At 44.7% G+C, this 51,731-nt stretch overlaps 2 protein-coding genes across 8 annotated transcripts; one reads left to right on the top strand and one right to left on the bottom strand.

Annotated features, from left to right (window-relative positions):
* The first annotated feature begins 2,766 nt into the window (after positions 1 to 2,766).
* Positions 2,767 to 34,647, top strand: LOC121689366 (B-cell CLL/lymphoma 9 protein-like). 7 transcript variants are annotated; one of them, XM_042069111.1, is made up of 11 exons: positions 2,767 to 2,892; positions 7,415 to 7,622; positions 19,226 to 19,310; positions 24,291 to 24,778; positions 26,831 to 27,153; positions 27,756 to 27,863; positions 28,037 to 28,217; positions 28,909 to 29,005; positions 29,540 to 31,793; positions 32,104 to 32,382; positions 32,498 to 34,647. In XM_042069111.1, the coding sequence occupies exons 4-11, from the start codon at positions 24,468 to 24,470 to the stop codon at positions 33,640 to 33,642; spliced, it is 4,698 nt and encodes a 1,565-aa protein (XP_041925045.1). In that variant the 5' UTR covers positions 2,767 to 2,892; positions 7,415 to 7,622; positions 19,226 to 19,310; positions 24,291 to 24,467; the 3' UTR covers positions 33,643 to 34,647. The 7 variants fall into 7 exon arrangements, with proteins under 7 accessions (XP_041925045.1, XP_041925071.1, XP_041925062.1 ...); XM_042069137.1 differs by having other exon boundaries at positions 2,885 to 2,964; XM_042069128.1 differs by lacking the exon at positions 2,767 to 2,892 and adding an exon at positions 3,108 to 3,285.
* Positions 34,648 to 35,657: 1,010 nt separating this feature from the next.
* On the bottom strand, positions 35,658 to 42,003 carry acp6 (acid phosphatase 6, lysophosphatidic). Its single transcript, XM_042069169.1, has 11 exons — positions 41,853 to 42,003; positions 41,182 to 41,479; positions 40,890 to 41,018; positions 40,315 to 40,445; positions 40,031 to 40,110; positions 39,751 to 39,838; positions 39,289 to 39,421; positions 38,589 to 38,689; positions 38,337 to 38,429; positions 37,312 to 37,477; positions 35,658 to 36,983 (listed from the first exon to the last, which is right to left on the bottom strand). The coding sequence occupies exons 2-11, from the start codon at positions 41,380 to 41,382 to the stop codon at positions 36,846 to 36,848; spliced, it is 1,260 nt and encodes a 419-aa protein (XP_041925103.1). The 5' UTR covers positions 41,383 to 41,479; positions 41,853 to 42,003; the 3' UTR covers positions 35,658 to 36,845.
* Between the last annotated feature and the right edge of the window lie 9,728 nt (positions 42,004 to 51,731).

The raw sequence follows: 51,731 nt of genomic DNA, 5'->3' as shown, positions 1-51,731 counted from the left end.
AGAGGGAGAGAGGGGGCGAGAGAGAGAGAAATATAAACAATGGAGCGACAGTTGTTTCATTACTCCAGCTCATTGGTGGTTTGGGGCTGGCAAAAGCGCACCAAACCATCAGACATGACTGGGAGTATACACACCACTGTTGTGTGTTTCATAAGTGCCTGTCTATGCACACTACCCTCTCTCGCTCTCTCTGTCTGTCTACACACTACTCTCTCTATCACTTTCTCTATGCCTGTCTACCTGTACCTGGCCTGAAGGTCAATGCCTTAAGCTGTTTCCAGAAGCTTCCATATGGTCTTTCCCAAAAATATGAACTCCATCCTTGTTTTTACTAACTCATTAGCAATGTTGTACCCTTACCCAGTAATTATACCCAATTCCCCAAAGTGAATTTCAGGTATTGTTTTTAAATACAGTGATGGTGATTGGCTCCATATTGACAACATACACATACAAAGTAGAGACTGTTGAGTAAAAGACATTCACCTTACACATTTTAATTATGTCATCACCATTCTTCTGTGGTCACACCTATTTTCTCAGGGGAATGAACTAGGCATGTACTTGATAATTGTAAAAAATTGAGTGGAAATTTTATTAGAGCAATGGGAGTAGCTTGCTTCGCCGTATCTGCTAAGTGGTTAAATTATGCAGGTGGCTCTGTAACTTGATATGCAGAGAAGCCATCGTCAGTGTCTATTTGTGTGTGTGCCCCACACACACAAGGGTGGGTGTGCATACACCAACTCTCTCTCTCTCTTTCGCATACACACACACATGCACGCACGCACGCACACACACACACACACACACACACACACAACACACAACACACACACACAAACAAATATTTATATCCCCTGCACTGAATTATTCAGTTCACTGAAGTCAATTAAATATAATGGAGATTCAGTTCACTGGAGTCATTTATCTGCAAATGGAAAATTCAGCACACATAAATGAACTCTCTAAACTGGTCATTTTACCCATGCACTCTGAACAGTGCAGTGAATTGTAAGATCAGTTGAATGAGCCTCTAGACTGCTTTTCCCCTTGCACTGTCCTGGACTCATGTAGCAGGAAAGCCGGAATGTCGGAACACTGGCCTGGAAAGCCCTGCTGGTGTGCATGTCTAATGGATGCAGCGTCTGGGAAAGCTGCCAGACTATTGTTACACTGCCATAGGCTCAATACACATGAACACAGACACACTTAGATATGTGCAGTAACTCACACACAGTAACACACAGACACTCAGAGACAAACACATACATAAAATACACACACACACACACACACACACAAGCACCCATAAAAGAACATTATTATACTCTTCTGTCTTCTTTGCATACCCGTGAGTTTGTTGGGGGGGGGGGGGGGGGGGTATAGACCCTTTCAACAATAAAAACAAAAACAATGCCTGAACGTTCTATTTGGGCCCCAATCTACTTCCTCTGCATTAAGATAACATATGGAATGTTAAAAAGGAAGTCTTGTGGGGCCAACTATGATGCTGATAATGGAACTCTCTTGAAAGGGTCCATATTGACAAACTCTTTATTTACAATAAACTGAATGCATCAGTCACATAAGACCATATTGCACAATTACAATTCTGGACAGTATGACATCTATTAACTTAATGTCAGTGCAGATGTGATCAAAGTGGTCAATGGCTAAATGTCAAGCAACATTGTTGAGCTCTCTAGTCATCACACACACAAAAAAAAAAAACAATACTTAACACACACACACACAGACACTCACTTTATTCCTTGGAAAATGACAAAGTCAAAGTCAAAGTCTGCTTTATTGTCAATTTCTTCACATGTCAAGACATACAAAGAGATCGAAATTACGTTTCCCACTATCCCACGGTGGAGACAAGACATATTTTACCAATTAGGTCCACAGACAAACATAACATTCAAGTAAACAATATAAAAAGTAAATAAGAAGGCACATACAATGAAGAAATAAGAGCAGCAAAATTTGGGTTGAAATTGTGCAATTGTGCATACAGTAGACAGTCAATATAATAGTGCAAAAGTCAGGCCAATAAATAAATGGCTGAGGTAGTTCTGTTTGACCTAAGTATGCAAGTGGCATAGTGGTGCAAGTTATGTAAAAGCAGCAGAAGTGTGTTCAGAAGTGTTTTCAGGACAACAGGACAACAAGTTGCAAAGTGTGCAAGTGTAGAGGTGGAGTAGTGCAAGTGGAGTAGTGCAAGAGTGCCCAAAGGCATAATAATATGTGTAACAACATTTAATACAAGCAATCTGAGAATGGTCTTGCATATTTAATTGAGAACATTTTAAATGTAATTCAAGCATCAAATTAAGAAAGCGCAATTCAGAGCTGTGCCACTTGAGTGTGATTCCCAGACAGGCACACTAATAGAGACAGATGACTGGAGGGCTTCATACCAATGAAAGTAGTCACTATTTTGTAAAACATTCCATTACTGAAGCCTATCTGACATTTTTTTCAGTATCATGGACTAAAGGGGCCCTCACATTGTCTCCCCGGGCCAGAAAAGGAGTTAGTCTAGTGTAGACTAAATGTGAACTTAACCAAAACAGGAATAGATCTAGTACTTGCGTATGTCTACTAGGCTACTGCTAATAACGATAATATTGTTGATGTTGGTCTTCATCCGTATTCGCATGCCCCCGGTGTAGCCTACGTTTCGCCCGACTTTGAATCTGTCATTAATATATTCTCTGCCACACAGACCTGACCTAGAATTGCTACTTAGAATTCGGACGAAACCAAATGACAGACGAAGCGGGGGGTGGAGGAAGGAAATCTTGGCGATGGATACAATCTAACAGGGCCACTTCAATCATCGCGTAGGGGGTGGCGGATTGCCGTTATCAAGCGTTGTTCCAGGTAATGGTGTCATTTTTTTACATAAATATGATATTTTAACGTGGATTTGAAGGATACGGCGACCCACAGCAGGTGAGTGTTTGTATGGTTGAGCAAGGAACGGGGGCATTCGTGGTTGTTGCCCACCTCCAGTTTTCAATGTGCAAGCCCTTCTTCCATGATACCGCTCTTATGTCCCTCTCGCTACCCCTCCTATGTTTCTCGTATACTTTCTCCATGCTCGGTGGATGGAGCAAAGCGATCAAGAGATCTAAATGCTCACTTTAACGGATATGTCGAAGATCCGGTGGAATAAACTACACAGCTGAAATGGCGCTATGATGTGACCATACGGGGGACTGGTGCGAGATAGGCTATCGTGCGCGTTCGGCGAAAATAAATAGCCTCTATACCGTATGTGGGATGACATTTATCTTTGAAAATAATGAAATGCTCCGTTGATTGCAGTAAATTACCAAATGCGTCCTCTTCCATTGTGCATGCTCATATAGACAGGCTTACGAGCATATTTGATCATATCACTCATTTATGCGATAGATTTCGTGTTTTTTTTATTTTATTTTCCCATTGATGCACCGCTGGTTTGGCTAATAGATCAGGCTCACAGCCATGGTAGTATTCGATAGCCTATCCAGTGTGCTTTATCTGAACGTAGAACATGGAGCCTCCGTGTCGTTTTATAAGTGCTCCACGGTGTTAGGTGATTACAACAGTATAATATTGTTTTTCAACGCGTTATCTCCGTTTTGCGAGTCGTACTGAATTGGATCCCGGGTGTGTGGAACACAGGGTTGGTTCTCTAGGCGGACTTTTGTCTGCACAGCCACCGGGCAGGAGAGAAGAGGAAAAGGCTCCCCTCCCCCCAGGTTCCGCGGAACAGGAACAACTTCTTTAGGAAGAAAAAAAAGTTGTTCAAGTTTGGAACGTCTTGGAGCAAGGGGTAGGCTACTTTTTCTGCTCGTTATTGGACGCGAATGAACCGCCGAGATTTACTGGAGAATAGTAGCCTAAGCATTCTGGATTCGAAGTTCTTTGGTGGATCGTACTTTCGAAAACTGTTGTTTTGTGCAACGCTGGATTTAAACAGAAGTTTCCTCGATTGGAAGGCTTCGCTTTGGATAAAAGGAACTCTGGTTGTGTATTAAGTTACCTCTCTTGCGAAAGAGACTCGATGGTAGCCTAGACATAGGCGCCCAATTTGGGTTGGGATGTTGGTGAACTTTTTAATAGCAATGGAGGATCTAAATTTCAGTGTTTGGTCTGAATTGAAAAATCCTATCGCAAGGGGTAAGTAAGGATCTGTTGTAGGCTATAATATTTAAGTTTAGCCTAGCCTACTTACCCTTCCCTATCTTCGCAGACCTATCTCTCTATCTCCTTGCTGGTCTCTCGATGGAACAAATCAGTTTGGGCAATACTGTTCCACTTCGCAGCCATTTAGCATAGTCGAACTTGTAACAAAGTAGCCTAATCAAAACAGTTGGTTAATCTGCAATGTAGGCTATCAGAGAAAGTTTTGAGTGCAAGTGATCTCGGTCACAATTGTTGCATTTGGATAGATCTAAGTCGATTTCAGTGTTCTTTTCTGTACAAATTCTCCCTTTGGTCTCTCTAACAGTTTAAATTATGCTCTTAATTTTTGTATTCATAAACTTGCCTTTAGGTGGATTATTCTGGAATGTTGGAGCACGTGGGTTTCAAACAAACAATACTAAACACGGCGGTACTGTTATCATACATTTGAAACTCGGTGTGTATTTCGCTGAGTTTTGAATAGCCACTTCATGGTGTTACGCTCTTTGGTTTCAGCGACTTTTGTTTGGGTCCCCATTGAAGTCTGCGCAGAGCCGCTCAAGTTTACTACGGGGCCGAGAGAGTGAGAGCCAGATTCGGTTACACTCCCATGTGTGCTCGCGGCTCCAAGGCGGCTGTTGTCACTGCGGGCCAGGGGCCTCTGCAAGGCCCGTACTGACAACCGGCGCCTTGGAGCGGCGACAATGAACGAGTGGCATAAACAGTAGACAAAGAGTAGGCTGGTAGGCCTACCTGAAGGAATGCTGTTGTGCTAAACGTGTTTGAACAGTTTCTTGGTAGTTGTGCAATATTATAGGCTACTCAAACACTATTGATCCGCGAATTTCTGAAGATTCAAGTTCACTTTGTGTCATCTTTATATATATATATATATATATATATATATATATATATATATATATATATATATATAGGTCACGTTAAGAGGAACTTTTACGGATTCCTAGATGGTTGCAGTCCCAGTTTAGTCTATGTTGTATTTTTATTTTACAGCCTATTATCTAGTTTTGCACTGTTGATATGACCTACATCTGCGAAGAACTCAAAACTGAAGGTGTCTGCAAAGATGTGCCACATAATTTAGGAGAGGATGCAGTCAAATGTGTTACATCAGTCTAATTCATTTAGCTAATTGGAAGCAGAGTGTCAGTGCAATTGCATTTCGTAATATCTAAAGGAGACTAAAGGCATATGATATGAGAGGGTATGCGAGACATACTGGTATTGAGAATCGACTCCCTTCCTGCCCTTTCTGTTGGTAGGGCCATACATGATTTCAGTGCAGCCAATATGAAAATCACAATCAGTTGTTAGTGTGCTTTGTTATGGTAGGCCCTATAGTATGGATGTAGGCCTGTCTTTACTTTTCAAATTACCAGTTGCTTATATTGAATGTAACTCTGAATGAAGAGGATAAAACAAACAATATGTTTTATCCCCTCCTCTCTTGTCTTGCTAGTCTCATTCTTTGTGTCAAATCACATTATGGAAATTTTGTTGTAGAGGCAGCCATGTATGTATGCCAAGATCTTCACCTGAGTTGTTGATTTTTGTTTGAGTAGCCTTGTTCAATATAGGAAATGGTGTTTCGGTATAGTCAATATATGTGCAGCAATATACAGCAGCAGCAGCCCATAGAAAAGGCTCATTTTGCTCTCTTTATGGATGCAATGCAGACTCTAGAATTACTCTGGATTGGAGTCAGAGTATATGTGTTTCTGTTCCTTGGGGAAGACTAAAGAGGATTGTTCAAATCTCGCAAAGTAGGCTAGTCTCTGATTTAACAGAAATCTAAGCTTTACAGTAAGTGTGGATGTTGTGAATGTTTGTGTGTGCACCTGTGTGCACTTGGCCTATATGGCCTGCTCCCCTCAGTCCTGTGCACTGCTCTCCTGTGCACCTCTGAATGGTTGTCTGGGTCACACAAGTGCGGTTTACCTTCCTGAACAGGCGTATTTATGTGTCTGGCAGTTATGTGTGCAACACTGAACAACAAATACATTATATAGTTCCCTATGACCTTTTCCTTTAACCTGTTTATTTAACACTAAAGAGTTTTACAGTGCACTTCTTTTGGCCCACTATAATGATGCAAAAATAGCTCCGGTATAAATGTATTGGTTACACACTGCTTGCCTGTGCCTTTAATGCTGCAATATCTCTGATTAATAGATAGTTTTCTGCTTTGGCAGACCACACTGGTCAGGAAGCCACTTTCAGCCCATATTCTCAGGGGCATGTCCATGATGCACAGGTTTGGATGAAGATGTCTATATTGTTTGCCTTGAGCTTTAAAGTGGTGCAATAGTTAGTTTTGATATAGAAATGGTAATAGAACATTTCCAGGTGAAAGTGAAAGCCAATAGAAAGGTATGGAAGATCCGTGCTTACACACACAAAGTAAAAGGATGGCTCATTGTGTGTGTGTTTTATTGGAGTTTACACATCCATTAGCTTGTGAATGCAGCTGGCAGGTGAGGTGTGCTGCTGATATTCTCATTCAAGAGGCAGCACAGGATTGAGAAATATAGGAGATCTCTGATGTCACTGCAATACAACCAAAATGCTGGTTTCATGTACAAATGCCTCTTTTGTGAATTACTTAAGATTTGGATGTAGTGTCTGTTGGTTGTTTGGATATTGCTAGGTTCTTGTAAAGTTTACGTTGTTGCTTTATTCAATGTACTTTTCATTTGATGTGTCTATCAAGTATCAACGCTGCTTCTTCTTACCATGTCAGATGTTTAGCTCCCTATTTGTTCCCCATTAGCTTGGGAGTGCTAGTGAGTTGGCGTGGATTATGTACTACAGTCACACTGTCTAGATGTGCTGATTGACATTTCTATGCCAATGTCAGATAAATGACCTTAACATGTGAGATGCTGTATTGATGATGTGATTCAGATTGTTAACAAGGGTCGAAGAAGTCAATTAAAAAAAAAAGGGTCTACCAATAACACAAGCACACTTGACTCAGTATTTTAATCGGTCTTGGTTGCAGTGTTTTCATTACTCTTTGCCAGTATTTGTCACTGTTTGAAAGTAATGACATATTTTACATTTATTCAATTAGCAGATGTTTTTATCCAAAGCGACTTATGGAAACGGCATAAAATTCAGCTTTGTACAGTTGTTTGTGTCAGTGGGTTTAAGAAACCTGCTCAACACTTTCTCTGTGTTTACCTTTCCTCTCCCCCTCTCTTGCCAGGTTTGTGATTGGATACCTTGACCGGCTCATTCTGGGATTTGTAGTTTTTTTTTTTTTGTTATACCCCCAATCTTTATTGCCCGCCTGTACGTTGGCTTACGTCACAAGTGTGGAGAAAGGTGAACTGTGGTGATCAAGGGGACCGGTTGGCCAATGCCACTGATGAGGAGCAGAACAGACCGCCTTGGAGTTCAGGGGATCATTTGAGGTAAGACCTCAGTAACTGAAAGCGAGCGAGAGCTCACTTTCTTAGTGTCTTTCTGATGTGGTCATACACTGATATCTACATAATGTGTGTGTTAGTCTGTGGCCGTGTGAAGTGTGAGTGCTAGCAGTGTTGTGGAGAGTCACACATGTATGTCTAGTATGTCTTAACAACTATAACTGGCAGTGCACTGCGCAGCTGACTTAATGAATCCTTGTTTCAGCTGACTGCATGTGGGTTATTGCATGCGTTTGGCTGTTTGTCTCTGTGTCTTTGCACAGGCAGCATTTTATACATCACACAACAAAATAAAGACAATGCGAAGGAATGTTGGCTGAACAGACAGTGACGCACAGAAAGAACCAGTCTTTCCCCGGGTGAATGACTCATTCCGTGTGTATACACACACACACACACACACACACACACACACATACATGCACAAGCTTGGACACACAAACTCTATCTCTCCCTGATAACATTCCAGTTTACTGACACTTTGTAGACAGAGAGAAGTTCTGTTCAGCCGACTGTGCAGCATGTTTTACAGTGCCTCAAAGGCCCCCAGTGTGGTCTCTGTTTCTCACGCACATAGTGAAGGCGACACTCAACTCATTTCCTGAAGAATGACCGTCTTTCTTAGAGGCACTAAAGTTTTGCTTAAAGTAATGATCCTGTGTGGGTTTTTTTGTGTAAAAATGTAATTTCCTTCCTGCAGTATCTGTGACTCTTGGTCAGTTACTATGGAGTTCATTTTTGGTACTTCCAAAAAAAAGACCCAAAAATACAGTAGAGAAGCAGCATAAACTGTCATGAATTCTGAAGCAAAATATTTTTTGTGTCAATGATTTTAGATGCCTTTGGAGGGAAATGGCGGTAAAACCATTCTGTAGTGGTAGAAAGGTTTATTGTGGCACAACAAATGGCTTGACTGCCTAGTAGAGTCTTGAGAGGGAAGTAAGCTTATACATTACTAGTGGAATGGCATAAGTGTTTTCAGGACAAGAACGGTGAATTAGCCATTGATGCTAAGAGGCTTAGAGGCACTAAAGTTTTTGCTTATAGTGATGATCCTGTGTGGGTTGTTTTTGTGTAAAAGTGTAATTCCCTCCTGCAGTGGTCTGTGGTCAGTGACTGTTGGTCAGTATATGTGACTAACTACAGTATGTGGAATATGTGCATTAAATGAAGTTGACAAATTAGAGGCTACTTATGGCATAATGGAATACTTTTATTTTAATGGATGTCTGTTTTTGCAGATCATCTGCTTTTAAATGCTTTTAAGTATTTTGAATACTTTGCTTTCTCTGCTTTTTAAAATACAGAAACATTAATGTAGTTGACAGTGTATGTCACAGATTCTGTAGACAGACGGTGCTTTAAAAATAGGAAACAATCATGTGTTGTAAAGGAATTTGGTACTTGGTGAAGCTGTTTCCACAGTCAAAGTCATGAATGGAACATTTTAAGAGCAAGAAGTTGCGTAAAAGCTGCATTGCTACAATTTGTGAGTTGCATACAAAATCTGAACTTGTAACTGGCATAATACCAGTATTACTTTTTTCTAAGGAATAATATTTAGGTATTTTTCAAGAACTTACTTTTTAAGGGCTGAAGTATAATAGTTTTGCTGTTGCGGACACTTTTTTCAGAACAGAAGTTCAATAACTCAATCACAGTGTTTGAGATAATATCTCGATATGCTGTGTAAATCTACAGCAAATACTGTTTTATAAAAAAAAAATAAAAAAAAATATATATATTATATTATATTATATTATATAAAGTCTGTAGTTTCAACTGGCCCTTTAGAATGGTTTGCTGTGATTCACTGAAGCATGAACTAAACGAAACTCTTATCTTATCAGCTAACGTCCAGTAGATTTATTCACAGCGAGCAAACATACTAATGAAAATGTCTGTCTAAGTTGCTTTGGTCTGCTAAATGAATAAACTGTGCAACTGCATTTTGTTTTCTGTTGACCCTTCAGAACCTGCATGCACATGCGCAGTCCGTGACCACAAGTCTGACACAACATTGTGCGGCTATGTGGACTGTCTTGGCAGATCTTCCTAGTGACAAAATTTGTCATGTTCACTTGTGTGCACAGACCTAAACATAACAGTGTTTGCGGGAGCATATTCAAGAATGAAGTGGTTAGCTCCTTACCTTTGGTACAATACTGCTCATCGGGGCTTATACATTTAAGGTTAAGGGCTGAGTTGACCATCGTGTTCATTCTTTGTCTGTGATGCAAACACTTTGTTTAGAGGAACTTTAATGTCAGGCCCCTCGGAAATGATTACAAACTCTTGAGTCAGGTTCTCGAGAACAGATTAAGTGGCATGTCGTCTTGTGTGGCTGTGGTGGTGAGGTTGGTGATGCTTTCATCTTAACAAAAGTGTCTCACTTGGATTCTCATGAATAACTTCACTGAAGTATTGTTTATTGATCAGATGAGATGTTCATCGCAACTATTGTATAGGAACATCTCATATTGTTGATCTTTAGTCTGCTGTTCTCTAACTGCATACCTTTCGCCCGGCGTTGACTTATTTGGGGTGAGTTTGTTACTGCTCTGTGTGGATTGATTCAAGACTGAACATATCACTGTGCAAATGTTCAACTTCTCTTCAACTCTAACCCGTTTGTATTACTGTCAGTAGTTATTGCAGTCATAGATAGATAGATAGATAGATAGATAGATAGATAGATAGATACTTTATTGATCCCCAGGGGAAATTCAAGGTCTCAGTAGCATACAGACATCACACACAACATGCACTTACAGCAGAAATGTTAAATATAAGTATAAACATATAACTCCACTGTACAATAGAGACCGTAGAAGATAAAGAAAACTAACAAAACTAAATACTAAATATACTATATAAATTAAATAAAAAAAATCCACAGTGTGCTTTAGGGTGATCAAGCATGAGACGCTTGCAGTGACAGGGCCGGGACTGGCCTGTAGTTCTGTGTGCATGGTGAGGTGCTCAAGAGAGTGAGTGTCATGGTGAAGGGGCAAAAAGTAGTCCAACAGTAGTCCTGTAGTTCTGTGTGCATGGTAAGGTGCTCAAGATGGTGAGTGTCATGGTGAAGGTGCAAAAAGTAGTCCAACAGTACAAGAATAAGGTCTAGAGACCAGCATACATAATATGGACAAATAAGAGAGTAAAGTATAATGTAGACAAGGTAATATAAAAAACTGTCAGTGCAAGAATAGGTTGAGGTAATAATTTTAACCTTATGGTAACCTTTGGTTAGCTCTACATCCCTCAACAAGTGTTGTTTTTTTTTTTTATTTTTTTTTTTTAACTTCTTTCCAGTCAGTGATCGTCCCCTGTATTTATCTGTAATGAAGGAATGGGCGGTTTGTAGGCTATCCACATCTTTTCAAAGTGGGGTCCTGTTTTGATTTTTTTTTTATTATTTGTTGCTGCTTTGACGGTGACTTGGAATACTAACGATAGCTGTCTTTGGCACTCTGAAAGCAATTAAGAAAATGGACGCTCTAAGGGGGGATAAAAAAATCTCGTGGGCCTGCTAACTTCTAAGGAGATGGGCATCCCTGCCTGCCAATTATTTTGCGTTAGCAGTGCCCATTCAGAGGTATGGGTATGCTGCTATGGGTGCTATGTTTGTGAAAAATGCTAATATTGCGCACAGCGTGTCTTTTAAGAGTTACTATTCAGATTGTGATCTCCAGGGTTGGCATAATGCCAGTATTACTTTTTTCTAAGGAATAATATTTAGGCTGGTATTTCTGCAGCAGTGTGTTAAAAAAGAGACATATTTGGTCTGAATAATGGGTCATTGTGTAGCACAAGGAGCACAAAACTGTAATGGAATGCAATCAAATGTGTGATGCCCTGAGGGCATCGAATAGCTCTACAAAGCTTTATTCATGATCCTTTTGTTGATGGAGTCTTAAGTAATATTGAGTAAAGGTTGTTGTAAAAGCGTGACACCCAAGCTGCCAAGTCTAGAGGTGCAATGTATTAATTTATCATTGAGCTCACAATCCGTGAGTACTATAAGAGCTTCAGTTCTGATCACTGACTGCATGCATATAAACTAGTTGTGAAACCAAACAAGCAATATTTGAAAGTGAGAAGGTAGCTACCCTTTTGAATTATATTGTATTTGGAGATTGTTTAGTAAGGGATATTGGTGGCCATGGCTACCATTCCAAGCACAGTCACATTTAAGTGATTTTAATTTGACATAGATACCTGGAGGTATAGCTGGTCTAATAGGCATGAGGAATCCATTAAATGCATACAGATTGGCAGTGAGTATGGGGAACATTCAGTGATGTGGTTGAAGGCTGGTACATGCTGTAGTGGGTTGGTATGACAGGCAGCTGATGTAATAATTTGTGGGACAACATTAATAGCAGCTTGGTACCTTGTTCTTTAGATGGACGTGATTAATTTATTTGTCATGAGGCGCTCTGTGGTAAATTGAAATTATAGGAATGTTTCTGTGAAGGTCACCTTTGTGAGACATTTGGCATTTCATAGTTGCAATCAGACATCTTTCTGACACCCAACAGGGTTGTCTCAGGAATATAATATGAATGTCAAAGCATTATCCTAATGTTGTGTTCACATTGTTGTATCAGAGAACTAGATATCCATTGAATAATCATATGTTGGTATTTGAGATACATTATTCATTTAATCATTATGTGCTTTTGGGTACCCTGATGTCTTTTGAATACTACTAAGTTCAGATATAATACTGAAGACATGAGTTGTTACTGAGCACAGGAAGCTAATGAGGCTTATGTGATGGCATTGTGCTTGCTTTTTAGCGTGGGTGAACCCAGACGAACCTGTTATCAAATTTGAATTTGCAGGTCCGTCTGGAAAGTATCCCACTGACGTCCATTTCTAAACATCCAGGGAAGTAACCAGCAGTGAAATTAAACTTAAATTGGTGCATTAAACTTATCAAGTAGTTTCTGAAGTGCAGCAAACACATCTTTCTTGTAAATGAATAAACAAATTCAGTTGTTTAATCAATTCCAAAGAAATACTACGTTGCTGGGTTTTTGGTGATTTGGAAACGGACGTCAATGAGCTCCTTTCCAGGGTTCCAGCGGATCCTTAAAAAGTCTTGAATAACTTTCGGTTTTTAAGGCCTTAAAAAGTCTTAAATTGTGTGGGATGTCTTGAATTTTCGAAAGGGAGGTATTCAATTTGCGTATGGGACCGCCATCAAGTGAGCGAGTGCAAGAGAGCGAGTGAAATGTTTCCATCCGGTTTCGTGTATTTAGCCTACAACGCAATTGCATTGACTATACGGCTACGGGAGGAAGTGTAGTGATTGCAGAGTGAAGATGTTTTTCACGGGTGTTGTTAAAGGTGTGAAAACGGAAGAGTTGGTAAGCCAGTTAGCGATAGGGTGGCCATACGTTCGAATTTAGGCCGGACATATGGCTTTTAAAAGCCCTGTTCGACGCTCATTTGTCCTCCTTTTTGAAGTTGCGCTGGGCATCTAGAATCTTTGCTCAGACGCAGCATTGTTTCACAAACTATGGACGCGAAGACTGCTGGTCAAATTATGCGCAGTGCTTCTGTCATATATGTTTTTGATATGTTTGCATCTTTCCAGCGGTTGTTGCTGGCATAGCCTAGAGAAGAAAATATCTGTAAGTTATAATACCTGTAATATCTGTCAGCAGCTTGCTTGCCAGCGTTTCCCAGTAGGTCTACTTCGCAAAAGTTGTGAAATGTAACCGCATATTTTTTGAATGTCGGGACTGGCTACATAAAAAAAAAAAAAAAAAAAAAAAAAAAAACATGCGTCCATAATACGTGCGTGCTTAAGATGAAACCAGCAGCTTTCAGTAGGATAATGCCAGGAGGATCGGTCTCTTAATTAATTTAAAACAAGTCAATGGTTTTACAATGTTTCAGTCAAGCTTTGATTGGTTTAGATAAACTGGTATGCAAAATGTAAAGCAGTGGATTAACTTTAATTTGCTGTGCTGCATATGGGACAATAGATGTACATAGTAAATTATATAAAGTAGACCTATTAAAATATTTAAATAGCTTAGTCTAACTTTGAAAAAAAAGCCAGTAAGCACAACCAAATATGTACAGCCAACTTCAAAAGCAAGCAGCCCAGACCCTAAAATTGGGCATTCATAGCTGTAAAGGTAATTCACACACAATTATTTTTCTTTCGCCAAAATATATTTGGTAACTTCTGTAGACATCCTAAATGGGGTAGGGGTTAAAATTAGTAGAAAAAAAAATATTGCATAAAACAGTTTTAAGTTGTCGTATGTATCTTTTTGCCGTGGTATAGTCTTCATTTTTCCATTTAGATGTCTTGAAAAGGTCTTAAAAGTCTTTACATTTGCACTTGGAAAATGTGCAGATACCCTGCTTTCCAGACTGATCTGCAGAGCAAATTCAAATTTGCTAATAGGTTAGTGTGGGTTCATGCAGGTTATTTGCTATTGTTTTCCTCTTTCAGTTTAGACCAAACTTGTGCATTCCTGACATTGTATGTAGATGCCTATCAATGAGTGTACCTGCACTGCCAGTTCTAGTGTTGTACCAATAGCACTGTGGCTCTTGCGAACGGCAAGATGCCTCTGGGAGAAGGCCTGTGGAGATTTGCTCAAGTTAAACTAGGCCTGGTGTCCTGGGAGCTGCCAGGGTGCACCAGTAGATGAATTTTATTAACATTTTATCTGTAAAGCACGTAGGCCTGGATCACAGCAAGGTATTCTAACATTGAAGTTTATTTTATTATTTCCCACAAGTGTCTGTGTTCTGTGATGAATTAATACACATGTATGATTCCAAAACTGCTCTCTTTCTATTCTCTCCTGCACCAGAACACAGTCAGTTCGGTCACTGAAAATTATGAGAATGTTGTGGTTGTTATAGTTATGGTGGCTTATGCTTCAAAGAAATCCTGCTCGGGGTCTATGGGCTGACTCTTGGCATGGCAGTGTGGTGGTGGTGGTGTTTGGTGTGGCAGGAAAGCAGGTCCTGTTGGCATTAGGTGCCCCCGCTGCCTGCTGTGGCATCCTCTCGCTTACGCCACTGTCCAGATGACCTGGCGGCGACCCCCAGTGACATCCCACAGTGCGCTGGGCCATCTGCCTGTGGCACAGATGTAAGGGAATTGGGTTAAATGGGCGCTGCTAATCTGGCACTGCTCGATCCCCGTCTCCCTCCCTCTCTCTCGCTCTCTCTCAGAGCTCCCTTTTCTTCTCTCGCCATTGGTGTAAATCTTCTAAAGTCCTCCCTTTTTACTCTATCCATATTTTTGCGTGCTCTATGTCTTTCCCCTGTCTTATAGACCCTTTCAAGAGTTCCATTATCCGCATCATAGTTGGCCCCACAAGACTTCCTTTTGAACATTCCATATGTTGTTAATGCAGAGGAAGTAGATTGGGGCCCAAATAGAACGTTCAAGCATTGTTTTTGTTTTGATTGTTAAAAGGGTCTATAGTCATTTTCCAGCCAGCCAGCCAGTTGGAGGTGAGCATTCACTCTTTTTGATCTCTTTGTCTGTATTTCCTCACTATCTGTCAGGCGTTTGAAAAATCCATCTTGTCTCCTGTTGCTTCCGTTGTGAAAGGCACAGATTCATGAATTGTCCTTAGCTGATCCCACTTCAAGCTAAACGTCAGAGAGACAAAATGTCAGATTTTGCTCACTGCTTTTGGTGTTCACGTTCATGCTCCCATCTATCCCCAGTAGGGGATGTCTGTGTTGGAGACTCGTGTGTTTTCTGAATGGCTGCCTGTCTCTCCTCTCCTCTCCTGCCGACACGTTGAGTCTGTAAAAGCTGGCGGGTCAGTCCGTCTCGCACCCTTCTGAGCGCAGGAGCCAAACCAGAGACGCTGGGAAACGCTCTCCATGTTTCCTCACACACTCTACCAACTGGCAGACACGTCTGCCCCTCACCCCCCTCCTCGTCCAGCCCCCCTCACCAGCCTACTTACCCCCCCTCTCTTTCCCCTCTCTCCTTCATCTCTCTCTCTCCCTCATCCCTGCCCCCCCCTTATTCCTTTCTCCTGTCTCCCCTCCTGGGTCTTCCTGATCTGCTTGTTTGATGACAGTAGGGTTAACCCCATCCTGGATTGACGTGTTTGTTTGTGTATATATATGGGATATGTGTTTGAGACTGAATGAATATATTTGCGTGTGTGAGGGTAAGTGAGTGAAACTGTGTGTGTGTGTGTGTAAGTGTGAGGCAGAGAAAGGGCGAGAGGACTGCGTTTGGTGCTTGTTTTCTGAAGCATCACTGTGGTGCCTAGGCCAGTGTGTTACCGTGCCAACGTCCCTCCCCCACTTCCACCCCCACCCGCTGGCTGTGTCAGCGCTGGCTGCCATGCAAGGCTCTTTCTCACTCTCTCTCTCACACACACACACACACACACACACACACACACACACACACTCTTTGCTCTGTGCCAGGCCATTTAAACGGGCCGTGTCATTCCAGTGGAATGTTCAGCACACAGCCAATTCAGGGTAACATCGGGACAGACTGCTTATGTGCTCTTCATGGTTGTGTGTGTGTGTGTGTGTGTGTTTGCTTGCGATTCTTGCGAAGACATCTTGCTGTGTGTTGCATGATCTCACACACACCCCGTGTGATGTGATGTGTGGTGGCTCCACGAGATTAAAATCAAAGCTTGACACGACTCCTCCCTCGCCAGACGTGACTGCCTCATCCAGCCCCTCCCTTTCATCTCATCACATCTTTCTCTCTTCCTCTCTCTCTCCCTCCCTCTCTCCCTCTTCTCTTTGATGCGTATGCTGAGGTGTTCAACTGCCAGCGTGTCTGACGGAAATGAAGTTGTCTTCTCCTGGAGAGACAGGTGTGTGTGTGTGTGTGTGTGTGTGGGGAAACCCATCCCTCCTGTACTCCACTCTTGGTTGATTGACAGTTGCATTGGATGGACGCTACCTCGATGTCAATCCTACTTCAGGTGTTGAGAAGCTGGCACGCCGGATGTGTCGAGGTTCATGTTTTCTTTAGGCGTGCCTGTTTGACTGTGGTTCCCATTTGCATAAATATGTGGTTCTACTTATTTACATTCACCTGCAGTCATTCTGAAGGCATTTTTATAAAGAACTGCTCACAGGCCAGTGAATGCATTCATTTGTCCCCACATACTTACGCGGGGAGTGAAACCTTTTCCTCTCAACAGGCATGGATTGTTGGCCAAGAGGCTACTCAGTGGTTGAAAAGTGTTCCTTACCGTAAAGAGTTGGCCGAGGACCCTGCCATGGGTTCTGAAGAGAACCTGTCATGAGCGGCTTCATAGTCCTGTTAGCATGTACAGTTTGACCCACTAAATCCAAACTGGACTGACCTCCTCAACCAGAGCTGTAGAGCTGTGTGCCAAATTGCATTGTAGTCCCTGCTGGACTAGTGCCTTATGCTAAAACATGGCTGTGGGCCCTCCACTGACTGTGCGCTGAGCCTGGGTGCTTGGAGTTGGCTACTCCACTCTATGAGCCACATCTGCTGGCTTCATCAACAGCAGTTGGGCGGTGGTAGTGGAGTGGCTAAGGAGCTGGGCTAGCATGTAGCCCAAAAAGTTGTGGGTTCGGTGAGATTTCACAAGTAATTTATCTTATTGTGAGTCCTGCATCCTAGCTGTCTGTCAGCGGTTGGTTGCGGCTGATGGTGATCGGGGTGTGTTCGGCGTGAGGGGAAAGTATGGATCCCCGGTCTGGGAGGTGTTGCATGGTGGGAGTGTGCAGGTGGTGAGGTGAGGCTAGCTGGGGTTTGGCTCTGGGAGGTGTTGCATGGTGGGAGTGTGCAGGTGGTGAGGTGAGGCTAGCTGGGGTTTGGCTCTGGGAGGTGTTGCATGGTGGGAGTGTGCAGGTGGTGAGGTGAGGCTAGCTGGGGTTTGGCTCTGGGAGGTGTTGCATGGTGGGAGTGTGCAGGTAGTGAGGTGAGGCTAGCTGGGGTTTGGCTGTGGCCTGCTGTTGTGAACAAGACCGTTAGCCACACAGCTCATAATGAGGTGCCTCTCTAGCAAGCCTGCAGGTACATGGACATCATTAACTTGGATGATTGACTGCGTGTGTGTGTGTGTGCGCAAGCGCGCATCAGAGTGTGTTTGAGAACAGTGCGGTAGGCAAACTTGTGTTCATTATAGAAAAGTTTTAGTCCCTAGTGGCTGTTCTTGAATAGGGAAAAAAATAGACTTTTTTTTTTTGAGGCCCAAAGCCTTCGTCAGCATCTCTGAAGGCTAGAGAAGTTTTTAGGAGCGGCTTGATGAGCTGTGTTCAGGAACTGTCTGCATCGCCCCATCCCTCCCCACGCACGCACGCACGCACACACCAACCTACCTCTCCCCAGAGGGCTACACACTCATTAAACTCCTTTAATTACTTTATTGATTTGAGATCATCAAAATATATGAAAACCACACACACACAGACACTTTCCAAGAGATGGCGTGGGACTGGCTGTGTCAATTATACCAACCCAATTATGGGATGATTAACTTGCTTGTAACTCTTGAATTAAAATCGGATGTGGTTGGCATGGAATGCCAGACGCTGCCTGAGGCTTAATGAAGACAGGTCAGAAGGTGACGCAAAGGAGGCACGTTCTCATCTGAATAACTCGCATAGCTGTATTATGTATGGCTGATGAGTGGGTTTTGGCTAGTGAGAGTTGCATTGAGTCATAGCAGATGTTCATGACGCCATTCCTCACACTCATTGCACACACAAAGAGGAGGGAGAATCCAGCGTTGTTGGTGTGGAGTACTCCATAGTAGTGGCTGGTGTGGTGATGGAATTTGTTTGTCTTATCAGTGATTTGTATATGCTTTTGTCACACGGTCACCATTTTGAATATTTTCTGTACGAAAGAGAGGCTGAGGTGAGGGAGAGCTCCGAAAGTTGCTGTGAGTGAAGTAATGGCTTAGTGCTGTGTGTACCAGACTGCAGTTCTTACCAATGACGGAACCAGAAACTCGTTTCATCGTTTCCCAAGAGACATAAATATCCATCAGCAGTGGATTGCCAAAATAAGGAGTAGGGGACCCATTCAAAGTGGGCAGTTGAAGAGGAGGGGGGAGGGGTCATCTTGTATGGGACCTGCCTGACTTGGTTCATCTATAGCAGTGTGGTTCTCTGTTTGCTTGTGAAGTGTGTGTGTGTGTGTGTGTGTGTGTGTGTGTGGAGGGGAATTCTGAAATCAAAATGGAAATGAACGCATTGATTTGCTGCTACCGTGCAAATAAAACTGGAAGTAGCAGAATGTGTTGACAAACACGACTGAAAAACGGCATCCACCGCTAAAACAAAGAGAGCAGCTTCTTAGTAGAAATCATGGGGAAATTAGAGCGCTGACCTTAATGATCCACACAGACACCCCCGCCACACACACACACACACACAGTGTATGGCCCCCTGGTGTTGTGTGCCAGACGGTAAGCAGATTACAACTGAGCACACAGAGTAGCATGGAAAGAAATAGAATTTACTGTGCTGCTCCCCATGTCTCCAGTGTGTGTGTGTGTGTGTGTGTGTGTGAGTGTGTATGAGTGAGAGAGACAGACTAATATCTATGCTGTCTGTCTCTTTTGCAGGCTTTGGGTCCTCTGCCATCGTCCTTATCCTACACACAGACAGACAGACATGGCCACAGCAATATCCCGGTGACACATGAAGATGGTGAGTCAATACACACACACACACACACACACACACACACACACACACACACACACACAAATATGCTGTCCTTTTTGTTAACTCTCTGAGGCCAAATGTGGCCACACACACAAACGCTCCACACAAGCAGAGTGAGATGGGCTGTGGAGTTTATTTTGCACACAGGCAAAGCTTGTCCCATCAGCTGCAGTTCTAACCAATCAATTATTTCCACAGCATTTCCACTGTACAAACTGCCATTATATTGCCCTCCTTTAAGGACATTCAGAGTTTGAAGACCCCACACACACACACACACACAGGACTGTGTCATGGAAAGACAGCTCTGGCAGAGAAGTATATGTGAGAGGAATGTGGAATGGTTGAAAAGTTCACAGTAAATATTTGAAATGGCTGGCATTCAGGAGTAGTGTGTGTGTGTGTGTGTGTGTGTGTGTCTCAAAATGAGCCAAACAGCGTCACCGAGTTAAATTTAGTCCGTAATCAGTGGCGTACACACGTCACCGACTCCATTTCCAAGTTGTGTCCACAAATGCCACCCTCTCCAGTATCTAATTTACTCCTAATTTTCTTTCTCTAGGTCTCGTTCCCTCCCACTCTGACATGAACATAAACACTAACATAGCTTATGTTTACATCAGGTATTGTTTTTAGTGAAGACCTTATGTAATGCAAGTGTGCAAGTTAAACTAAAAATGAGAAAAAAGTGAAAACTTTTTTTTTTTATTATTATTATCAAATACAAATATGAACCCTCATTAGAGCTGCCAATGGTGCTCAGGTGCAAGTTATGGCTTAGTCATGAATAGTCACGAGCCAGAAAAATGATCAGTCATTACATGTTCCACTGAACTAGCCGTCACAATGACACTCCAGGCAATGGGCTGGAGTAACACAGGACTGAAAAGTGGCAATGGCTGTACAAAGACAAACAAAGACCCAAACGGTCTTGAACCAGTCCGGATAACTGAAAGTCTGTCATTTCTGCAGTCCCTGAAGTACCTCTGCCATCACTGTGTTTGAGCCAATGTCCTAGAGGCACACAGACTCAAGGATAAAGTGAGGCAGACAAACCTACAGGACAGAAGCAAGATGAAAAACATGGAACACTGCATTTGGACTACTATTGTGATGTACTGTTCCCCCTTTAAAAGGGATCGAAAATGACAGTGTTTCCATTTCCACTAAGCACTACATTAACTGGGTTCACTAAATAGTTTTCTGTCTGTGGTTGAAGAGGCGCTATATATTGAAATTACTCGACATGTTTCTTATTCTTGGCCCTTAATGGAGCGACTTTGACGCCAGAGAGAGCGAGAGAGACAGACAGACTTAACTGAGTCACAGCTGCATTTCTAATGGGATTTGCATAAATGTGTTTGCTCTGTCAGTCAGCAGTCAGATTTCATAATTATGTGGATTTTTTTTTTCTGTGTAAATAAACAGATTTCGATGTATCAGTGTACATAAGAGAGTAGGTAGTGTTTATTGTATGTGAATTACATTCAAGCTTACAGATACAGGGAGTCGTGCTAAGGATATGGTGTATTACGTGGACTGTAGAATAGATGCGTAAGCAGGTTTGTCCATGATGGGGAAGTGGTTTCGATGTGTGGGATTGATTAACTCTGCCAATTAGTAGTTTTTTGTTTTGTGGTTCTCCAATAGTGTTTTTTTTTTTTTTTTTTTTTTTTTTTTTTTTTTTTGTGGTCACGTGGCTTCTCTTTAGTGAGCGTGCTGGTGTATAAAATTAGTGGGGCACAGAGGAGGCGTGGGGACTGAGATGGTGAGGTGGGTGGGGTTTTGGAGCAATTGTAAACACACGGAAACACCAGGGTAAACATGGGCGCTTGTGGGTTGGCATCATTGGCATTTTCCTGGCGATGCTTGGGGCTAGTGATAGCTCAATATTACCTCAGAGGGCTGGTTGGTGGAATGATCTGTGTTTTTTGGTAAGGGAGGGGGGACTGGCATACCGTTGTAAAGTGTTGGCATGCTGGTACTACTCGTCATAGGCAGGAACTACTCATTGATTATTAAATGCCATGTTCAATGCGGAAAAAACACTGTACTAACATTTGCACTTGATAGGACATTGATTATGTATGAACCAGTGAACAAATACTCTTTATTTGTTCTCTGAAAGCTGAAGGTGATGGAGTTCTATTGCTGAGAACCAAGGTTCTTCACAGGTTTTAAGTATTCACTGAGCCAGAGTTCTTTGTAAAATTCAGTGGTATTCTCTACATCTAATATTACGGTTCCAATACTCAGTGTGGGTACATATTTTGTCACTTCCGTACATGTCTTAATTGGGAGGCCCATGGGGCATTGTAAAATGAGATTGCTTTTCCTCCAAAGTGTATGTAACCCTCATCAAATGGTTTTCCAGTGTATCTGTTGGTTGCGTCCTTGATTATCCTTGTAAAGAGGAGGAAATGATGGTGCAAACCAACAAAAACCACCTTTTTATTAAAACATAATGGATTATTTGCAGTTGACCTCCGGGGTCAGGAAATGCACGTTATGGATATGATCTTAAGGTCTCAACAACGATTTAGTTGTTACTGATAAACATGTTGGGATGTTGATTGTGTTTGCCGTAGGCATGAAATACTCATTGATGGTTATAATGGTATTAGATGCACAAAATACACATTAAATGCACAAAAAACACTGCAACTGCAATTATGCAACACTGTTGCAATACTGCAACCAGAATTGAAGTTGATGTGTATGAACTAGTGAAATCTTAATGGGTTCTCTGTAAGCTGAAGATTCTAGATAGAGCATCGAGAGGGTTCTTCATGGCTGGATAGTAATTACAGAGCTGGTGTTTTGTCCTGTTTCTTGGTTGTTTCTGTGGGCTATATCCTTTGGTTCATGGATTAGCTTGGTAAACAGTAGAAACATTATTGTTTGTCCTGTGTGCACCATCACCCTTTTACCAAAGCATATCGTGCATGTAGTCTACTAGGCCAGGAAATCATCCTGCTGTTAGCAATGTTGTGGATATTGAAAAAAAAAAAAAAACACAAAACATCACTAGCTAGCCGTGTGTTACCCACAAAACGTGTACATTTTATAGATGGCTAACAATTGGCATTGGTTTGATGCTACATGATAAACTTCCAATACAGGGGAAAAGGAAAAGCAAAGCCCTTTTTTCTGATTACCATGACCTTATTGTTTTTTGTTCAGTCAGTTGAGCGTCAGGATACTGCAGAATGCTTTGAATTGAAAGGACCACCCCGACATTTAGAGATTCGATATTGATTTCTAATGACCGCCGAAAATGAACCACGACAACGTCTTTTGGCAACGGCTTTTGTGCATTTCAACTCGTAACCCTTCTTCTGTGGCCCATATCTATGTCTGCATTGTAACGTGCGGTGTGTTCTGTTCTTTCTTCCATCTCTGTGGCCCTCCTGCCTTTCTAATGGTTGCAGCTACTCTTGTTCACTACGGCAGCTCAAGCATGTGCCTTGCACAGGTGGAGAGTATACCAGTTATTCCTAGCTCAGGTTATATTTAGCTCATATGTTCTTTTCAATTCAAGTCAAACCTCAGCAATGGGCCAGTGCCACTTGGGACAAATATTGTGCCCATTTTTCCAACATCACTGGGAAAACGTCCAGGGATATCCTATATATATATATATATATATATATATATGTATGTAAGGGATAATGTATAGAACGCCGGTCATTACTGGGAAAATAAGTCCCGACAGGGTGGGGGCAGTGGAGGGGGTCTTGTTCCGCCCTGAAGGGACTTATTTTTCCAGTAATGACCGGCGTTCTATACATTATCCCGCTTATTTCACGGCTACTTGCCAAAACGAAATAATAAACTCCGATATGACTTTAGCCTACATAGCCTAGCCTAGCCTAGCCTAGCCTAGCCTAGCCTAGCCTATTTGTTACCGTTCATCATGGCATTTGCTGAGAAACAAATAGTTCGCATCAACACACGCTGAACTTGAATCAAACATTCTTTAGAACACAGCTGATCAACCGTTTGCTTTCACTTTTGAATGAAGTTCCAGTCCTTGCGTAGTGATATGGAAGACGTATCAGAAGCACAAAACCCGTTGCCATTGACAGCGGTAATTATATGTTTATAGCGGTAATTACATGAATATATTTTACCGTAGAACTTTGGGAAATCCCATTCAAGCCAATGGAGCGTTCTACTTGTCTTGTGAAGAGCCGTGTTATATATATATATATATATATATATATATATATATATATATATATATATATAAATATAAATAAAATAAAATATGCTATGATCCAATGAGTTGGTTACATGTAGGATATGTGATCTGTTTGTCAATTAAACTTAACATACATCTCTAGTTTAGAGCCCCAAATTGCTTTTCTAATCCTTCGATGCTATGAGGTTGTGTTCCTCTATAGTTTCTGGATAGTACCGGTGCTTTGGACTGCTTTGTGTGTGCTTTGTGTTGAATGCATTATGCATATGTGTATTTTGAATACGTTTCAGTAGAACTCCTGTGGTCGCTCTGACTGTGAGTTCCAAGGGCCTTTTTGCTTACAGTATTCGGTTCTTTGGAAGCATGCCTAAATATTTTTGGGATGACAATGTGATCTGACATTGTGGTTTCTCATATTGCAACTGGAGGATGGGGGTTGGGGGAGAAAATAGAGGTGCCATGGTGACACACACACACACACACACACACACAAAAAGTTGGACACTAATATTTTTGGCTCCATTCCAAAAGCCTTGTGTATTCTATTTTTTTTCCATTGTTTTGTTTGAAAAGATGGGCAACTGTGGTTGACTGTGCAATATTGGGGCTGGTTTAAAAATCTCTACATGATCTAATGTTCATTACCATATACAACAATGCTCTAATATTCTAATATTTTCATTAGTACTCCTGGTGTCTCATCGCTATTCTTGTGTATGTCTAATATTTCTGCTCCGTGCCTGTGTGTTTCCTTCTAGTGTGCCAAAGAGTTGTAAGAGCTCCTGAGGGAGACTCCATACATTCCTGCACACACCCACCCACACACACACACACACCCCCACGCATATACAGTTTCACACACACAAACACAAAAACACACACACACCCCACACCCCACACACACACACACACACACAGACATTCACTCACAGAATATGCTCGAGGTGCAAGAAGAGAGGCCAACAGCAGCCACGGCGACAGCAACGCACTTTGGCAAGAAGGAGCGGGAGCGCGCTCGGAAGGAGCGGGAGGAGGGGAAGGACGGGCGCAGCCTTGGCCCCGGCACCGGCGCGGGCCCCCGGACCGGCAGGGCCAAATCCACGGGCCTCGCGGCGCACGCGCACTCCCACGCGCACACCCACAGCCCGCACCAGCACTTAAGTCCACCGATCGTTGCCCTGGGATCTCCGTCAATGCATTCCAGCAACCCCAAAGTCAGAAACTCCCCAACAGCCAATACTCAAAGGTGGGTAGTGATGCATAGAACACTTATCCGCACTGAACACTCATCCGCACTGTCTTCTCTAGCACTCGTTCACTCTCTCTATCACTCTCTGTGGTCTGTGTCACTTCTTTCTATTCATCTCAGCTCTCGTTTTCAGTTTCTTTTTTCTCTCTTTTTCCTATTCTCCTCTTTGATTCCCCCCATTTGTCTGTGTGTGTGAACCTCTGTCTGATTTTTTTCGCCCTTCTGTCAAGGTGCTTAGTCCTGTTAAAGATCCTGCATGTACGTTTCTGTATTTGAGTGTGTGTGTGTGTGTGTGTGTGTGTGTGTTTAAGTGCATGTGCGTGTGCTGACGTTTACACACACACCCAGTTATTGTCTCACTGTAGGGAACCCATAGATGTTGACTTTGGCAGACACGCCTCCCTGAAATAGTTTTTTTTTTTTCTTCTTCTTCCAGTGTTAGGTTTAAGATGTGGAGGCTGCTCTCTGAGTGCCAAGTGTACTGTTCTGGGGTCATTGAGGACACCGGACGAATGGTCCTGGGTGCTCCTGAGCAGGCTCTAAAACTGATCGGGGGTCAGTGGGTTTGTGGCTGCTGCTGACTCATGTTTCTGGAGCGAGTGGAAAAACAAGTGTCTGCACTTTGCCAAGGTCCCACTGAGCTTGAGCTTTTTTTTTCGCATTCTGTCTATTTCTCTCCTTTCTCTCTCTCCCTCTGTCTCTCTCTCTCGAGCGCGCGCGCACACACTCTTCGAGGTCATGTTGGCACAGGACCTAGCTTATGCCTCAGGCTTTCCTGCCCTGTGTGTGTGTCTGTGTGTGTGTCTGTGTGTGTGTTTGCATGCTCTTGGCTCAGTATATTAGTGTTGGTAGGGTGTGGTATGGGGATTTCTCCATTCTCTGTGTGTGTGTCTGTTTGCAGGTTTGTGTGTGTGTGTGTTTCAGGGTGTGGTGTGGCTTTGCGTCTGCCAGTTAATGCAGTTCTAGAAATCGGGATTAGATTCTCATGCTAGCTGAGACCATAGGATATGACCAATGGGGTTGTGTAAGACATTGCCAGGTGCTTGTCTTTCTGTGTGTTCAGTCATTTTAACCCTAGGCTGTGTGTCATTTGGTTTCCATGGAAATAAAGAGCTGTATTTCACAAGAGACCAAAGGGTCTGAAACCTGCACCATGATATTCACAAGCTCAGCTGACACACACACACAAACTTACTCTCACAACATACCACAACAACTGTCCATGTGGTTTGTAGCATTGTTTGTGTATCTGTCTGGGTTTCTTTGTGTCTGAGTGTGTGTGCACGTGCCTTGGGCTAACTGTTGGCCAGATTTTAGAGGCCTCCTGAGGTGACTCTGTGGCCTGATTTCCAGCTGAGCCCCCCCCCCCCCCCCCTCCCCTCCCCTCACTGGGGCCCTCTTCCCTGGGCTCAGAGCTACTCTAGCCCCAGGCTTTGGCCTGTTCCCACTCACAGAGGAACAAAGGAGCAAAAACATCAGCTTGTGCGACCAGCTGTGAGATCAAGCCCTCTGGTAGAGCCCTGCGAGGCAGTCCCTCGAAAGAGCACAGACGACAAACTTAAATTGGTGCGCGCACGCGCTGAAGTACACCATTGGCTTTTTTTCCCCATTTTAATTTACTCTCTGATTGTTTGCAGTAACGATCCAGGCTCCATGCTGTTTTCATTGTGCTCCCACTCGTCGTGATGAAATTATTTGGTTTATGTGTACGCTGTGTGTGTGTGTGTGCATAATGTGTGTTATCAGTATCATAACTGGTTTGGCGTTCTCTAGCTTTCTTCAGCTTGATATTTATTTTTTTCTAGTTGTGTTCATTTTGTTTTGTAACTAATTCTCACATTCTTTTTCTCTCTCTCTCTCGCGCTCATTCTCTCATTTCATTTCATTTCATCACATCTTTATTTTTGGAGAACAGTGAAACAAGCACACGTGACTGGACTCAATGCCAATGGCCAATGCTCAATGCCAATATTGCTTATGTTCATGCACTTTGCTACCGATAGATGTGGAGCCACAGTGACCTCACTGCCCCCCCCCCCTCTCTCTCAGCAGTCCCAAGTCCAAGCAGGAGGTGATGGTCCGTTCGCCCCCTGTCATGTCTCCTTCCAGTGCTGCGCAGATGGACTCCAAACTGCCCAATCAGGGAAAGCAAGGCGGCGCTGCGAGCCAATCACAACCCTCCCCATGTGACTCTAAAACGCTGGGTGGTTGCCACGGGCCCAAGGGGACGCCAGGCGGCGGACCCGGGCTGAAAAACGGCCAGGGCCTCAACGCCGGCTCCAAGGTGAAGTTAAAGCGGGAACGGAGCACGTCGCTGGAGTCGTTCGAGCAGCGTGACTCCGCTACACCCAACAACGACAGCGAGCCCAGAGGTAGGTCTACCATCATCACCACCACCACCACCACCACCACGGCTGGCTGGCTGGCTGGCTGCTGCCATTTTGTCTGCGCTGGTAGTAAGCTGCGCCTCACACCGGGGTATTTAATGACTTAATTGATGAGGCAGCGAGTCTTACCTCCCTGGAGGCAGTTTACTAATAGAAGATGATTATATTGCAGTGGGCGTCTGTGGTACTATGACTGGCTGTGCGTGCGTGTGTGTGTGTGTGTGTGTGTGTGCGTGCTAGTCTGCGTGTGTCTTGGTGTGTGAAGCCCACAGGCTAGGAAGGGTAGCAGAAAGCAGAAGACTAATGATGAAATCACCGAATTTATATCTAATGAAGAGGGGTGGCCTTTACTCTCTCACTCACTCACACACATACACTCACATGCACATACTCAAGGAACTGTGTGTTTTTTCCATGTCCTCTATGTATCTTCAGACAGAGACAGCCAGACACACACACAGTTGGTGTTGTGTAAAGTTAAGTGTATGAGCGCTGGAAAGACAGCAACCCTGCAGTTATTTTGCGTGTCTACACGAGCACACTCCCACACACTGACCTTGTGTTCTTGTGCGTGTGTGTGTGTGCAGAGGGGAGCCGGGTAAAGCGCGTGTGTGTGTCGGAGAGACGGCAGCCCTACAGCGGAGCAGACTGGTGCTCAGGGGGAGAGAGTGACGAGGACGAGCAGGGATTCTATAGTGAGTCTAACACACACACCCATGACACACACTCAGACACAAGGACACAGAGGTTATGCCGTTTGTCGCTCTGATCAACTTTTAGCTGTGTGTGTAAGAGAGCTTTGAAGTGTGACCTTTCTGGCGCCTAATAATTTGCACAACTCCTATCTTCTCCTCTGTCTGTCTCCTAGACTGCTCCTCTGGGGATCTGAAGCCCCAGGATCCCAGCTCCCACCCAGCCTCCAATCCCGCCCTGAGTCGCTCCTCTACGCCTTCCCACAATGCAATGGGAGGCCAGAGCGCTACCAACGACCCCAGCAGCACCCACAAACCCAAAGTGGTGTATGTTTTCACAACAGAGATGGCTAACAAGTAAGGGTTTTTGTTTTTAAAGCATACGTACACCATAAACCTTTAATGCACACTTTACACTCTACCTCATCTCCCTCCTTCATGAATTTCACTCCTTCTTGAATTTCCCCTTGGGGATCAATAAAGTATCCATCTCTAACTATCTATCTATCTATCTATCTATCTATCTATCTATCTATCTATCTCTATCTGGTCTCTCTCTATCACTCTTTCTTCCCACTCTGTTCTCTTCATTAATCCATCCCTCTGGCCATCTGTACAGAACTTGGGTGAGGTTAGGGGGCAGAGTTCATCATCTGTTGCCATGGTGACTGGTCCTCACAGAGTTCTAGGCTGCTTAATCAAAGTTCACACGGTGGAAGTAGGCAAGCAGAAATGAACAATTATGTGTAAATGCACAGTTGGGGGAAAAAGCACATGGATATTTATAAGCTGAGATGGTTGGAATAATGTGTGAAAGAGGGCTGGACAGTTATTTGTGATGTTCACTTTTCTTTATATGTCCATCATCTGTATTCTCCTATTCACTCTGTATTGGATAATTTTGCCAAGCTTCCTCTTGTATGTAGGCTGGAATTGTTTGTTTATTCTCCAAGCTTTGGCATTTCCTTTGGATATCTGTCCTCAGCCCCTCTCCCCACACAGACATATCTAATATTGTGTGTATGTATGTGTGTCTTGCTCTCTGCAGGGCTGCTGACGCTGTAGTGACAGGACATGCTGAGAGCATCATTGCCTTCCACATGAAGAACATCTCCAACAAGGGAGAGAAGACCCACCTACTTGTGGTATGATGACAACCATTTAATGTGTTTACAAATTTAGGGTTTGCATGGGGACATTTTGTGCTACTGTCTTCCAAGTTTCTTGTTAGCTGAAGTTTAGAATAGTGATTTCCGAGCTGTTAAGAACAAAACAAAACCCTACATGTGGCCAGTTTGTTGAAACTGGTGCTCTACCAGTGGGTGTTTTTATATAGTTACATACTTTAATGATGTGTAGAGAAATGCAAATGTGTGCACACTAACACACACACACTGACTGTTCATCAGTTTTGAATGTTGCAGAATGTGTTTGTTAAGTAGTCCTCTCTCCCCTGTGGTGTGTTTAGTCTTAATGAGTCTGAAAGCTAACGAGGCTAATTACCGCACACTGCGCTCTGATCAGCCTTGCTGAGAGTTGTAATGCACAGGCATTCATGCTGCATTGCTAATTGCAATCACAATGCTACCCTGTCTTCTGTCTTACGAGACTCCTTCCTCTTCATTTTTATCAGCCTTTGTTTTTTTATACCTGCCGTTCTTTGTCTTTTTTAAATCTAGAATAATCAGACGGGACCCCTCCGGAATGAAGGGAAGCCCCCACAAGGATCAGGAGTCGGGCCCCAAGACCAGAACCTGCCACCCGGCACCAAACCTTCACAGCAGTCCTTCCAGCAGTCCCAGTCTTCAGTAGGCCAGGGGCCAAAGTCCGCTGGCCTCTCCCAAGATGGAGCTCCATCAACAGGCATGGACAACAAGAGCCTACCAAGCAGCAGCCCTCGTAATCCCACACCTCACGACCGAACGCCTGGCAGCCAGACCCCATGCTCTCCAGGTGCCCAGCCAGGGTTCCCTCCGGTTGATGGTTCTAAAGGGGGAGACCAGAAGCTTCTGCCCCAGGACATAATGCCCGGCATGGGAGAGAACTCGAGCTCGGAGGGCCTGTCTCAGGAGCAACTGGAGCATCGCGAACGCTCTTTGCAGACCCTTCGAGACATCCAGCGCATGCTATTTCCCGATGACAAAGATATGGCAGTCATGGGACAGAACACCCCACCGGTGGGCCCCCAACCCCCAAATCATCCTGGAATGATGGAAGGGGGACCCAAAAAGCCAGAGCAGGGGCCTCTACAGGCCATGATGGCTCAGTCGCAGAGCCTGGGAAAACCTGGTGGACCAGGAGGTCGTCCAGATGGACCCCCATTTGGGCCGCCAGGTCCCCGCGACATGCCCTTCTCTCCAGATGACATGGGGCCCATGCCGCCTGGAGGACCAATGAACTCCCACCCTGGCGGTCCAGGGGGAGAACAAGGGGATCACTTGACCCCAGAGCAGCTTGCGTGGCTGAAGCTGCAGCAAGAGTTCTATGAGGAGAAGAAACGCAAGCAGGAGCAGATGCACAGATCCATGGGGGACCCCATGATTCTTCATGGCCCACGCGGTGCCATGATGCGTGCCCCTCCTCCGCCCTATCAGATGAATCCCGGGGAAGTGTGGGGCCCTGGCGGGCCTGAGCCGTTTCCCGATCAGATGGGCATGGGGCCTCGTGGAATGCCACCCCACATGCAGCGGATGCCCGGCTTCCCTGGCATGATGAACCCAGACATGGAGGGAGGGCCAAACCCCATGCCTCGGCCAGGCATGAACTGGCCTGATGATATGCCCAAAATGGGAGATGGTCGAGGTTTCCCACCCGGACAGGGCATGTTTGGAGGCCCTGGGGGACCAGGGGGCAGGGTCGAGAGGTTCCCAAACCCACAGGCAGTGCAGGAAGCCATGTTTCAGCAGGGAATGGGGGAGAAACCTGGAATGGGAATGCCACCAGGAATGATGATGGACAGGATGATGGGACATCCCAGACCTGGAATGGACCCCACAAACGGCCAGGGAGGCATGTTCCCACGGATGCCCGGTGACCCTGGACCCATGAGCCCAGCCTCAAGAATGGAGTACATGAAGGGGTTGGGGCGGGAGATGGGTCCAGGCCCTGAATTCGGCATGGGTCCTGGGGTCATGGGTGGTGGCCCAAATGCAGCTATGATGGGGGCCAAGATGAGGGAGGCAGGCATGAGTATGAGCCCCGAGGAGATGATGAAGATGGGGAGAGGAGGCCCACCACCTGAAAACATGGGTCCCCAGCAAAAGATGCTTCAAGGGCATCCTTTTCCTGACCAGCCCGGTGACTTCAACATGGGTCCAAACCGGCACTACCCAGGTCAGCAGCCTCAGGGCCCTGGCAATATGCGAGGTCCAAGGGGTGGAGAAATGCCCTTTGGCCCTGACCAGCGATCCAACTCCGGCCCCAACGGTGGAAACAACCATGGCCGTTTGAGCCACATGCCTCCACATCCGCAAAATCAGCCCCCTAACCAGGGCCAAGGTACTGGACCCAACTCTATGCCCAACCAGAGGGGTATGGGGCGCAAGCCTGCTGAGCTCAGCATCCAGGCCGGACAAGGGGTACACTCCCCAGGGGTCAACCCCCTAAAGTCCCCCACCATGAGGCAAGTCCATTCTCCCATGCTTGGCTCTCCGTCGGGAGCACTCAAATCACCGCAGACCCCTTCCCAGCTGGCCGGTATACTCTCAGGACCATCGGCTTCGGCTGTAGCGGCAGCAGCATCCATCAAGTCTCCCACCATGATGGGGTCTGCAGGGGCGTCTCCTGTTCATATGAAGTCTCCTTCGCTTCCAGTCCCATCTCCAGGGTGGACGTCCTCACCGAAACCTCCCATGCAGAGCCCAGGGATCCCCCAGAACAACAAGCCTCCCCTGAGTATGACCTCGCCCAACATGATGAGCAATGTAGACCAAGGTACTAGCATCTTTAGTCACATTAAGGCAGATCAATCAAATGTTGGTTAGATTAAGCACACACAGCACACCTTACTAGTCTTTCAGGCTGTATAACAGCAATCTCTTTCAATTTTAGCACCAGTTAATAGTTAATGTATTTCACAAAACAAATGTAGAGTTGTATGTATGTAGATGTATGCCAATCATCTCTGTCTACACAGGGGTTATATTCATTTTATCAGTATCAATCACGTATGCTTTGATTTACAGCACCTATTTAAGATTTAACAAGACCATGTGATGCCATGTCCTGTTTTCTCCTTATGCAGGTGGGAATGGCCCGTCTTCAGCTCCTCCCAGCTCAACAGCGAGTGGCCCGGGTGGGATGTCCCTTCCAGGAAGTCTTCCGTCCAACAGTCCCTACGGCATTCCCCCAGAGCCAACACTCCCCCAGAATCCTCTGTCCATCATGATGTCACGCATGTCCAAGTTTGCCATGCCCAGCTCCACCCCGCTCTACCACGACGCCATTAAGACTGTGGCCAGCTCTGATGATGATTCACCACCTGCCCGGTCGCCCAACCTGCCTTCACTCAACCACATGCCAGGTGCACTCACAAATTCATAACGCATTACTGAGACATCACTTAATCCAACCATGCACACAAACAAGTTTTTGATAAGTCAAGTTTAATTGTTCCATTTCTTTGTTGCCTCCTACAGGAATGGGTCCAAACCACCACCAAGGACACCCACGCATGATGGTACCCAGTTCTGCCGGCCACATGCCTGCTCTCAGCCCCATGGGTATGAACACTATGGGCTCCCAGCCCCTCTCCCACGGCATGCCCAACCAAATGCCCTCACCAAACCCCATGGGTCCCAACATGGGCCCCCACCCTGGTGGCATGGGTCCCGGCGGCATGATGCCTCATGGGATGATGATGCAGCCTGGAGGCCCTGAACCTGGCATGGTCAACAACCAGATGGTACAAGGGAGGATGGGCTTCCCACAGCGAGGGCAGGGTTTCCCGCCTGGGCAGTCACCACCTCACCAGGGCCCTTTTTCACATAACGGCCCTGGGCCTCAGGGGCCCTTCCCCCATGGCATGGGCTTCCAAGGTGAGGGGCCCGGTGGTGGACCTATGGGCCGGATGGGTGGGAACATGCCTCATGGTCCCGGGGGTGACCCAGGGATGTGTAAGCCAAACCCACACGGAGGACCTGAGAACTTCGGCGGCATGCCTGGGGTGTTCAACGACGCTGACCTGCATGAAGTCATCCGTCCTGGGGCCACTGGCATCCCAGAGTTCGACCTGTCCCGCATCATCCCCTCGGAAAAACCCAGCCAGACTCTGTCCTACTTCCCTCGTGGGGGTGGTGGAGGTGGGGAAGGTCCCGGTAAAGCTCCGCACCCCTCTGGCCCTCAGGTCTTCCAGCAGATGCAAGGGATGATGGGCGAGGGTAACCCCAGGATGGGTCTCCCGATGCAGGGCATGGGTGGCCCACCGGGTCCCGGTCACATGGGGCCCCAGGACATGGGCATGGGCAACCCTGGACACAACCCTATGCGGCCGCCCGGCTTCATGAATCAGGGCATGATGGGACCTCAGCATCGCATGATGTCGCCAGGACAACCGGGAATGCCCGGGCAGCCGGGGATGATGGGAGGGCCGGGGATGATGCCAGGGAAAGAGAGGGGGCCCATGTACAGCCACCCAGGCCCCGTGGGGTCCCCGAACATGATGATGTCTTTACATGGCATGGGCGGCCCCCAGCAGACTATGATGATGTCTCCACAGATGCGGCCCCGAGGCATGGGGTCAGATATGGGCATGGGCTTCAACCCTGGTCCAGGGATGTTCTGACCAGACCTGGCCTAACTAACTGAACAGTGCTTAGGGGGAGAATATGAACAGTTGGGGTGTTTAAAATAAAAATCCACCACAATTAAACATCCGTTTGGCTGTCACAGTGGAATCAGCACAGTGAAAATGGAGGTACCCACAATGCAACTGCTGCCATGAGAAGTGGGGCAGAGCATTGATTCTTGGACGTGGAAGTGACCGTTTTGTGTGCTCATAGTGATGGCTAAGTTTGCCATCAGTGCCATGAGAGAATACAGGAAGCAAAATAGTTTTTTTTCTTTCTTTTTTGGTTGTTGTTTGTCTTTATTACTTTTTGTTCATGGAAACTTCAGAATGTACAGGACTAGCGTTCACTAGCGCAAAACTGCTTAGGTTTTTGTAAAATGTTTTGTCCGGACTTGGAACATTAACTTTGGCGTAAAAAACTGACAAGAATTTAAGTCATCAAATAAAGAATCAGGAGGTAGAGATTGAAGATGAAACTTTTTCAAATAATAAGTAAAAAACAACAAACAAACAAAAAAAACAGAAAAAAAACAAAACAAGCTCTCCTTACAAGGATTTTTTTTATCGTAAAGGTTGAATACGTAAGAAAAATACCAACCAAGACACCACCAATCAAGACTTGAAAGGAACTTCATTTTGTCAGCATTTTTTGTTTACATCTCGCTGATCGGAGATGGCATTTGTTGCTTTGTGTGTGAGTGCATGTGTGTGTGCGTGCGTGTGGGTGTGTGCCGTCCTCATGTTTAAGGGATTTCACCAGAGACTCTTCCTCCAGGTCCTGGGCTCCACGGTGACATAAGAGGGAGGTCCTGAGCTTATCGCCAGGCCTGGGCACTCCATATGTTTACCTGGGGTTGGCTCAGGCCATTTTAATTTTATTTGTATTATTGTTGTGTTTTTTTATTTCCTTTGTATCTTCAGTGTATAAGAAATCGACCTATGACCTCATACAGATAATAGTATTATTAAAAAAAAGCACAAACATGGATTAACCATAAAGGTACGCAGCGTTTTTATTCATTGGGTGCAGGTGGAGGCAGAAGCAAGCGATTAAGCTACTAAATGGTTGGTGAGACTGTAAAGAACTATAGGATTATAGGAAGAGCATTAATGACAGCTTAGTGTTTCTTATGGGCAACAAAAAAAGCTGGCTATTTGGTGAAGCAGATTTAGTACTTCTTGGCCCACTGAAGTGGATACTGAACAGTGTCTGGCTTTTACATTAATGAGGCAAGATCCAAACCAGTCTCTGGAGTGGCTTAACAACTTGGCCACGTGTCCATAAATTAAAGGGGGTCTTTTAACTGATGTAATTTCACCACATTTGCCAGCCTCGGAGTGGTATGTATTTACAAAGCACCTCAGATTTGTTGAATTTGTTATGGCTGTGTTGGCAAATGCACACAGTGTGTTTGTGAGCCCAGTTTCACAAGGAAGAAGGGTTTCAGTTTATATCAAGGACAGTACATTTCTATGGTCAATTGAATTTATTTAATGCCAATTTGTGGTTTGTTTTTCAAGTCAATGCCACACAGATTGCATCACCACAACACAGGGCCAGTAGACACTTAAAATGATCATCTCCTGGAACTGGCGAAAGGGGCCTGTGTGAAACATTAGTACACCATGCAAGCTTCCATCACACTTGGCCATCATGGACATTCAACTCCTCCCATCAATGTCCTTTACACACATAAAATAATTGGTAGATGGGGATGGCTAACGTTTTCAAGGGTGAACTGTTTATTTTTTGCTGATCTCAGAACTTTGGACATGCCCAGAGAGCATCTGGTTTATTGATAGACAGCTGTCTTCTACTGTTCCTATTCAGTCAAAGAGAAAGAAACCCCTCAGATCATGAGCAAAGATACACTGGTTGTGGTGTTGTAGGCTAGTTTGACAGCCAAGCTTTATAGTTTCTTTGAAAATGTTTTGGGAAGAGATCCAAGAACAGTGATATGGATGTTTTTCGGTGTGTTTTCTTTCAGCAAGAAGAGAAATGCAAACCATAAGTTTTTGTTGGTTTATTTGTCCGTTGCATAACTGATGATTCAAACTCAAAAACTATCTCCTAAGGAGACAAACATACACTCTTAAAGATAATGTGGGTTCACATGCTATCTAAAATGAAGGCAACCATGTCATCACAAACATATATATTTCACACTCATACAATAACTCAAGTAAAATACTCCCTATGAAAAGGGACTTATTTGTAAATCATGCTTGTTTGCAATAGCTCACACTGTCTTTAGCAGACAAAAAAACAAACGGCACACACATTCCAGGAAAATGCCTGTAGTATGATGGTCGAAAATGGAAAGTAACGAAAGCCAAACCATTTTTTTTTTGTTGACTGAAATGCTACACTACATGGCATTTCAGTTTTGCCTGTATTCAATAAGTAAATATGTAAAAGCTCCACCAAAGACTTACTTTTAACAAAAGCAGTGGTTCACAAGTGCTGAGGTAAGTTAGGTAGTCCATTCAGCTGCATACTGCATACGTTTTTAAGGATATTTATCCTTCATCACTGGAGTGGAAATCACCATTAAATGTGTACTGGTGTACTATTGCTACTGGCTGCTGCGGCAGTTTCTGTGACTCACCCTGTCAACTCTAGTGCAGTGGAACATTCAAGAGTATTGCAGTGGATTAAGTCTTAATATGAATGCCAAGCCCAAATGGACCAGTGTATAAGCATGTGCGTGGCATTGGTGCTTCAGTTGCCTCTAGTGGGTAGAATGAGTTGCACGTCATGATTTGTGTTCTATACATTATGCAAACAGAAAGAGCAGTTTGAGATGGATATGCATGATCGACTGCTTTTCTTCTTCCAGATTCAGAAGCTAATTGAGTTAGTGAGACTCCTTAATGCCACAGTGTTAGCAGATGGCGGTAGGGGGTGCATTTTGGCCACGCCGATCCAAGTGACTGTCCAGAAATGGCCAAAATAGTGCTTTTTGTTTTGGTCCAAAACTGGATGAAGCCTGTACTGGTCACATGTATAACAAAGTAAAGGAGGATGAGAGGGGGGATAATATCAATGCATAATGTTAAGACGAAGTTGGATCTCAAAGAGAGAGTGCTTTTCAGGTAAAAAAAAACAAAAGAAACTAAAGTGTGTAAAGTAAACCCTGATAAAGAACTGAGGATCGAGACAAAGGACAGCAGAGAGAGAGGGAGCGATGTGGTGATCAGGATTGAGAGGGTACCCGCTCCGTATTGTCGCAGAGCTGCTTGTAGCGATCGAGGGGCAGCGTGTAAGCGGCCAAGGCCTGCTGGAACTCGGACAGTGGGCAGATCACCCCACTGCAGCCTGGGATCCGCTGGTCCTGGGGGGTCAAGAGAGGGGGAGTTAACCAACACCAGCCATGAGGACCGTGACTAACGCTAATGTTATGTGCAACAGCTACAAAAGAAGGAACTCTGATAAAAGTGCATTCATATCACTATTACCCAGCAAATAAACAGACAGTTAGGGGTTTTATATTTCAAGTTCACTCTCCAGTCACTATTGTGTACTTTCAATAAAGAACATGCCAAATGGGATCTTCCAATGACTAATTTGAAGCTAGTCATGTCCACTGAATTGTTCCATTAAAAACAACCTGATGCCTCTTGTTAAGCCCTGGGGTGGCATGGCTATGGGGTTTCAGTTACCTGGCCCAGGTAGGACACCTTGACGAAGGACTCTTTGGTGGTGCGATGTTCAAGCAGCTCCAGGGTGATGTCGGCAGCGTAAGGCGGCCATTTCATGTCAAAGATTCCGAGGGCCATCAGACATGGCATCAGCGTGGTGTCATGAACAGAATACAGGAAAAGCTTCCTGTCACCACACACACACACACACACACACCAATACACAAATCTATAAATTCAGTGTTTCAATCCATTCACTTCACTTCAGAGTAAGGAATAAGTCTCATGTCGACTTTCTCCTTGAATGCAGTTACTGTTGATCGTCCCATGAATCTTCTTTGAATCCAAACTCCAATTGAAAAACAACCCTGCAAGGTCATTTCTCATTAACATGTTACATCCTCTCTAGGGGTAATTAGACAGGCAATGGAGGTGGGGGAAAATGAAAATGAGAATTTCTGCCACCTTGTGGTGATGCCTGGGGCATGCATGTCACTTGTGGCATGGTAGTGCTCGTCTGGGCAGCCTCAAGTCTGCCCCTCTACCTGGTGGAATGGCTCAATAAAAGACACATTTTGAAGGCTGATTGGTCAAATGAGCCACTGCACTCAACCAATAGGCGATGATCAACTGTTGTCAGGCAACACCGGATTATTATCGTGGACTGTGGCAAAGCTCTCAGCAGTGAGAAAAAGGTTTGGTTTTCCTCATTACACTTGATCCTTCAGAGATAACTTTGACTGCACCCATGGGCGCTTAAGAACAGTGTTTGTTTTCAGATCCCTCCTCTCATATTCTCACAGCCCTAAAACAAAAGCCTGGTATTGAAGTATTTCGCACTGGTAGGGTTGTTAATGAGGACTACAGTAGCCTACAGTGAATGCATACACTCACAAGCACATGCACAGGCACACGAGCGTCTCAGCAGTGTTCCTGTTTCAAACCTAAACAACTAAATTCAGGGCCACTGTGAGCTTGTCTATTTTAGTAGGACCAGAATAATTAGCGCAGCACAGCGAGGAGAAGAGAGGTGAGAGGAGGCTCACCTGTTGGGCTCAGGGGATATACCCTTGGCTTTCTCGTCCATTTTGGTCAACACAGTGTCCAGCAGTGGTCCCACGCAGAGCTGCAGGTTCTCCCTACCATTATAAACCAACCAGGCAGAGAAGTACACAATATCACTGGAGGTATCTATATGTTTTACCTGTGTTGATTTAAAAACTGTATTGTATATGCTTTTTCAGTTTAATCACACTGTATCTTTCCCCTTTCAGAAGCCCTGAGTTGATGTAGCTCACCTCTTGCTTGGTTCATAGATGTGGTAGATCATGTCTACGGCTCTGCGCTCTACTATAGTCTTCCAACTGGCCAACTCAGATGGGCAGGCCAGGCCATGTGTCTATACACATACACACAAATTATTTAAAAGCTCAGATCATCTGATACACTTAAACAGATAGATTTAGACACATCTTGTCTGTCATCGTCTAATTGGATAGAGAACACTATGATCAATGGTATGACTTAAAATGATTAACTGAAGAAATTACTTAATGTGAGTAACTGACTAATACAGGATAGTGGAAATACAGGAAGTGGACTGCTACTGCTATGATGATACAGTAATCTACTGTTAATTAAAGGTGCTATAAGCGATGTAACGCAGTTTCTAAGCTAAAGCATTTTTGTCACATACAGCTAACATCACCTCATGTCTCTGTGGACAGCTTAGGCTCCAAAAACGGCCACAAAACAACTTGGGCCAACCTTGCCCATAAAAACAACAAACTTTTCCAGCAAATCAGACGAGATGCGTGTTTGGGAGAGTTTCAATTGCACGAGAGGGAGGGGGAGGGAGTAGCGATCTAGCTCTCTGTTTACGTCAACAGAAGTGCCGTTACCCTGCATCGCTTATAGCACCTTTAATACAACATTAAACATGTGTGATAGGACTGGTGCCTATGCGGTGCTATGTTGTGTGATATATGGGCAAATCACCTCACGAGCCACCATGTCATCTCTGATGAGGATGAAGTCAACCTGTTGATGGGAGGGGATTCCAAGCTCACTTTGGATTTTGCGCAGGTCGTCTGCGATGGCTGGCAGTGTGGACGATTCTGCCCAGCGGTGACTATAGGTCACACACACACACACACACACAGAGACAAGACAATCACATTCAGAGTACACCCATCACCTTATCTGGCCTGCCTCTACGGTAGAACATCAGCAAATGACTTCCCTGTCCTCACTCAATCACTCAATTGGGTCTTATCAGATTATTTGGTTATAGGCAGAGAGAGGACCGTGTGTGTCAAGCCTTGCTGACACAGATCAGATGGTATGGAACATTCAAGAGTAGAATGTTTCCCGAACATGGAACATTCCCGAGTGGGCATTTCACATGAGCCATAAGTGACCATCTGTGAGGCAGCCCCATGTCCTTGCTCACACACCCACCCGCTCAGCAGTCTCAGCAGCTTGCAGCCATGGTAGTTTGGGTACAGGATCTCCTGCTCCGCCTCCGTCGTTAATATTGGAACAATATCTGCAAGTCAAATGAGTAAGAGTGGTTGAAGGTGTCCCAAAGACACCCTTTTAAGGAAATGAAGGGTGACAGTAAATTATATGAAGGCAGGGGAATATGATGGTGATATGAAGGTGGGTGAATTCAATTATCTTCAATCTTGTTTGACATAGATTGTAGCTTTTCACACACCCACACACACAGTGCCCTTACCTGCCTGCTTCTGTTGGAACAGACCTGCCACCAAGCACTTGGCTGACTCAATGGTCCGAACAATGTTGGTGGAGCGCACACTGTAAAAAGAATACACACACAGAAATGCGGTGGACACAAAGACTATTTACCAGGACAGGGGTGTGTGCTTTATATTTCAACCAAAACAGCAAGCTAATCAGCTTACTGACACTGACACATCACTGTCTGTCTTACATGAGATGGGTAATGTTTTAATGAGTCTGATAAATGTAGCATCTTAACACCACGTGCAGTGTACTCACTAGACTTCGGCAGGACTGAAGGTGGGGGTTAGGAAGGGCACTTCCTGTATATATCTCATCCTCAGCCTTTTGCCCAGCTCATACAGTTGCTGCATGCCAATTGTGGTCAGCTGACCCGGGTAAGTTCCACCCTGAGTTCACACAATGCACACAGACAGAGACAGACACAATGACTTTCCATAGGACGCATAGAGGCTTGATAGAACATATAATGGGCTGAAACTGATTACGCTGAAACATTACACAGAAACTGCACTTTGTTATATTATTTTGGAAGCAAAGTTAGAAATGTACGGTAATAAAAACTGAGATGTAGTTTTATGGCAGCGCTGACTGGGTGGTGGTGCAATATTGCAAGAGGGCAAGCCTGTTCAGCCTCTATTTCTGTCCGTATAAAAAAAAATCCTCATCTGATCTCTTACGTAATCCTTATCCCTGATGTGCATGTGAACAGAAGAAGCACCAGTAAAAGCACACATATCAGCTTTAAATCAACAGCATCAGCAGTCATAGCCATACAGCAATATCCAGAGTATGCCCTGGCACACGTAAAATAATACACATCCCACACTCACGCTCAGTGTATTGGCTCTGTAGCTGTCCTCCACAGGTGCTGGAGGTCTTGGTCCTCCTTGAAGGTCTGTCACCACGTAGTTGATTCGGGTGTGAGGGGGAACATCCAGCAAGTTAGGCATCCATTGCACCTATGGTAGCACCATACATCATCATCACAGTGAGTGCAGTACCACAGGGGAACAGATTGCTTGTTTCGGTTTTCGTCATGATCATGGATTGGTCCGGACATTGACACAGGGAATCAGTCTATGCATCAACATTCCACTAGGAGAAAATCATTGCGATGCTCACCTCTAAAACGTCAGGGATAGATTTCAGCGGTGTTCTGGCGCCATGTCGGAACAGGACTTGGACTAGTTTGAGCTCCAACTGCGAGGGGTCCACATTCTTAGCTTGGCACTCTGAAGTGGCTTCGGGCTTGTTCTGGGACCAGAACAACGAACCGAGCGCCACCGACCCAAGGCCAACTACTCGAGCCCAGACAGTCCTCATTGCTAAAATGCGTCTTTCCTCAGGTTGGGAACAAGTAGGCTACTGAAATGGGAGGCGTAGCCTTTTCAAACAGGCGCTGTGAGATTGAGCCAGGGTCCTGTGAATGAATGGCAGCATTAAAAAAGGTATGCTCCATAAAAACACTCAAGTGGAGGAAATGACGACGTAGCCTAATACTGACACGCATCCAGTAAGCTTATATGTGATACAGGTTATAATGGAAGCCTCTAAAGTTATGTAACCTAACTTTCTACATGTAGAATTCACATAACTAAATGGTATGATATAAGTGAGTTGAGCCATTGGTTCACTGAACGCGTGTAACAGTTAACGTTTCACCAGAAAGCTAGCTAAACTTATGGCTACTATAGGATACCTTAATGTAGGTTAACACAATAACACATATTGACGACAGGGAAAACGGGACTTAATGTAGCTCCGTCACTCATTACTCAACATTAAGGACTCACTGGTATGTTGCATCAATAATTAGGTTTGTTTTAAATAAAATTCATCCCTCCGGTAAACTCATGGGCATGTCTATTACATTGACAGACCCACTGCGCTCATTCCACACACTCCGGTTGTTCAGAAAACATCGAGCAGTACATTCTGGAGAATGTAGTCTTACTTGATACCTGCCTAATGCAGAATAAACGTATTTAAACTACATTCCCAGAAAAATAACCAGAACTTAAACTCATTCTCCTGACGTCATATCCTTTACCTAAACTTCTACCGTAAAATTAGAAATTTGGCGCAGAACATTATTTTTTTCATATCCAAAATTCAGTATTCCTGCATATGAACTGCAAGGAATCTCTAATAAAAAATATGAACGGCAAAGAATCCCTAATAAAAAATAAGTTCTGACACTTGGATTTTTTTTTTTGAAAGAGCAGGATTTTGTTAACTTGAATCATACAAATATGCGGTAGGCCTATTAGTTAATGAGATTGTACAATCAGCAACACCCCAATAGACGACACAAGGCATTACAACGGTTTTACTGACATGCATTTTCAGTCATGGAATTTTTTATAGTCATGAAATTCTTTATAACGTGGAATATCTCTGTGCAGTGGTGGAAACCCTGTTGTTGTCGTTGTTGTTGTTGTCGTCGTAGCCTACATGTCTATGCTCTTAATTTGATACCTGCTGACACTTTTTGCTGCCTTTTTTGCTGCTATAGCAAATTTCTCTGTAATATGCCAGCAAGTTACTGCAAATAAAAGATTCATTTCATGTCATTCCTTACTACCCAACATTGCAAATGTGTGCTTTATTTGACTTTAATTGACTTAATTTGATTTAATTGAACTTATGTCTAACTACTTAAAACCTAAAAACAGAAACAATTGTATGACTTTTTATTTTAACATAGTACAAACAAAGAGCAACAATCTTTCATCATCATCTTTATCATCATTAAATATTACAGTTCTTTTCAACTTACACACAAAACCTTTACATATCACATTCTGGAATTTCTGAAACCTGTCACTCAAACACCACAACTCCATACAAAACAAACTCATTCTCAGTTTTTGACTCAGTTTTCAATTTCATAAAACACTTTTTTGTAAAATACCACATACAATTCATACCTAACACACACAAATCGTTCAGTAAGTAACTCATTTTTCAAACACAACCACTAAAACCACTAAAAATGCCACCACACTTATTCACCAGGGCCTCATGCTCATTCCTCACTCCTATGTACACTCACACACACACACACATGCACGCACGCGCACACACACACACACACACACACACACACACACACACACACACACACACACACACACACACACACACACACACACACACCATTTATTTCTTTGGAAAAATCAGCTTTTTCAAAATGCTTGGTGTGGTTTATGTGGTTGGTTGTATTTTGCTTTGTTTTTTTTCCCTTGTGTGCTGTACAACACTATTCACAGCAGCACAGAATTGGGGAAAAAATAAACATGTTTAGTTTCAATATTGCTTTCATGTTTATTGTGTATATTTCAACTTCTCTCTGCAGATTACTTTCAGTCTTGTATAGAAATATACATAGAAGCTCCTGAAAGACAGAATAGCTTTATGTTTAGAGCAACAGTATGTACATCATATATTCAAACATGTAATGTTATGATTAAAGTGTTAAGGCAAATGCTTGCTTATGAGACGTGTTCATAATATTCTGAATGTTTCATTTTCAGTGTTTCATTTTGCAGATATGAGGCATTTTGCCTTTTGTGGAGTTTTGAAAAAATGAGAAAGCAGATGTAGCCTATAGTGTAGAGTTCTTGATTATAAAGTGTCCAGCAGGGGGTAGTAGTTGACTTCTCAAAGCACCATTCCATCAACTCACTCTCTCTCTCTCTCTCTCTCTCTCTGGGAAAGTAGTGAAGGGTTGAGGGCATGTCTTGGTGAGGGAAGAGGCGTATCCCGGGTAACAGGATTAGTCATAGTTTTGACCATCGGTCTTCATATGGTGCCATGCAACAGTACCTCCACCTCAAAGAGAACAAGGATTCCACCTGCTCACCCGCAGTCACACTTCTGTATAGATCACAAACCTATCCACATACCAGTCTGCCCACACATGTGCGCGCGCACACACACACACACACCTCTCATGGTTCAGAACTCAGCCGCCCAACTCCTCACCTGCACCGTGAACATATCAGCCCAGTTCTGGCTTCACTCCACTGGCTCCCCATCCGCTACCGCATCAATTTCAAACTCCTCTTGTCTGTGTACAAATCTCTCCATGGGCTGGCCCCCACCTACCTGTCTGATCTTCTCCACCACCATTCCCCTCCCAGAGCTCTACGGTCAGCAGACCAACTGCAGCTGGAAGAACCCAGGGCCAGGCTGAAAACTAGGGGGGACAGAGCCTTTTCAGTGGCAGTACCTAGACTCTGGAACTGCCTTGCCCTCCACATCCGTTCAGCTCAGTCTCTGAATGTTTTTAAGTCCCTTTTAAAGACACACCTCTTTTTACTTGCCTTTGGCTAGTGTCTCCCTTTATGCCCCAGTGTTTAGTTTTAAATGTTCCTTTTTCTGCATTTCTTAATTTATTTTAACTGTAGCCCTTTTGTTTTTGTGCCTTCCTGTATTTATTTATTGCACTTTACTGTGAAGCACTTTGGTGCGGCTAAGCCGTCTGTAAATGTGCTATATAAATAAAATTGACATTGACCCACACACACACACACACACACACACACACACACACACACACACAGATGAGTTAGAGACATTTGATTGACACATTGAACTAGACATTTGTGTGTGTGTGTATGTGTGGTGACAGTCCTCTTATTTAACATTATTATTCTTGCACTGTTGGACTACTGTTGGACTACTTTTTGCACCTTCACCATGACACTCACTCTCTTGAGCACCTTACCATGCACACAGAACTACAGGCAAGTCCCGGCCCTGTTACTGAAGCGTCTCATGCTTGATCACCCTCAAGCACACAGTGGATTTTTTTTTAATTTAATTTATATAGTATATTTAGTATTTAGTTTTGCTTATCTTCTACTGTTCCTATTGTACGGTGGAGTTTGGTTATATGTTTATACTTATACTTATATCTATCTATCTATCTATCTATCTATCTATCTATCTATCTATCTATCTATCAGTATAATTTTTTTCTTCCCTAAAAGCATTAGTAGCATTTGCCCTTTTTCTTGTCCTATTAATCATGTTATGATATGATATTATGAGTCCCAGGCATTTGCTGGAGGTATTTGTGGAGGCCCCTCTTCAAATCAATTTATTCAGTTCCCATGCGCCTGTCTGTACTGAGCGGATGGTTGTGGGGGGGGGGGGGGTAGGTAAACAAGACCTTGGGTCCAGCCAATTTGTTCGGACAAAATGCAGGGATTTTTGGGGGCTACCACTGCCTTTGCTTCTTGGCTTGACGATGAGTGAGAAGTGTCTGTGTGCTAGTGGCCCCACCTCCTCCTCTGACCTCGCATCTTCCTATCCCAGCACCCGCTCTCTGTTCCACCTGAAGAGCAGCAAGCGGTTCCTGGTGTAACCTGGAATGCCAGCCCCTCAGTATGGAAGAAAAAGGTTGAACCAACTCTTATCCTACATAATATGGTACATAACTTTCTTCTCTTCTCTTTCACCTCTCTCTCTGTGATTACTTTCTATTCTCTCTTGTTCTTCATTTCTTCTTCACTTCAATTCTTCATTCATTTTTCTCACAGTGAACTCATTTGTGACTGTCATTTTGATGACTCCACCTCCACTGCATTTCTCCTGGGTTCTCAGTCCTTTGCTATTTATCTCTTTCTCACCCTCATTCTCATGTTCATCATTGCTGTTCTCATCTGGTTAATGCGAGTGTTCCATTGCTTCAACACCACTGAAAATTCCCCCTCCAAAAAAAAAAACTCATTCAATTTCTTTCTCTCTCTCTCTCTCTCTCTCTCTCTCTCTAACTCTCTCATTTTTTCTTTCTGTCACTCTCTCCAGGGCCGCACTCCTTGTATCTGTAATTCTCTCTGGCCCGGGCTGAATTGAGTTGGCTGGGTGGGTGTGCCCCCCCCCCGCCACCCCACAATGGGCAGAGGCCCCAGTGTATTAGCACGAGTGGCCCACACAATCTGAGGTGCTGGCGGGCCAGTGGTGGTGGCGAGCTCCCAGGCATGCTGATCAGAGGATTAGGCAGGCCCACCGCAGCAGGTCAAGAGCAGTCGGGAGAGAGAGAGAGAGGGAGAGGGAGAGAGAAACAGAGAGAGAGAGAGAGAGAGAGAGAGAGAAAGAGGACTGAGTGATGATGGCTGTTTGCTAGGGAAGATGATGTGACTGTTAGTAACCTCCAACACACAAACACACATACACAGAGGCACATACAAGCATTAAACACACACACACACACAAACTGTGATCTGCTTTCACATTAGTTCAGTCTTCGATGGAAGGCAGATAGAAGGAGACAAGTTGAAGACGCCGAAAGGGAAACTTTGTGAGAGCGAGGTTGGGAACATTACCCTAATTCCTACTCATACCACTTGTGTGGGAGAATACAGTTACGTGTGTGGATCTGGATTACCAGCTGTCACCAGGGCTGTTTTTTTGCCTGTTTTTTAATTCCCATTCAGATTCGTCCACAGTGTTAAGTACCCCAACAGTTGCTGGTTCCCTGGTGAACTAAGGGATCTCCTCCCTGTGACCAGCACTCTGAAAGACACAGCTGCCTTAGGCCTGGTCCAACTGCTTTGACCAGCACTCTACATTAGAATCAGAGGCACACACAGTAACTCATTCAGATCATTTTCAGTTTGAATCCTTGAAATGCTTTGCCGGTTCAGTTTCTTAAAAGAAAAATAAATAAAACAGGCTTCTAATATGTAGTGTTACAGAAAGTGTTCAGGATTGAGTTCATATCATGGTCATTTGTATCTAGCAATCTACCAATCAGGAGTTTCATTAGAAGGTGTTTAAATGGTGTCATTGTCAGTGTGAATCTTCAATTTGTCATGCCTTGGACACATTCCCGGTGGCAGATCACTCACGCACGCATGCGCACACACACACACACGCGCACACACACACACACACACACACACACACACACACACACACACACACACAGAGTTTCATCGACCCTCCATCCCATTCTTAGGTTTTTCTTGCCTCTCTTAGATCAGGTGGCAGCTGGTCAGTAGGTTAGGCTTCGCCATTCTAACCTCTGAATGGAGGGCGGGCAGCGGGGGTACCGGCCCAGGAAGCGTGCGTCCTGTCTGCCGGTGTGTACCCCTGCACTGACCCCTGACAGACCTCCTCCTTGCCAACACACACACCACACACACACACACCGCCCCTCCCTGCAGTGGCCTGCCTTGTTGCCCACAGCATGGTGTCCCAGCATCTTCCAGTCCAGTCCCAGTGTTTGGGGGGTGGGGGGGCGACGGTGCCCAGTCAGGGGTCAGGGAAAATCAAATGGGGAGAGGAGGAGGAGGAACACAGGGCCTCCTAAAATGGAGCCTCCAATCTACATATGCATGCTGCTGACAAGTGCTCCACACAGAGACCCCGGGGCCAATACGTGAACAAGGTGGACCAGAGCAACAGGCGGTGGGTGCTGGGGAGGGTGGGCCACCAGCCCACAATATGGGCTTTAATTCACACCAGACAGCCCCTATCAAAGAGAAAGACTCACAGTAATTAGCCTTGTTGGAGAAAGAACACAGCCAAAGAAAGAATGCGTATAAGGAAAGGAGAGAAAGAAAGAAAGAAAGAGGGGATGGTGGGGAAGAAAAGAAGAGCCAGTCGAGGAAAGTGACTGGTGAATTTGATGCGTAAAAAAGCCACGTTCATTAGCATATGGTTGTGTGGCGGTGACTGGGTATTCAACGCGAGCGCCGAGGGGCTGAATGCGCGGTGCGGCTCGGCTATGCCGTGACTTTGCCCCCCAGCTTCGTCCCCATGGACACCTTTTCAGGCTGAATTGCCTCCTCCTTCTCCCTCTTTCACTGGCACCCCTCTCTTTTCTCTGGACGTTTCTTTTTGGGCTCCTTTCTGATGCCTTTCTTGGCCTTTTTCTGCCTGGGCCTTGTGAATGGGTGGCAAGGGGGGATGCATTTACATGTGTGGCATGTGTATCCTTCAGTATACACACACACAAGCAAAATGCTAGGTTAGGGGTGATTAGGGGAGGAGAAGAGATGTATTCACCCAACCCCAGGATCATCTCTGCAGGTGCGTCAGGCTAACATGAGAAAGAAGGAGAGAGTGGAAGGGGGGGGGGGGGGGGGAGGGGCACCTGCACATATACAGCTCTTCAGATACGCTTATTCAAAGGATATGTGTGTATTTCATTTTAATTGGAGTAAACCTGCACTCAGGGATATAATTTTCTATTTAGCTGGTGCAGTTATACCATCCAGTTTAGTGATCCAGTTGACAACATTAGTTGTTATGACATGGAGGGCAACAAGAGTATTGAAACATGTCTGTCTATCATGGTGTCATAAATGAAATAAAACGTAAAAAAAAAAAATAGTTTTGTACTTTTTTGAGTGCATCCCAAATAAATTATGTTTTTTGGAAACATACTGTATATGTAAATGAATGCACCAATCATCTTTTGCTGTGCTTTTGTCACATGACCAAACCATCAATGGTTCCCACAAGTGTCAGTTTGCTTATGTGAAAATATATAAGTTACAGGTTGAATTGACTTGTACATTGTAGAGCTTTTAACTAGCTTTAAATGTGCTTTATAGAGTCCATTTCAGTGAGCTCCTCTCGTCTTAGAGAAAGAGACTGAGAACGAGCAAACTCACTGGCCCAGTGTGGTGCCTTTGCTCCATTGTATGTGAGGCGGACTACGCCAGCTTTCCCCTGTCACATTAGTGCATGTCAAACATCAGCGCGTGCTCATGCACACACACACACACACACACACACACACACACACGCACACACACACGCACACACACACACAACACATAGACAGACAGACAGACAGACACACACAGACAGACAAACACACACACACACACAACGACAGACAGACAGACAGAGACACACACACACACACACACACACACACACACACAACCACACACACGATTCAGTTCAAACAAACCAAAGGGAAAGATGAATGCAGAAATACAAAAATCTCAGCTCTGTCATTTGAAACATTTGGGGTGGTGAAAAATAGGGATGGTAGTAGCATCGTGACTAAGGAACTGGCCTAGCTGGAAAATTTGTGGGGTCAATTCCTAGCTGTCACTGCTGTGCCCTTGATCAAGGCACTTAACCCCAAGTTGCTCCGGGGAAAATGGCCGTTGTAAGAATTGACGTATGTAAGTTGCTTTATATAAGTAAGTCAGTAAGTAGTGTTTTATATTGCCTCGTTGTTCACCCAACTCTGCCAGGCCTGCTCAGATAGGCAACGATGCAGATTAGATGACCAATGTGGATATCATTGAGCTGACCCCTCCAGGAACCTATGACACCACCTCCACCCAAGCAAAGACAGTTGGTCAGCCCCACACTGCTCCGACCTGCCTCGCCGGTGTGGCCGTGGTGGGCTGATTGGCCTGGTGAGCGACCAGGGCCGAGTGCTAACGTCTCGGAGGCATCTCAGGGCCATGGGTTGGAGCCCTGGCCTCCTTCTCCCCATGTAATGATCCTGGGCTGAGTGGTCAGTCTGGCCGAGCTCCATCTGAGGTCAGGGGGTGGTGGAGGGGAGTGGAGGGGGGCGTTGGTCGGTGTTGGGCGACGGAGACAGGCGTCCATCTGTTGGGGACAGAGAGGCTGAGGGTCGGGGTGAGGGGTCAAGGTGTGACTGTCAGGGCCAGAGAGCTCCCCTCCGTCCTCCATGTGATCCCAGTTCACCTGTGGAGGCTGTGTGTGTGTGTGTGTGTGTGTGTGGGTATATGTGTATGTATATGTGTGTGTGTGTGTGTGTGTGTGTGTGTGTGTGTGTGTGTGTGTGTGTGCGCGTGTGCGCGTGTGCGCACACACGCCGGCACGTATGTGTGTACGTACATAAGTCTGCCTGTGTGTGTGTGTGTGTGTGTGTGTGTGTGTGTGTGAAAGCCATCTGGTGCACTGTGTCTATCAGAGGCTAGTGGTGAGGGGTTTGTGGTGTTAGTAACCTTGGTCTGTGTCATTGGCCTCCCATTTCCCCTGCCTCTCCTTTTCTTTTTCACACTCACTCTCTCTCCCTCTCCTCCTCACTCACATTCCCACTTCCTCCCTTCTCTCTCTCTATCTTACCACCTCCTTCATATTCTCTCTCCCCTGGTCATAGCCATTGATCCTTCTTTCCACCCTTTTCTTTTCTTTTCATTTGCTTATCCCTCTCTTCCTCTCATCAGTGTCTCCCTCACTCAGACTTGAATCCAGTATTTCTATGGCAGCAAACGTAAACTGTACCCCCCCCCCCCCCCCCACACACACACACACACACACATTTGTCGAGTTATTTTTCTCTGCGTTTTCTTTTTACTTCTCTCTCCCCCTCTCCTTCACATGTACCCCCACTCTAACTCCTCTCCTCTCTCTCCCCCTCTCCTTCACATGTACCCCCACTCTAACTCCTCTCCTCTCTCTCCCCCTCTCCTTCACATGTACCCCCACTCTAACTCCTCTCCTCTCTCTCCCCCTCTCCTTCACATGTACCCCCACTCTAACTCCTCTCTCTCCCCCTCTCCTTCACATGTACCCCCACTCTAACTCCTCTCTCTCCCCCTCTCCTTCACATGTACCCCCACTCTAACTCCTCTCTCTCCCCCTCTTCCTTCACATGTACCCCCACTCTAACTCCTCTCTCTCCCCCTCTCCTTTTCTCTGTCAGTGGTCGTACGGGAGGGTGGAGAGATTGGAGGTAGTGGCTGGATGAGCCTTAGAGGAATCAGGAATCAGGCCCAGACCATATACGAAAGTGATTTCCTCTCCTCACTAAATGTTTGCTCTTCTAGTTTCTCTCAAATTTTAGAATCAGATAACATATCAGATATTTTGTGAGGGAAACCGTAAGTAACTGTAAGTGATTTTGTAACTTAATACTTAATTACTTAATAAATAATATAATCATAAATTCATTATTGGGTAACACTTTATGGTAAGGGTATATGAATTATCATGAATTCATGCATTAATTAATTAATGATTTATGTATTACTTCATTCCTTAATATCTCATGAATCATCAGGAATTCACATGAGTTCATAGTCTGTCATTTGTGTCAATTCCTGATGATTCATAAGGTAAAGGAATGAAGTATGCATAAATCATGAATTAATTCATGCATGAATTCATGATAATTCCTGTACCCTTACCGTAAAGTGTAACCCATGATGGTATCATAGTGTATTAAACATATAATTAATAATACTGCAATACATTAAAACAGTAACATTCTCACCTGCTTATGACCACACATAGCACAAAGTTTAAAGCTGCCTAAATGCTTCGCCAACAAACTATCCATTACCCTCTCTCTCTCTCTCTCTCTCTCTCTTTCTCCCTCTCTGACATCCCCTTCTCACCACTCCTCCTCCTAACATGCCGCACTCTCTCTTTCCAGACAGCCCTTCCACCCCTCCTCCTCCTCCCCTCCTCCTCCCCTCCTCCTCTCTTCCTCCCTCCCCTCTCTGTCTCCCTCGTTCTCTGGGCCAGGCTGTCACAGCGGCACAATGTCAGTCCATTAGTATGCTAATGAGGCAGTAGGCCGACAGGTGGTCTGTTGGACAGCTCAATTAGGGCCCTCATTACAGGCCAAGCTAACGAAGCAGCACACTCGGCAAGCCCCGCAAACAATGTGATGTCAGAGGCTACAAATTGGTGGGGAGGTTGAGCCTGTGTGTGCG

This window comes from Alosa sapidissima, chromosome 2 (genome assembly GCF_018492685.1).
Source record: "Alosa sapidissima isolate fAloSap1 chromosome 2, fAloSap1.pri, whole genome shotgun sequence".
In the NCBI taxonomy this organism is placed as follows: Eukaryota; Metazoa; Chordata; class Actinopteri; order Clupeiformes; family Clupeidae; genus Alosa; species Alosa sapidissima.
Note: the sequence above shows the minus strand (reverse complement) of the source record. Positions and strands in the feature narration are given on the sequence as shown.

Excerpts from the sequence above, each read along its gene's own strand:
- LOC121689366 (XM_042069111.1), top strand. The coding sequence starts at position 24,468 with ATGCTCGAGGTGCAAGAAGAGAGGCCAACAGCAGCCACGGCGACAGCA. Across the intron at positions 28,218-28,908 it reads ACAACAGAGATGGCTAACAA|GGCTGCTGACGCTGTAGTGA; the intron begins GTAAGGGTTTTT and ends TGCTCTCTGCAG. Across the intron at positions 29,006-29,539 it reads AGAAGACCCACCTACTTGTG|AATAATCAGACGGGACCCCT; the intron begins GTATGATGACAA and ends TTTTAAATCTAG.
- acp6 (XM_042069169.1), bottom strand. The coding sequence starts at position 41,382 with ATGAGGACTGTCTGGGCTCGAGTAGTTGGCCTTGGGTCGGTGGCGCTC. Across the intron at positions 41,019-41,181 it reads CTATCCCTGACGTTTTAGAG|GTGCAATGGATGCCTAACTT; the intron begins GTGAGCATCGCA and ends GTGCTACCATAG. Across the intron at positions 37,478-38,336 it reads ATATCCCCTGAGCCCAACAG|GAAGCTTTTCCTGTATTCTG; the intron begins GTGAGCCTCCTC and ends GTGTGGTGACAG.